The sequence below is a fragment of the Esox lucius genome, chromosome 1 (genome assembly GCF_011004845.1).
Source record: "Esox lucius isolate fEsoLuc1 chromosome 1, fEsoLuc1.pri, whole genome shotgun sequence".
In the NCBI taxonomy this organism is placed as follows: domain Eukaryota; kingdom Metazoa; phylum Chordata; class Actinopteri; order Esociformes; family Esocidae; genus Esox; species Esox lucius.
The window spans coordinates 36,995,785-37,056,732 of NC_047569.1; the positions used below are offsets into that span (position 1 = coordinate 36,995,785).

A 60,948-nucleotide genomic window follows, 5' to 3' on the forward strand; every position below is an offset into this window, starting at 1 on the left:
TCCCTGCTGCTGAGAAGTGTCCTCATAGCGTGATGCTCCATCCACCATGCTAATCTGTAGTGATGGTAATAACCTGGTGATGAGTGGCTTGTTTTTGCCTTATGTGGCACTCAGCTTGGCACTCAGGCTAAAGTTTGATCTTGGTCTCATCAGACCCGATAATCATTCCTCCGGTTCGCTGGGTCCTTCAGGCGGCTTTTCATGTGCCATTACTCAGGAATAGCATCTGTCTAGCTACTTTAACATGAAGGGCTGATTTGAAGGAGTGTTGCAGAGAGGATTGACTTTCTGGCAGAGAAACTTTGAGGCTCTATTGGAGTGGCCATTGGTTTCTCATCTTGTCTGGTTACTCGGTTCAGCTGGATGGCCAGCTCTTGAACGATTCTTTGTGGGTTCTTTTTTTTATAAAACTCATTCCACCATTAAAATTAATGTATCTCTTTCTATATACAATTTATTGTTTAATCATAGTAACTGACATATTATTGGATTAGCAAAATAGTTGTTCGTTGCATCCCTAACACACAGTTGGGCAAAAACAATTATCCCATAGGAGCATGGCTAAATACCTTGTAGTAGTTATTTGAAGGAACATGGCACAATTTAGGACTGCCTAGTGCAGTCTGTACCGAGAACCCAAGTGACCGACCAAGGAAGTCTGTGGTAAGGGAAGCAGCCAATGGCAACTCTGAAGGAGCTACAGAGCTCCACAACCGGGGTGGAAGAGACCGCCCATGTAGTATTTTAACGTGTTCATTGTAATTTGCGCGATTAGTCTTAAAATTCATACATTTCTGTTGTAGATGAAGATGAACGGATCGCCGCTGAAGTTAAAGAATTCCGGCACCTCCAAGAAAGGAGAGAGTGGGGCCTCTGTCCTGTCAACCCCAAAATCCGGGAAAAAACAAGGGGACAAGAAATCCGCTGATGGCAAAAAGACCCCCGGCAAGAGTGGCCAGAAGGCGTCGTCCAAAAAGGATGAAAAGGGCGGCTCCGCCAAGAAGCCCAAAATGAAGCAGATGACCTTGCTGGACTTGGCTAAGAGTCCTCCCACCAGCAGCCCCCGGAAGAGAGCCCGGAGTGCCGGCCCAGGGACCCCCAAGCTGGGGAAACCCCTCCACCCTATGGCCCTACATCTGCTGCGCTACTACAAGGAGCACAAGGGCAAGGAGGACAAGAGGAACGCCATGTCCTGCCTCATAACAAAGGCCGCCAAGGCCCTCTCCGCCGACGACCGAGGCCGGCTACCAGAGGAGCTCCGGGACCTGGTCCAGAAGCGCTGGGAGCTGCTGGAGCAGAAGAGAAAATGGGCAGCCATGAGTGAGGAGGAGAAAAAAGACGTAATGCGGAAGAAACGTGAGGAGATCAAGGAAAAGCTCCGGGAGAAAGCCAAGGAACGGCGAGAGAAGGAGATGCAGGTGCGCCGCGAACAGCAGCGGCGCTTTGAGGACCAGGAGATTGAGGGCGGCAAGGCGCTGCCGGTCTTCAAGCTGGTCGACATGCCGGAGGGCCTGCCCAATGCCCTGTTCGGTGACGTGGCGATGGTGGCGGATTTCTTAAACTGCTATGCGGGCTTACTGATGCCTGATGACCAGTATCCAGTCACAGCAGCGGCCCTGATGGAGGCTCTGGCTGGGGAGAAAGCGGGTTTCCTCTATCTCAACCGTGTGCTGGTGGTGCTTCTACAGACCCTGCTGCAGGACGAGCTGGCAGAGGGTTACAGTGAACTGGACATGCCACTGTCGGAGATCCCCCTCACCCTCCACTCCGTCTCGGAGCTGGTTCGCCTGTGCCTTCGGCCCTGTGACGCCCACGGGGAAGACTCCGGCCAGGGCTCTGGGGGTGAGGACTGGGCACTCTTCTGGGGCTTCGACCAGGTGGTGAGTAGCGAGTTCCTGGAGCAGCTGGAGACGGTGGAGGTGTTTGAGCTGACGCCGGCGGAGAAGGCCAGCCTGCTGGTGGCGCTGTGCCACCGCATCCTCATGACCTACTCTGTGGAGGATCACGTGGACGCCATGCACCAGCGCTCGGCCGAGCTGTGGAAGGAGAGGCTGGCCTCGCTCAAGGAGGTGAACGACCGCAAGCGGGCCGAGAAGCAGCGGCGCAAGGAGCAGGCTGAGGTCAAAGGTGAGGGCGTCGTTAGTGGCGACACGTCGTCGTCCGGCGCCAAGGCGGAGAAGAAGAAAGAAGGCGTTGCCAAGAAGGAGTTGAAGAAGGAGGTGAAAGCAGAGGTGGCGGACGAGGAGCAGGAAGACATGATCAGTACAGTGAAGAGCAGGAGGCTGATGTCCATCCAGGCCAAGAAGGAGAAAGAAGAGCAGGATCGGCAGAACAAGGGTAAGGACCGCTTCTGTTGGTTGTGAGATGGGGAACGCTGGTGTTTTGGGCATGGCGAATGACATGCCTGGAGTCTGTTGGGGGACTCCCTGGTTTAAACAGTGTAATCACTCCTCTCAGAGCGCATGGAGAAGGAGGCGGAGGAGGAACGAGTCCGCAAGCAGAAGGCTGCAGCGGAGAGGGCCTTCCTGGACGGCATCAACAAGGCCAAGTTGGTCCTGAGGAGGGTCCCACTGGGGACCGACCGAAACCATAGCAGGTGTGCACAGACGGTCATATAGACCTGGACAGACAGACGGACATATAGACCTGGACAGACAGACAGACAGACAGACAGACGGACATATAGACCTGGACAGACAGACGGACATATAGACCTGGACAGACAGACGGACATATAGACCTGGACAGACAGACGGTCATATAGACCTGGACAGACAGACGGTCATATATACATACACACACAGAGGTTCAGAGCATGTTGTTTTTTTGCGCACTGTTTAAATTGTGTGTGGGTGTCTTAGGTACTGGCTATTCTCCGATGTGGTGCCTGGCCTGTACATAGAGAAGGGCTGGGTGCACGAGAGCATCGACTACAACTACACTCTCCCCTCAGAGGAGGCGCCAGCAGAGCCTGACGACCAGGAGGCCTCCGAGGAGAAGGCCCATGGTAAGATTCACGCCTGGCCACTGGCCACGTCCCCCCGTGTGACGTTCAGAAGGAAATGACTGAACCTTCCCGTTTCACCACTCTCTTCTCTTCGGGTGGCTGCTGAACGCCACTCAGTCAACGTTAATTCGGTTCCTGGTCCCGCAGGTGTTGAGAAGGAGGACGATGGCAGCAGTCTAGATGGTGCTCTGGGCGATGCCGCCCACCAGGGGGCGCCAGCCAACATCTGCATAGAGACCACCACTCCTAAGCTGGGGCAGAACCTCTGGTAGGAAACTCATGGACGGCCATGCTTGGCTTCACGCATTGATTCGATTTATAGGTAACGCGACTTGTCCTTCTCGTCGCAAAGCTGAAACGGTGCTTTAACGAGCGTGTAGATCGTTACATTTCGACAGGGGCATGCCAGGTGTTTAACGCTAACCTCGTGTTTGCGCGGAAGGTTCGTGTGTGATTCCCCGCGGGACTTCGAGGACCTGGTGGAGAGTCTCCACGCGCAGGGTGTGAGAGAGAGCGAGCTGAAGACCAGGCTGCAGTGCAGGTGAGGAGACGCGAGCCTCAGCCCGTAACACACACACACACACACACACCCTTCGACAGGTTCACTGGGCTCATGCCTGCTCCCCGTCGTTTATATGGATTGCAAAATGGCTTTTCTGCTGAGACGACAGGGGCGGTTGACAAACTGCCCAGGGGGGGGAAGTGTGATTGACTGTTTGGCTGGATGTTGTTCGCGTGCAGGTACCAGGATATCCTCCATTCTATCAACTTAGCCCGCAAAGGAAGCCCGGGCCTGAGGAGCTGCGACGGTTACCAGGAGCTGCTGAAGTACCTCCGCAGTGACATCATCGAGGTGGCCTCACGGCTTCAGAAGGGCGGTCTGGGCTACATGGATGACACCATGGACGAGTTTGAGGAAAAGGTAACCGTTTGTTCATACGATCCTGTGGACATCAGGAGGTTCTAACCACTCATCCAGGACTTTTCTTTGTCAGGTCATACGAAGCAATCGTTGCATTATACTTTCTATACTTCCTCAGTTGCCCTTTCAGCTGTATTTCTTCTTTGTGCCCGGTACTTGTAGCAGAGCATGTCCTGACCCCCTGTCACTGTGCTTCCCTGTTCAGGTGCGTGGCCTGGAGAACTTGAAAGACTTTGGGGAGTGTGTCATCACCCTTCAGGCCTGTGTCATCAAGAAGTTCCTGCAAGGCTTCATGGCCCCCAAACAGAAGAAGAGGAAGAAGCAGGAAGGGGAAGAGAGCAGGAAGACCGAGGAGGTGGATGAGGAGAAGAAGTTGGCGGAGGAGGCCAGAGTGAGTGTTATCAGTTTCAGATAGACGATGGTGTATTCTACCTGGAAAAAGAACAATATGGTGTTTATAGGACCCCCAAATCTTAAAGATGGATGCTTTCATATGGGTTTAAATTCTTAAAAATTCCAGTGTGTTTTGGCTTTTCAATGATCTCAAACTATGGAAATATTAATGAAATTATATAAACACAATTATGTCCATTCTCAGAATTTTGCCCCCGTCGTGCCAATTTATGGTGACGCCATACAGTCTGTGACCAAGAAGGACCAGCGACGATAAGAACTTCTTAAAATGGCTATATCTATTTTGGTCTACTGGCACAATGACCAAAATAAATTACTGAACGCATCTGCACTTAAAATATAAAGTATTTCAAATATTGTTTTCTATAAAATATTCGGAGTGCCTTAGATAATTCCCTTTTAAACTCTCTGTCCAGTCTCTTGTAGTCTTCTCATACACACTTGAGACGATCTCAGCATTATTCCCCAACACCCTAAACCATATTATTAGTATAATATGGTATTAAGGGGGGGGATATTGCTCTACCTAAGCTGTACTTGAGCTTAAGCGGCAACGTGTATCTGTTGTAGGATCTGAAGAGTCACTGTTTTAAACTCCCTTAATAAAATGAGCAGAAATTAAAAGGCGAATGTAATTTCTCTGCCCGTGCAGGTAGCGACGGCTGTGGAGAAATGGAAGACTGCGATCTGTGAGGCCCAGACCTTCTCCCGCATGCACGTCCTCCTGGGTATGCTGGACGCCTGCATCAAGTGGGACATGTCGGCGGAAAACGCGCGCTGCAAGGTCTGCCGCAAGAAAGGTGGGTGTTCTTTGGGAGTCTGGACAATCAAGTGTGTAACGTCAGAAAGGTGGGTGGTCCTTGGGAGTCTGGACAATCAAGTGTGTAACGTCAGAAAGGTGGGTGGGCCTTGGGAGTCTGGACAATCAAGTGTGTAACGTCAGAAAGGTGGGTGGGCCTTGGGAGTCTGGACAATCAAGTGTGTAACGTCACAAAGGTGGGTGGGCCTTGGGAGTCTGGACAATCAAGTGTGTAACGTCAGAAAGGTGGGTGGGCCTTGGGAGTCTGGACAATCAAGTGTGTAACGTCAGAAAGGTGGGTGGGCCTTGGGAGTCTGGACAATCAAGTGTGTAACGTCAGAAAGGTGGGTGGGCCTTGGGAGTCTGGACAATCAAGTGTGTAATATCAGTGGAAAGGAAAGAATTGTGGATGGTATGTATTTTTATCACTGCTATAAACATTTTTATAAAAAAAAAAAAATGAAATCGTTAATCATTTTTCACTGGATATGTTCACAACTATCAGACATTTTTGGGCTGTTCAAATCAGCAAAACCTGCATATTGGATTTATCTGGATACATCTAATTAAAAAGGAAAAGCTGAAACATATTTCATTGATTTTGACAAGAGCTATATGGAATTACCTTGCAAATGATGATATACAACAGACTTGAAAATCACCATCTATATTTTGAGAATCGTCAGTATTGTTCCATTGACACGACCATGTTGTACATATAGTCACTCATATTATATTTCTACTCTAAATGTGTACATCAACTCAATCCATGTACATTATTTGTATGTCCATTGCTAATGCAAAGCTGTAGTGTTCCAATAAGACTGTTAGAAATGTAATTAAATCCAGAAATATAATTTCACTATCCACAAACATTTGTTCAGGTGTGTCAGATAAATGTTTATTATAACCTTTAAAGTTGGCTATGTTTTATCATTTGATGACTTTCCAAAGCTGCCTTTTTGTTTTGAATGTTCCAGAGCTTCAAAACAAATGTAAACTCCTATATGTACCTTCCCCAAACTCCTGGACTAAAGGGCCCGTGAAGAAAACCTTTCACTGAATTTAGTCATCTGCACTAGACGTGTTATTTTATTGTGTGCTAATGACCCTGGATGTCTCGTGACCGCTCCTTGGCCCAATCCCGTATCCTTCACCCTAACCCCTTTGTGTAGCCCTCAGTATTTTGTTACCTGTGCCTGTCAAATGGCACCTCTAACCTGTAACCTCTGACCTGTAACCTCGGGCCTGGTGTGTAGGTGTGGACATGAGAGGCTGTGTTCGTTTGCAATGTTGTTTCTCCCTGGATTGTCCTTTTTTCATACTGTCTTTCTATGACTGTTTAAACGTGGTCTCTTTCTGGAGTGGATGACTTGCTGGCCTGAAATTCTCCCTGAATCTGTCTCTGATCATCATGGCCATTTTGCCTCACGTCCTTTCTGTCAGGTGAGGATGACAAGCTCATCCTGTGCGACGAGTGCAACAAGGCCTTCCACTTGTTCTGTCTGCGCCCAGCCCTCTACCGAATCCCACAAGGGGAGTGGCTGTGTCCGGCCTGCCAGCCTGCCGTTCAGAGACGCTGCTCCCGTGGGAGGTAGGAAACGCCTGGTGACACCACACACACACAGTACACACACACACACAGTACACACACACACAGTACACACACACACACACACACACAGTACACACACACACACAGTACACACACACACAGTACACACACACACACACACACACACAGTACACACACAGTACACACACACACACAGTACACACACAGTACACACACACACAGTACACACACAGTACACACACAGTACACACACACACAGTACACACACACACACACACAGTACACACACACACACACACACACAGTACACACACACACACACACACACACACACACACACACACACACAGTACAGCCACACACACACACACACACACACACACACACAGTACAGCCACACTTCACTGGAAATTCCTCTTGAACGTCAACAAGGTAGATGTTTGGGTCTAATTAGGGCGCTGTAGAAGACCCATAGCAGGATACTCCATCACTGGATTGTTTTGACAACACTTCCTTCAGGACGTCACCCCGTTCAGTTCCTGGTAGTACATGTTCTTCTGCACTGGGTAACCCAGAAGCCTGTTTTGCTTCAATACTGCTTGCCTGGAGGGAACACTCCTTCGCGTGGAATACTTAGAGCTACTTGTTGTTCCAGAAACTACAACGAGGACACAGAGGAGGAGGAGGATTCGGAGGACGAAGATGAGTCTGAATCTGAGGACTTTGAAGATGATGATGAAGAAGATAACGATTACAAGGCTATGGGCCACAGCCGTGAGTATTTTTCACCCCAGTGTTCACCAGTACTTGGCTGTGTTCACAAGGTGTGGGAAGCTGCTAAGACCTAAACGCATTGGATTTCCCTGTCGTTCAAGTCTTAACTAGGAGCTTCCATCACCTGGTGAACACAGCCATGTACTTTCTTGGTACTTTTGCACCTCTGGGAGGCCCCCATAATCACCCACTGAAACAGTACTGACGAGAGCAGCGTTGGTGAACTGAACATCTGCAGGCTGTGTTTATTGAATCAGGTGTGCTGGTAAGTTCTCTAAAGAGAAGACCAGCGGACTAGGAGTCTTAAGACTGAGTTAGGCATGTTTTGTAGCATAGCAGTTATACGTGGCTACTAGGGGCCGACAGAAAACTACACTCCACACAAAGGGCTCTTTGCCGTTTCCCGTGTGCACAGAGGTTTGGGAATGACTGGAATGCTGAGCCCATTCTCTCCCTCGTCCATTGTCTGTGTTGTTGTTCCATCAGGCCTGGGAGCCCCTTTGATCTGGTGGGCTTTTCACCCCCAGTGGGCTGAGAGTTTGTGGCAGAGTGATCCACTGTGAGTTTAGGCCTGAGTGCGAGGTAGCGACACAAGTCCACGTTTTATCATGCAAACCAAACTCACCGGGCTCTGCTTAACGATTCTCAGTGGATTTCGGCCCAGTGCATTTTAGGTCATTCAACACGGGCCGAGAGGTTGGATTTTGTTTCAGGGTGTCTGTCTGAAGACACAAAAAGTCTGGCACATTTTTAGAACTTGAGCTGTGATAAAGCTCTGTTGTAGCCGTACATGCAGTGTAACTGGGCCCTTCTGCTTCACAGTGAGACCACGGAAAAAGACCAAGCGCTCTAAAGCATCCAAGGGACCCACCAAGGGGGGCTCTAAGAAGCACTCTCCCCCGACCAAAGCCCCCAAACAGAGGGCCGCCCCCAGCAGTCCTGCCGACATTGACGAGCTGGTGAGGAAACACTCAAGCAGATCAACGCAGAAAACACGGCTCTTGGTTTAAAATATTTTGATCTGTGACTCTGATTAAGTGGTGCAAGACAGGTTCTATGCAGGAAATGTGCCCCCCCCCCTCTCTCAAAACGTGGGTGTCTCTCTGTCTGCCTGCAGGTGCGTCAGAGCTCCAAGACAGGTGTTCGTCGGCAGGCTCTGGAGCTGGAGAGGTGTGAGGAGATTCTGCAGAAACTGGTCAAGTTTCGTTACAGCTGGCCCTTCAGGTGAGACTGACGCGCTGCCCGGTCCGCTCGTCTGGCGTTTTCGCATTCTTAAAGTGGTGAAAAGCCTCTTGAACAGGTTTTAACTGGACTGATTAAACTGCTTGGGTCTGGACCTTGACAGGCTGATCCACAGTCAACTCCAGAAGTATCGGGACACTTTGTCATAATGGAGCCAAAGTTCAATTGAGCGAACTGTTAATTTCATAAAAGGGTGCCAATACTTCTTGAGTTGACTTTAAGACTGTTGACCTAACTCATAACCCCCCCCCGATCCCTCCCCAGAGAGCCGGTGTCTGTTGAGGAGGCTGAGGACTATTTTGACATCATCAGCAACCCCATGGACTTCCAGACCATGCAGGCCAAGTTCAGCGAGGGCCAGTACCGCCACGCCCAGGACTTCCTGGAGGACATCAAGCTGGTGTTCTCCAACGCCGAGGAGTACAACCAGGTGGGGAGCTCGGTGCTGTCCTGCATGGCAAAGACGGAGCTGAGCTTCACCGAGCTTCTCCACAAGCTGCTGCCCGGACTCAGCTACCTCCGGCGCCGCCAGCGGAAGAAAGTCAGTCGGACCCCACAAGTCTCGGATGATGAGGATGATGAGGAGGAGGAGGATGGGGAGGAGGAGGAGGAGGAAGAAGAAGAAGAGGAGGAGGAAACTCAGAAGGGGCAGAAGATGAATGGTAAGGTGGGTGGTCCCAGGAAAGGGTCTGCCGACCGAGGGAGGAGCGGGAGGAGAAGGGATGAGGAGAGTGAGGAGGAGGAGGAGGAGGAGGGCAGTGCACGGAGGAAGAGCAAGCGGGCCGTCGCCACGTCCAACCGGAGAGACTATCGGGAGCAGGAGAGCGACGGGGAGGAGCACGGGAACCGGAGAACTCGGAAGCGGGGGGGTCGCGGGGGAGATGGGGGGGAGAGTGATGAGGAGAACAGGGCCAGCCACCGACATTCCAAGCGGCCGAAACGCTCGTAATGAAATCCAGGGTGCTTTTTTTTTTTTTTTTTTATGATTTTCTGCTCCTGAAATGAAAACATAACCCCCCCCCCCCCCCCCATCCCAAGGAAATGGACATCAACTTCTCAGATGGAGTTTTTGGTTTTATGTTTATATTTTGGAAAAGGAAAAAACTGATTTATATTTGTAACGCAATTTAATATTTGGTGACTTTTTTTCAAACTGAGAAATTTACATTTTCAGACAGGGATTTGTCAGAGCTCTTAAGTTTCATTTGAATTCCTCCCCACCCTGTAAAACCTCACTTTCCTGTTCATCCTCCCAGGTTTAAAATAATTTGGCTTCTGTGCCGCTTGGGGCGGTGAGGGCCGAGCTGGAGACCGTTCTCCTGGAAAGAACAGCCATTGATGTAGATTTACTTTTGATGTCGTAATTCTCTTGTTTTTGCTTTTCAACGTGACAAAACACCAACCTCTGGGCAACCTGGCCATGTGAAGGCACCAGTGGCCTTGGCGTGCGCGTGTGTGTTGAGGGGGGGGGGGGGGGGTGAAAATTCCTCCTCCGGGCGTGCCTTTGAGCACGTGGGCGCGCACAACAGCCAAGCTATCACTCTGCCAAATCATTGAACCACTGAGAATACCGGTTTTGATATTGCGTTTCCAGTGTTATTTATGACGACGACCTCTGTGGAAACTGGACGTTTCTCTTTCTTTCTTTTTACCTGCTCCATCTCCACAGTGAACCCTGTTCTGCTTGTAGCAGCAGACTTTGATTTGCCCCGTCTCGTCCCCGTGTCGTCCACCTGTTCACCCTTACTTCCTCAGGTTGATTAGACAATGGCCTCTTTACTTAGCCTTGTAGGACTCCGGTGTTTTTCCCACAGGCCTCGTGTGTGATATGGCTGTCCTGTCTATGTTGACATCCTTTTTTATTTTTTTTTTAAACTAGCGTTTAAACCACAAAGACACGCGCATCGCCGACTGCATGGACATTTGCTGATTGGAAAATTGGCATTTTGAGGTTTAGTGATTGTTTTGTTGCACTTTTAGCCGAATCTTTTTCTACGGCAGTGTGTTGAAAACCGGCAAGCTATAACCCCCTTCCTCTCTAAGATTTGTCTGCAGTCATCTTTCCGCCATCGTGTCATCCATGTGAGCTCTGGTTCGTTTCAAGTCGGCGATAGGTGATCCCTGTTTGGAGGAGGGTTTGTGGACCATGCGATGGGTGGTTGTGTTCCAAGTCCTGCAGTGGCTGTTGTGGTGGCTTCGATGTGTCTAGTGTTTCTGTTGATTAGCACCAGATGGCGCTGTACTCCTGAGAACCTCCCGTGTGTGTGAGTGTGTGACTGTGTGTGAGTGTGTGCCTGTGTGTGTGTGTGTGTGTGTGTGTGACTATGACTATAATCACACTGTGGACAGAGAGGGTCTTCTCAGATGGTGTGGGGCTAGCAATGTACAAACCGCAGGTTAGGTGAAGCTATACAGAACAGATGTCTTGATTGAATGCAGTTCTGTGCTGTCTGTTGCAGTACGTGTGAGCTATATTTCACTTCTGTTATTAAAACATCAATCCAGTCTGATTTTATTTGATTCTTATGATTTGGGCAGTTTTTTAAAAAGTGCTTTGAGTTGTATTTCTTTTCTCTGGAGGAACTAAAATATTTTACACTTTTTATATTTATAGTCTCAACTGGGTTTGGGATTGGACAGGTTTGGGGCTCACATGAAAAATTCTTATTATGACATGGGTTCAAAGTTTAGATCTCCCAGGGTTTTTTTTGTTTTTGAGAACTAGTATTCCCCAGTCGTCACTGCCAATAGTATACCTTCTGATCGATAATTGACAGTGGGGAAGAAGTTAGCCAGCAGGCTGTGTTTTCTTTTACTTTTTAATAAAACATCATACAATGGTATTTATTTCTGGTGTCTTGTTTGTTTTTGTCATTGTACTTTGTTTTACCTTTTTTTGTAGTCTGCCAATTGACTAAAATGTAATGTTAATATTTCTTAAACGTTATGACCTGGGAAATGTCATGCTTTGTGGATACTCTTTGTAGCATGAAGAAATGATAGAGTGCATCACTGTGTGATTCCCATTGTGGCATCTGAGTGAATGGCCTGTAATGTAGAAATCTCTATTGTGAAACAAAGCACTTTATTCTTCACTATTGGTGGATCTGATGAGGTAGTTGGACGTGGTTTCAACCGGGTCCTCACTAGGATTCTGCCAAGGATGTTGGCAGATTCCTAATGTGCTCAACTACCCACCCAGTTGACTACATTAAAATGTTCGATTCCCCCTATGGCTCTGCCCATGGTAAAATGTGATGTATGCCACTAGAGTACTCTATTATTCTCTATGGTGTGGACATTTTTGCAGAATAGAAATAGAACAGAATAGTTTCCAGTCTTTCCATGAAAGACAGTCCCGTAAAAGTAGCTTTTGTGCAGTTTTGTGAAACTGTGTCTCGGGGGTCTGGATGGTTTCGTTGCCTCATCGGGACAACTGGGACACACGTGGGTCTGACTGCTGGCTGTCAGGCCTCTGTTCTGGTCTCTGCTGGGTCCTCACTCTCAACCAGAGAAGCATGCCATTCTTTTAATTATTGACACTCGTGTTGTTCTTGGACATCTCAGGTGGCACCAGGTAATTATCCCCAGTCACTTGTGAGGCACACAGGCTCCAGACTTTCCACTGCCCCAGGGAGGGGGAAGGGCGGGCCTGGGGGAGAGAAGAGGGGTGATGGGGGGAGTGGCTTATGGACGGATCACGTGGTTATGGAGGTGACTGCTCCCCAGTTTCCAGTTGGAGGCTTGGTCAACCACACAGGGTATTGTCCGGACATAATTTGTTATTGTGTTTTGGTCTCGATCATAATTAAGCCAGGATTTTTTTTTTTTAAGTCTTGTGCCAGGACACATTTTATCTCATAGACCCAATGCTTATGAAGGCCACTGTCCAAATACTTACAGTGCGTTGTGTCTGGTATGCATCTCCATGGTTCCTGTGTATTCAGGAGTAATTGTCCAACCTCAAAACCGTTTGGTTGTGTCAGAGGACTTGGCGTTCCCCCCTGTATGAAGGTGAGGATTTATATGCCTGGTTCCGACAGAATAGTTTCAGGCATACTCTGCCTGGTCAGGCCAGTACAATCTGTATACACTCAGGTCTGCACAGTGTTGTGTCAATGTAAAACATTTTAATTATATATATTTTGCCCAGTGAGGCTTGATTCAAACCCATGCTGGCAGCGCTACACTGTACTTGTCTTGTAGATTGGGCAAGAGTTTAAGACCGATGCGATGAAAGAGACCATACAAAACTCCGAAATCAGGGTACTGTACGTGAATATGCAGGTATATTTTAGACAATTTGATGAAACTTGGTAGTGTATGCTTATTTCTTACTCAGTGTCTTCTACTGACAGCTTTTATTAATGAGAGAATAGAGCAAGCTACCAACATGCAGCCTACACAGCCTCTGGTTGACCTTGATGTGACCAGGAAAAACATTGGGTTCCGATATTATCGGCTGTATGACCAGAGGAGATCCCAGAATACTTCGGCAAACGTTTCCGTGGCCCGAAAATGCATAATATTCTAACAAGCAGCTGTTTGGCCTGTAGGGATGTTCTAAAGGTTGGGTGGCCGCTCTCAACAAGCTGTTATTCAACAGGTAATGGATGTGAATGTTATCTTCGCTACATCAATGTGACCCTCTTGTAACACACTAAGAAGAACATTCATCTGAAAGTATGATTACACTACTGTTAGGTCACTGGGGCAAAAGCTAAAGCAAACAGTACCTCTGAAGTATGCAAACACTGTAGCAGGGCTTCAAGCTGCAGACATAAATGTTTTAAACAGCAGGGTCGTGTTCATTAGGGCATGCGTTTGGAATGGTTTAAAAGAGGTTGCATGGGCCACCAGAAATGTTTTTTTGGTAAAAACCAAAGTACTCCCTGTTACTGTCCGTGTTCTTCTGTTTGGAGCCTTGTGAACAATAACAAACAGTCGGCAGACATCAACATCCTGCAAGCAAACACATACACCGAGTCACCTTTGACCCTCCATGCTTAGTGCAAACTGCATTTTGGGAGCAAGTGAAGCTGTGTTTTTAGGGGTGAGCAATGTGGCGGTCAGCAAATATTGACCCAAAACCTGTGTCCAAGGCCATGCTCAGTGCAGAGGGCATTTAGCAGCCACAAATAAAACGTGCTACAGAGGAATTCACAGGGGATTGTGTGGATATACAGTGAGGTGGAAAAAAGTATTTGATCCCCTGCTGACTTTGTACGTTTGCCCACTGGCAAAGAAATGATCACTCTATAATTTCTGTGGTAGGTTTATTTGATCAGTGAGTGACAGGATAACAACAAAGAAATCCAGATGTCAAATATTATAAATAGATTTGCATTTTAATGAGTGAAATAAGTATTCAACCCCTCAGCAAAACATGACTTAGTGTTTGGTGGCAAAACCCTTGGCAATCACAGAGGTTAGACGTTTCTTGTAGTTGGCCACCAGGTCTGCACACATCTCAGGAGGGATTTTGTCCCACTCCTCTTTGCAGATCTTCTCCAAGTCATTAAGGTTTCAAGGCTGACGTTTGGCAACTCGAACCTTCAGCTCCCTCCACAGATTTTCTATGGGATTAAGGTCTGGAGACTGGCTAGGCCACTCTAGGACCTTAATGTGCTTCTTCTTGAACAACTGCTTTGTTGCCTTGTGTTTTGGGTCATTGTCATGCTGGAATACCCATCCACGACCCATTTTCAATGCCCTGGCTGAGGGAAGGAAGTTCTCACCCAAGATTTGACGGTACATGGCCCCGTCCATCGTCCCTTTGATGTGAAGTTGTCCTGTTCCCTAAGCTGAAAAACACCCCCAAAGCATAATGTTTCCACATCCATGTTTGACGGAGGGGATGGTGTTCTTGGGGTCATAGGCAGCATTCCTCCTCCAAACATGGTGAGTTGAGTTGATGCCAAATAGCTCGATTTTGGTCTCATCTGACCACAACACTCACCCAGTTCTCTGAATCATTCAGATGTTCATTGGCAAACTTCAGACGGCCTGTACTTGTGCTTTCTTGAGCAGGGGGACCTTGCGGGCACTGCAGGATATCAGTCCTTCACGGCGTAGTGTGTTACAAATTGTTTTCTTGGTGACTAGGGTCCCAGCTGCCTTGATCATTGACAAGATCCTCTCGTGTAGTTCTGGGCTGATTCCTCACCGTTCTCATGATCATTGTAACGCCACAAGGTGAGATCTTGCATGGAGCCCCAGACCAAGGGAGATCGACAGTTCTTTTGTGTTTCTTCCGTTTGCGAATAATCGCAAGCTAATTGGCGATGGTCTTGTAACCCATTTCAGCCTTGTGTCGATCTACAATCTTGTCCCTGACCTCCTTGGACAGCTCATTGGTCTTGGCCATGGTGGAGAGTTTGGAATTTGATTGCTTCTGTGGACAGGTGTCTTTTATAATGGTAGCAAACTGAGATGTGCTCCTAATCTCAGCTCGTTACCAATATAAAAGACGCCTGCGAGCCAGAAATCTTTCTGACTGAGATGGGATCAAATACTTATTTCACTCATTAAAATGCAAATCAATTTAAGGTTTTTGACACGTTTTCCGGATTTTTTTGTTATTCTGTTTCACTGTTCCAATAAACCTACCATTAAAATTATAGACTGACCATTTCTTTGTCAAACGTGCTAAATGAGCAGAGGTTCAAATACTTTTTTCCCCTCACTGTATGTGTTGATAAATGGGGTGGATTGAATGCTGATTGGCTGATAGCCATGGTATATGTAAGCAATAAGGCATGAGGGGGTGTGGTATATGGCCAACATACCACGGCCATGAGCTGTTCTTAGGCACAACACATCGCAGATTATAGTATATAGGCATTTATCACAAACACTGAGATGTGTTATTGTGCTTCTAAACCGGTTACCAACGCAAGCTTTGTCGTACTAGTGGTGTTCAGTCTGATATACCACCACTAACAGCCAATCAGCATTCAGGATTCAAACCGCCTGGTTTATAAGCGACTACACCACGGGTATGACATCACTTTTTACTGCTCTTATTGATTGTATTGGGTGTCATCAAACATTCCCTGTGTAGCTGTGTAATACTCATCAGGAGAGAAAGGAAGGCTACGTTAGGGAGTGGGTACAGAATGGAGGTGGGTTTTACATTTTGCGTCACAGGAAAGTGATTTAATCACCTCCATCACTATTATAGCTAATGGGAACTTTTATAGAGACTGATGTGTTCATAGGGAAACCAGGCAGAATAAGGAAAATAAAATGCAACCTAAAAAGAACGCCCAATGGGCTGACTGTGCACACATAAGGCAGGCTGTGCCACAGAATGACAACAATTTCCTGAAAATTAGACATAACGGACTCTATCAGAAACAACAACTCACCCTATTAAATCCCCATGTTCCCTTCCTCGGCCAGCCCTGCATCATTTATAAAATAGCTCCATAGTTCTCTACCCCGTTTTCTGAACAGAGGTTCATCCTAATCTGCTTTTAGTTCAAGTTCATTTATTTATATAGCACATTTAAACAGCCGCGAGACAGACCAAAGTGCTTTACAGAACAAGCATATAAAAAATAAAAGCAGCAAAACAACTCATAAACATATAGAGAACATCTAGACTAAGATTACCTTTGAAACAAAGACACAAATGTAAAATAGTAAAAACAGCCCAAGAAAAATAATCAATATGGTAAAGAGAACAGGTATGTTTTAACCAAAACTTAAAAGCAGAGAGCTTTAAATGATATACAGTATGTGCTGCCAGCATTGCTGCCGAGGTTGAAGAGGTGGGGGATCAGACTGTCAGTGCTCAGACCATACGCCGCACACTGCATCAAATTGGTCTGCCGTCCCAGAAGGAAGCCTCTTCTAAAGATGATGCACAAGAAGGCCAGCAAACAGTTTGCTGAAGACAAGCAGACTAAGGACATGGATTACTGGAAACATGTCCTGTGGTCTGATGAAACCAAGATACATTTACTTGGTTCAGATGTGGTCAAGCTTGTGTGGTGCCAACCAGGTGAGGAGTACAAAGACAAGTGTCTTGCCTACAGTCAAGCATGGTGGTGGGTGTGTCATAGTCTAGGACTGCTGGGGAGCTACAGTTCATTGAGGGAACCATGAATGCCAACATGTACTGTGACATACTGAAGCAGAGCATGATCCCCTCCCTTCGGAGACTGGGCCGCAGGGCAGTATTCCAACATGATAACGACCCCAAACACACCTCCAAGATGACCACTGCCTTGCTAAAGAAGCAGAGGGTAAAGGTGATGGACTGGCCAAGCATGTCTCCAGACCTAAACCCCATTGAGCATCTGTGGGGCATCCTCAAAGCGCAAGGTCTCTAACATCCACCAGCTCTGTGATGTCGTCATGGAGGAGTGGAAGAGGACTCCAGTGGCAACCGGTGAAGCTCTGGTGAACTCCATGCCCAAGAGGGTTAAGGCAGTGCTGAAAAATGACGGTGGCCACACAAAATATTGACACTTTGGGCCCAATTTGGGCATTTTCACGTAGGTGTGTACTCACTTTTGTTGCCAGCGGTTTAGACATTAATGGCTGTGTGTTGTGTTATTTTGAGGGGACAGCAAATTTACACTTACTTAAGCCGTATACTAACTACTTTACATTGTAGCCAAGTGTCATTTCTTCAGTGTTGTCACATGAAAAGATATTTTCAAATATTTACAAAACTCTGAGGGGTGTACTCACTTTTGTGAGATACTGTATATATACAGGTGCTGGTCATATAATTAGAATATTATCAAAAAGTTGATTTATTTCAGTAATTCCATTCAAAAAGTGAAACTTGTATAATGTATACATTCATTGCACACAGACTGATATATTTAAAATGTTTATTTATTTTAATTGTGATGATTATAACTGACAACTAATGAAAATCCCAAATTCAGTATCTCCGAAAATTTGAATTACTGAAATAAATCTACTTTTTGATGATATTCTAATTATATGACCCGCACCTGTATATATTTCTTACAAATCAATGAAATAAAGATGCAGAATGCCGAAATAGAGACGTTCTGAGCTTGAGTCTCCCCCTGAGAAAAGGCAGGGAATGAATCTAAGTGAGACTTGCTCCTCCTTTCTTCCTCATTCCAGACTGGCATAAAATGATCCAGCTTTTGGTACATATCACACTATAAAAACCCCCATCAAATCAGACTGAGCTGGCCTGCTTCCTGGCTGAATTCGTTTGACCTCTGAGAGGTTGAATGGAGAAGTGCTCCCCTCCTGTCTTGGTGCTTTGGCATTTATTGGTTACGTTCTAAGTACCACTAAGTCCTGAGTTAAGCTACTTCTAAATGTGCACTTGTCACATAGAGGACTTCAATAAGAAAGCAACCATTAAAGTGTGTACCAGTCTAATAACCACCCCAGGATTCACCTCCTACACAGCAGAACTAAACACTGGCGGTTTATTGAAAAAAAATAGAACAGTCTGCAGCTGTTCAGTCTTACAGGAGGTCAGATTCCTGTAAAAGAAAACGGAAGGCTTTTTCAGAGGTGTGAGCATGTGCAAGAGAGACCTATTCGGGCGTGCGTGCGTGTGCGCGTGCATGTGCACGTGTGTGTGTTTTAATGGGAAGCAGTCACAGGGTCCTCCATAAAGGACTCTTTGAATGGCAAGGCGCTGGCTAATGCACAGCAGATGTGGCGGAAAGAATATCCACACAGGTTGAGTGGACCACAGCAGCCAGGCGACAGGAGCCCTGTCCAGGGGAGGCAGCCAGGCGGCGGGGCAGACACTTTGGTTCCCTGGACCCACTGAGTCTGGAGGTCCTTTATACAGGCTTTATGCCACGTCTCTTGGCTCCGACGTCAGTTGGGGGCCAGGATGGCGCCTCTTGGCCAATTAACATCCTCTCACACCGTTAGCACAGCCAGGTAACACACGATATGCTCACCGTCTGAGCCGAGCAGCCGACAAAAAAGCGTCATGACCAGCTAACATAATCTTGTCAGGCCATTCACTGAGCCAGGTAACACATAGGGCCTATTCACTCTCACACACTTTTCATCTGTCAATATGGCCACTTTGGCCAGGTGATCACAAGGAGAAACAGGTCATTAGTTGTACCATGAGTACAAAAAACCTGTCTGGTTTAGTGGAATTCAAACTCCAAACGAACTTCTGTGATGGTTTTCAACAAATCCCCAAAACTCAACTCCATTTACAACGGCTGTAATTATTATACTTTTCACTACAAAAATTGTTTTTATAAATTAAATGCCGAAAGGTAGGTTTTTGTTTAAATAGACACGTGAATTGTAGTATTTTTCATGAGATGGCCTTTAACAATAACTTATTAATAATGATGCATTGTCCTACAAAGGCTCGACCTCACCTTTATGTTAATAGTAAATATACATTTTTGTTTCTAGAATTTATTTAACCTTTTTATACAAGAAACATTGCATGTCAGAGCTAAACCCATGCCATGGAACCAAGTCAAAGGAACTCTCCATAGAACTCCGAGATAGATTTGTGCTGTGGCATAGAAAGTTAAAACAAAATAAAAAAGGAAACAAGGTACTGCTCATCACCTGGCAAATACAATGCTAAGGGGAAGTATAGTGATGGGAGCATCATCATGCTATGGGGATGCTTCTCAGCATCAAGGACTCTCAGCATCAGTGATTGGTCAGGACTCAGGAAGAGATGAACGGTGCAAAATACAGAGAGATCCTTGAAGCATACCTGATCCTGAACACATAGGACCTCAGACTCGGGAAAAGATTGATCTTTCAGTGTGACAATGACCTGCGGCACATAGCCAAGAAAATGCTGGGATGGCTTTGGACCAAGTCTATGAATGTCCTTGAGTGGCCTATCCAAAGCATGGACTTGAACCCCATTGATTATCTGTGGGGAGATCTGAAGATCACATTTCAATGACGCTCCCTGTCCAAACTGACAGAGCATGATAGGATCAACAAGCAGGAATGTGAGAAACTGTCCAAATTCAGGTCTATAATGCTGGTTTAGACTTTCCCAAGCTGTTATAGCTGCAAAGAGGACTCCTACTAAGTACAAAATAAAGGATCTGAATACTAATTTGCATTAATTATTTATGTTTTTCATATTCAATAAAAAATATACATTTTGTTTAATGAGGTATTGAGTGTAGGACATTATAGACTTAAAAGGATAGTTTGTCCAAAATTCATATTTTTCAGAATTTTCACTTACCAAGAAATGTTCCAGAAGGCCCGTAGATGTCGTGTGCAGTGTCACAAGAATTTCGACGTGCAGGATGACGCTGTGTTATTAAGGTGCGTTTGATAAATACTCTTTGAACTTTTGGATTTCCTTTGTATCGATTTCAACTTCTGCTGGCTCGTATGGCTGCTCGTGGATCTGGAGTTAATTCAATTCTACCCGCTTGGTACAACACCTCGGCCTCTCTTGAGTCGTATTGTGGGAGAATGAATGGAGCAACTTCGCCACACAGTTTTGCGAGGAACATTTTAACACAGAGGATCGTGACCAACATTCACTTAGAAGAGGACTAAAGGCGAATGCAATTCCATCAAGTTACCAAGTTCAATCCATGGAGACCAGACAGATTGTAACATTGATTGCTGATTCTGATTGCGATGTTATAATACACAAAGTTATATTATTGCCTCCAGATATCCTGGGCAAGGGCTGGGGATTAACGTGTTCACCATCGCTGAGGTGAGTGTCCGAGGTTAATATCAAAGACGAAATAGGTAACTTGCTTTCAGCTAACTTTTTTTTACTGTGTATACACGTACTCTTTCCGAACGAATGCGTGAATTGATACAAAACTGCCCGGTAAACACAGGAAATACCTGTTTATTTGAAATGAGAATGATTTTAATGAAAATGTTCAGGGATACAACATTGTCATGTTCTATGAGGTAAACAACACCACTTGTCTTAGTTTGGAGTGTTTTAGAGTGGTTTTCCGCTTGCAACACAGGTTTGAAATAGGGGTATGTACGGTTTCCATTCATTAATTTGTACAATGCTAATAATGCTAATTACTGACTGAGACACAGCTGAATAATGGATTGTTTTAAAAAATTACTCCAAACTTATGTGCCTGAAGGACTAACTGGAAGTAAGAGGGCTGTCACCGAAATATGATTTTTGCACAAACTATCCCTTTAATTATAAATTAATGTGGAGAAAAAGAGTGGCTTTGAAAACTTTTTAAAGGCACTACATTTATACAACCAATATCAAAAGAAAACAATTCAACATCACTCTTACACAATTAACTGTAATATGCAGTAGAAGTGAATTAAATGCACATATCTTCAGCTTGGATAACCTTAAGCAAAGTGTTGATTCCTTTGATCAGGAAAAGCAGTGAAACGGTGGATCTTAGCAGTGATACCACCAAGCACACTCTTGTGAAGACATCTTTGTTTCTTCATAAAATCTACAATGGGTAGGGGGAGAGTGAGAGAGCTATCACTCCTATTATTCCAATTTAACACCACAGTAAGAGCTGGTACTCCCAGAGAGGAGGTATGGTGACCTAAGGTGTTCCGCTTCATCTGACCGATAATGAAAACAAACAACCCAGGGAGAAGTTTCACACCATCAGCACCGTGGGTGTGGACATACTGTATCGCACCCCCCCCCCGACTTCCTCGCTGCCCCCCTTTCCACACACACACACACACACACACGTGTGCACACTAACCCATACAAACATGGCCTCATGACCTTTTGTCCCACCACACAGATGGGGCCCGGGGGGGGGGGGGGAGACTAAGTCCCAGGGTGCACCTCACCTCACAGCGGGGGCATCACTTTCACTTTTAATTAAAACGTAACACGTAGTCGGGAGGATCGCCGCCCTTCCACCGCTCGTTCCTGCCTCTCGGAGAAAGTAGACCTGGCAGGCCAGATGTTTGCACAAGCACGGATAAATATCCAAGTGGCAGCTTTCTCTGTAAGACAATCTGCTCACTGTGTCGTTTGTCGGATTAGCGGGGGGGGTAAGGCAAACACGGGGATTGTGTTCCTGTTGCGTTTCCCGCTCTCTTTCACCGCTCTGTGTAAACACCTCAGGCCTGGACTTCCACTCCCATGTACCCCCGTCGCAGCTTTCTGAGGCTGTCGAGTTCCCAGCTCCCCCACGGCAGTTTGTTTTAGTAGCAGAGCCCCTAGAGTAGTGCTTGGTTATGTTGCGTGTCACACACTACCTGTGTCAGTGTAAGATACACTCTGTGCACGTGCATGACCAGGGCCAGAGCTTGTGAGAGGGCAAGTGGTACTGGTGACCCCGCTTTAACTTCTGTCCTCCCCCGTCCCCCCCTCCAAGTAACAATTCAGTCTGACGAATCTTGTGTAATTCTTCACACAGGCTTCACTCAGGGCTTTGTCTGAGAGTGGCCCTCACTCTCGTTCTTAGAAGACCACACTGAGCTCTCACACACACACACACACACACACACGTGGTCACACAAGCCCGCATGCCCCCACATACACCCATAAATTCAAACAGTCACACACACACACACACACACACTTAACCCGATCCCTGACACCTTCACAGCGTCCCTGCAGCTGGACAACAGTCCCGGCCCGGTTCCCTGTTACAGCCAAAGGGGCCTGTTGTGGTGGTGTAGAACCAGAGGCCAATTAGTGTTGATGAGCACCTGGTCCAGTGTGACTGTGGCTTGCAGTCTGGAGCCACTAATAGGTACTAGGACATATCTGCCCAGCGGTGTATGGACCTTAACAAGGCCTTTCTTTGGCCTGTAAACAAGGCCAGATGCAGGGCAGACCAACCACGCAGGAAATGTCTTATTGCCAGAACAAGGCAGGATGAACTGAAGCCAGAGAAAACTTCAAGACTGAGATATTGAACAGCAGCTAGCCCTGAAAGATCGCCCCAACCATCAACGGTGTCAAAATCTTCGCACGGCAACCATCCCAGTGTCTCCAAAACCGTTATTGGCTGGCGGTTGATTCTGTTGTACATGGAGCTGGTATGTAATGTTCACGACCCCACAATGTAGAACCGTGTTCCTTGTAACATACAAAAATTTCTCTCTCGCGAAGAACGTTTCTGTGGGTTTGTGGTGGTTTGCAGTGGAGCCGGCTCCATCTGTGGTACACAAAAGGCCCAGTGTGTATGAAAGACTGAGGCGCATAGGCAACCAGCTGTTTCCCTTTAGTCTTGAGTGGTCTAATGTACAGTGACCAGCCTAAGTCAACACCCCTGGATAGAAAAATGGTTTAATTGATGATGGAAAAATGGAGCCAATATGTTTGCACTGCCTGAGGATCTGTCTCCCTGATTCCCTTACCAATGAGATACAAGGTTAATAAGGCAAGGGTAAGACAGAGTGTTGGACTAAAGCAATGTTTCCAAAACTTCACCTCGAGTACCTTGAACCTGTTCAACTAATCACCTGGTGCTTGATTGATCTAAGGTGACCTAATCTCTTGTGGACAGACTACATAAACATAATTGGCACTGTAGTTGGAAGCATTAGTTCCAGTGCCTCGGACAAATCCTGAATTTGCAGGTGTTAGCATCTATCGAATTGCAGTAGGGAAGTCGATTTGGCCCATAAATGTACTGGTAGAGAGAGGCTGGAGCTTTGATACAATCTCATATCATACTGAAACTGCTACTTCAATAATTAAGCGCTTTATTCTAATGAGATTTGCACTTACAAATAATTACCAATGCATAAACAACTATGGCCACAGATAGAAAGTGTTGCATATACTGCCTACGCCCTGAAAAAATATACATTTTAAATGTATAGGGGAAATTGCCAGTTGAATATACTGTAGATATATTTTTTTATCGCAGGGTTTTGTTTTTAACTATTATATGTATTTTTTAATCTGTTATTGATACACCCTATCAACAATGGATTAAAAAGCACATATAGTCCAGGGATCTTGGCAGCCGCCTGTGGTTTAATTTACGTATACGCAAAATAAATTTATTTAAAATATATTGTTGAATACATTTTGAAAATATATTTCCGAACACATTTGGAAAATATATTCCTGAACACATTTGGTAAATATATGTCAAAATGATTGAAATTGGCCACTTAAATACATTTATAAAAAAATCTATTTAATGCATGTCTGAATATAATGCAGCAACAGGTGTTTCAAACCTGCAACCTTATGTTCCACAGTCAAGCGCACTAACCACTACTCCAGATAGGATTATATCATTATATCAAAATGCAAGTAGTGGTCTTACCAAGTTTGCCTTAGTACGTTAGACTACATTTGTGACTTTAAGATTAAATGTATTTTGGTAATGTATATCTATAAAATGTGTTTCACCTAAATGTGATATAATCAATACGTCGGTAATTACATTTAATCCTTATACTTTCACAGGATCTGAAAAAAGCATTTTAATATGGGCTTCGAAATACATTTTAATACATTACAATTGTAATGAGAGCATTGTTGCCGGTTAAATACATTTGGACAAAACTGAAATGTATTTATACATTTTCAAATACATTTTGGAATAAAAGCTGAAATATATTTTGATAGCTGAAATGTATTTTGAATAAAGTAACATTTATTTATACATTTTTAAATACATTTCAGCGTAAAAGGTGAAATACATTTTGACACCTGAAATTTTGAATAAAGATAAATGTATTCGACATATTCATCATATATTCTACATACATTTTGCATTGCAAAAATATATTTATTTTCCATATGGGATGGGTTTGAATCTGGTCCACTGCTTATTTAGGAACAAATCTCTCTTCCATCTTTCACCTTTCTTGTACAATAAAGTTTATAATGCCTGCAAAATATATTTTTAACTGGTTAGTGGTTCCTTCCTTCTGACCTAAAACGGCCTTGTCCCTTTAACAACAGTATTTTTGTAAATATCACAAAATGTGTTTGCTGTTGCTGTATTTACAGTACATGTACATCATCCTTAACAATAAACAATAAACAGGGTTTATGCTGTCATTCTCTTTAAAGTTTTACTAAATTCATTACTCAGGATCAGGGACGAAAGAAGTCAGAATTAAATGTATAAATATAGAATTAATTAAATATATTTTTAAAGCGTCACATTATTATGAAATACAGTGGAGAGAACAAGTATTTGATACACTGCCGATTTTGCAGGTTTTTCCACTTATAAAGCATTTAGAAGTCTGTAATGTTTATCATAGGTACTTTTCAACTGTGAGTGACAGAATCTAAAACAAAAATCCAGAAAATCACATTGTATGATTTTTAAGTAATAAATTTGATACATCAGAAAAACAGAACTTAATATTTGGTACAGAAACCTTTGTTTGCAATTACAGAGATCATATGTTTCCTGTAGTTCTTGACCAGGTTTGCACACACTGCAGCAGGGATTGTCCCGCTCCTCCATACAGACCTTCTCCAGATCCTTCAGGTTTCAGGGCTGTCGCTGGGCAATACAGACTTTCACCTCTCTCCAAAGATTTTCTATTGGGTTCAGGTCTGGAGACTGGCTAGGCCACTCCAGGACCTTGAGATGCTTCTCACAGAGCTTGCGTGATCTGCAGGATTTTTTAATCCATGATGGCGTAATGTGTTACTAATAGTTTTCTTTGAGACTGTGGTCCCAGCTCTCTTCAGGTCATTGACCAGGTCCTGCCGTGTAGTTCTGGGCTGATCCCTCACCTTCCTCATGATCATTGATTGGAGCCCCAGACCGAGGGAGGTTGACCGTCATCTTGAACTTCTTCCATTTTCTAATAATTGCCCCAACAGTTGTTGCCTTCTCACCAAGCTGCTTGCCTATTGTCCTGTAGCCCATCCCAGCCTTGTGCAGGTCTACAATTTTATTCCTGATGTCCTTACACAGCTCTCTGGTCTTGGGCATTGTGGAGAGGTTGGAGTCTGTTTGATTGAGTGTGTGGACAGGTGTCTTTTATACAGGTAACAAGTTCAAACAGGTGCAGTTAATACAGGTAATGAGTGGAGAACAGGAGGGCTTCTTAAAGAAAAACTAACAGGTCTGTGAGAGCCGGAATTCTTACTGGTTGGTAGGTGATCAAATACTTAAGTCATGCAATAAAATGCAATTTTATTATTTTAAAATCATACAATGTGATTTTCTGGATTTTTGTTTTAGATTCTGTCTCTCACAGTTGAAGTGTACCTATGATAAAAATGACAGACCTCTACATGCTTTGTAAGTAAGAAAACCTGCAAAATCAGCAGTGTATCAAATATTTGTTCTCCCCACAGTATTTCCCAATGGCTTTTTTTTCATCACAAGATGTATTTCAAAATATCATGGCCTTTATCACAATTCAATCTCCTTTTCACAATATTGTGGCCTATCTCATGATTTCATGGCTTGTTTCATACAATTGAATTTTTCTAATCTTCATGGGCTATTTCATAATATAATGTTTTTTTTTCCCATAGTCACAAAGGACATGTCAATTAGTGCCAGTGGGGGGTGTTTTGCCACCGATTGGCCAATCCTCAGCATTGCAACAAGGGATACAGCATCATTGGATCCAAACTGTACATCCAAGACGAACAGTACACCTGTAAAAGTCCTTCCAAAACACCCACGAGATGCCTTGGTTTCTGTAAAATGACTACCAGATCGGGGTAGGACTGGCCCTTTCCAATCCAGAAAATACGGTCAATCAGATCTAAATTGTTTCAGACCGAATCTGGCGGCCGGTACCCACACAGGCCCACCAGATTATTTTAACTAGACTGGCAGTGAACGTTAAAGGGACTGCGTAGAATACTGCTTCTAACATATAATTACCCTTGAACTTAAACAACAACAAGCCTTGTCTCGGCCTCCTCTTCCCTCATCGAATGAGACCGGAACGGTATTCGCTAGTCCATGGTGGTTTATGGTGAAGGCGGTGGTATTTTGTCTATAGTGAGTAAAGGAGACTACACATCAATGCAAACTGATTTATAACACCAGTTCGAAATATAACTGGATTTCAGATATATCAGCAAAGACCTCTAACTCACAACTCCCTCGTCTTTCTACCTAGGGGTGTGCTTATGCCTCCCACACCACAATGGCACCAACTGCCTAATCACTCCAAACACCACCCACAAACACTGAGACTGCCGTCCCTCAAAGGTTTGGAGGTTGGATTGATTGTGGCGAGGCGTGGGGATGGTCCTCATTAGAGCCCCTCTTTAAAGCTACCATCTCTCTAACAATGGGCCAGAAATCACAACAGGTCTATTGGCCTCCAGTTCTATTGGCAAACTGTGTGTATATTTGATCCAGATGTTCCTTAAAAGATACTGGGGGTGGACAATGAGGTAATATCAAGGACCTACAAAGAACTAGGACCAGCCTTCGTCTTCTGAACAGCTCATTAACAGATTCACAAGGTTAAGGTTAGAGTAACTGTTAGGTTCAAGTCAGAGTTAGGATTGGGGTTGGTTTTTGGGTTAGGTAGGAAACATGGATTTCTGGTTTTCCACTTCCCTCTAGGAGTGCACCCCATTGGACATCCCAATCAACAAACCCACTTAAGCAATGCTGGACCTCACAACAACACTGAAATTTGTGGAATTTTCCTTATTCTTCTCAATCACTGCATCGTAACGCGTGCATCTTCTTGGTTTGGTAACGATATTGCTGTGTACCAGGGTCTCCCTGCAAAACATGATATGTAGGCCTGAGTTCTCCAGTGGTTTTCCAGATGGCATCTAAAATGCGCTGACTGAAATGTGACTTTCCCTGGTGTATACAGTACATGAAACAGCACGCAGGGATGAAAATGTTTTGTTATATATATTTCAAGAAATGGAAACTTGGAAGATCTGTAAATCTGTAGTCTGGCCTGGGGTACAGAGGAAGGATGTGTTGGGCTGGGTTTCTGAGAGGAACACAGACCCTTGGGGACAGCCTTTGATGGCTAATGCTACATCTATACTAGTGCTTTACCTCGACACCAGTGTGGGACCAGTGTTTGGTGCTAATGTTGGCGGCAGGTTTTTGCTTTTCAGTTAGAAGTTAGACACTAAGGACTTAGGTTGGCAAAAAGGTTGAGACTGAGGTTCTTAATTTTAGATCACTATAGGTAGAAAGTTCTGTGCATTCTATTCAAACAGTTTGTGTTTTAAGCTGACTGGCTATTTTTGAGAAGAGCCACTTAATGAAAGAGTATCATGTTCCTTGTAACAGCCAGCCAAGCATTAGAAACAAACATGTATCTCAAGTTAAATTTGTCCTTTCAAGCATTAGGTGCTGTAGTACAATTAGCCCTGAATTAGCCAAACAGAAATGACTTGTGTTTTGCATTTAGATTGAAAGTTTAGTTAATGAATGATTAGTTAAGCAATGGTATGTTCTTACCACGAGGCAAAAGACGATCACATTATTACTGTCCCCAACTCAGCAATTTTAAATATGCCCAAAAGAAGCCAATTAAAGAGAGCAAGCTACCTATACCTAATTTAGCTTGCTAACGTTACATAGTTACTGTAAAGTAGTTAATTAGTTATTAAACAGCACACAGCACAGCATATAAAAAATAATAATAGTAACTATCTGATGTAACGACTAAACATAATCAACCAGAAACCCTTATGAGTTCATCTGGCTGTGCAGTCCAACATTGTTTCCCTGTGTCCATGTAATACTTTATAGTATAATGTGTGTATCTGTAGCAGCTATTACCTGTTTTAAAGGGGCACTGTACTAACAATTACAGGACTGAATGACTAGACTGAATGTTAGACACTGACTCCTGACTCTTCCCCTTTCCTTACTGAGTGAGACAGAAATCGTAGAGGCTAGTCCACATGGAAAATGAGTTCAGGTGTGGTCAACAGAGAGTGACTGGAAGACATGTAATGTTAATCTTTTCAAATATTTACTCAAAAATTTTGGCCTCCTTATACTCGCTTTAGATACTCGCAGTACTATCCCCCCACCCCAAACTACCCTGGACTAGTTAATACTATACTGATCTTGTTCAGTAAGGGAAGTTGTGTCATCGCTTAAAAGTCTTGTAAATGTTAGAGGCACCTCTACACAGTGTGCCATAAGCATGTAGTATGACTATTCAGAAATGCTCAGTGGGTCAGTGTTCCTTTTTATTGATTCCCCAGCATTTTGTCCACATGTACCCAAAAAAAAGAATCAATATCAATTGGAGGCAGAACTTTCCTGAAATCATCTCAAGGTTATTTACTGAAACAAATTAGCAGTGTAGCAAGGTTTAATGTGAAAGTGGGTATACTTGTGACTCGTTGGGTTGGGTTGCGGGTGTTTAGGAAGTCATTAGGAAGGCAGGTGGCCAAGCAGTTAAAGTAACTGACCGGTAACCAAAAGGTTGCTCTATCAAATCCCTGAGCATGAAAAACATCTGTCCTTCTGTCCCTAAGAGGAATTTAAATGAAATCACTCTTCGGCTGCTCATTGTAGCAGCTCCCAGCACCTTTCCAATTTGGAGGGGTTGGTTAAATGTGGACATTTCCTTTTGCCCTCATGTGCAATGGACAAATATCTCCTTTCTCTTTCCCTAGGGACTGAGAGGGATGTAAAGTGCAGGCTCACAGTGCATAGAGGCCAGGTCTGAGCTGAGATTCGGACTCTTGTATCCTGTCCTTTACAATTCCCTTCTCTTTTTGAGTGTGTCTACAAAGCAGGGAAAATGCAGCATGGTTTCGTGTTCTTTGTTGTTTTAGTTTTTATTGTCTTTTGTAGCTCCTGCTCTCTTTCTCTCCTCTCAAGGGAGACTACTGGAGATTAGAGAGGAGTGCTGCCTAGCAACCATTTCAAAATGGCATCTACAAAAGGGGTGATCTCTCCCTCAAATGCCTGACCTACATAATCCCAAGCCTCTGATCTATGGGGCAACAAAACAACACAATGAAAGGGGGCGACATGATTTTTGGACCCTCAAAGAAATGCTTGTCATTGCTAGCATCGACCAAATCTAAAAAGAGGATGAATATATTCAACACTGAAATTAAATAAACATGCATAAAATGAATGCATCTGAGAAAAAGGCAAAGGCAATTAGGCATGATCACAGTGATGCTATTGGTTTGCTAGCATCTTAACTACGAGAGAAGCGGAATCTCCCTCTCTTCTCTGACTCATCCAGCAGTCCAGAGGCAGGAGGAAAAGGGATGAGACGCTTTCAGACTTCTGTCTCTGAGTTACTGATCAAAGAGAAAAATGGATTCAGAACACAGATAGATGAAATACTGGAAAATTCTAACTGCTTTGAACTTAATACACAGGAGTTGTCTGTACCAAATCCAACTAAAGAGCGATCTGTGGTTTATTTTCCTGTAAGCCCCGGTCTATGGACCTACACCAGCTGTAGTGTATCATCATATATTAAACGCTATTTTTAAAAGTAAAACACAAGCGGGTCAAGCTGGTAAATGCCAGTGAATGTGTTTTTGCCATTGTTGGGTTTATGCTCGTAACTGATAACCATATCATGGTTCTAATAGAAGGGAGAGGGTCTTCTTTGAAGCCTTTCTAATGCTAATCCGGCTAAGTGTTGAGTACTGCAGCACAGCCACGTTAGACATTTACTGATGACCTTCCACTAACCTTTAATAGGTTAGAATAGATTTCCTAAACAGTGTGTGTGTGTGTGTGTGTGTGTGTGTGTGTGAGTGTGTCTATATGCTGATGACTGAACAAGTCCGCTAAGATGGAAAAAGACATAACTGAAACTCTTAACAAGATACAATCAGTTTTAAAATGAGTAATAAGCTATAAGCTTGTCTTCCCCACATCTAAAAGCATTGTATTTGAGACAAATCACTCACTCAACACTAATCTTGCTGTTGAATAATGTAGTGATTGAGCAGGTGGAGGAAAGTCAACTGCTCAGTATATGCTAGCGGGTAGCGGGTATTGGGTAGCAGGTAGCCTGGCGACTGGTAAGAGCGTAATGCCAATAATGTAATCGAGCTGGATCGAATCCCCAATCAGAGGTATTCAGGATGTATTATTGTACTGCGTATATAATTACAGGGTTTATGTCAGCAGAAACCCCATTGAATTACATGTTGTGTTATTATAAATATTGTGCTGTATTTTGATTTCTGTTCGGAACTCAGTAGCTGTTGCCCAATCAAGGGCTAACTAGGATACTACTGAAGCACTAAATAAAACCAGCAAACCAGCATTAGCTGAACACCTGCATACCATGCTTTGGCGGGTTCATCGGTGGAACTACAGAGTTATATTATATATATATACACAGTATCTCACAAAAGTGAGTACACCCCTCACATTACTGCAATTATTTACTATTATTGTGGCTGGAAATGTCTTAATTTATTCAACAGATATTTAGTGGAAAAATATTAAGGCAATGCCCTGAGAGCAACATATCTCCAGTCTATGGGTTAAGCCCCAAATGAATAAATTGAACCTCAGCAACGTTTGATTGTAGGCTGACTGCTTGATGCATTGATCCTTCTTTGTTATTTGTACCAAACAACGCTGCGCTGAGTCAATATTGTACTGCACTTCCAATTGAGACAGGCAGCCATCAGACTTGAATACTGTAAGAGACAACCTTCTTACCACCACATGTTTATAACGGCATTACGAACAAGACATTGGGTGGAGTCAAATGATGATACTATGGGTTTGTTTTCAGTTTTACTGAATTGTTGATGTAGCGTCCCTGTCAAATCACAGAAGAAACAATGTAATAATAACAAAAGCATAATAATAATAAATAAATGCAAGCTGTTTACATGAAGTATTCATTATTACGTACATTACATCCGTTACATTACAGTGGATACAATCCAATAACACTTTGCATTAATATAAGTCATTTATAAGGTTTCAATTAAATGTATGCGATGCCTGTGGTTTAAGTTATACTTTGGCATGGCACTGAGAAAACCCCCAGATTGTACAGGCAGTCCATAGTGGTTACACAGATGAGCCAAAACGTTACAACCGCTCACAGGTGAAATAAATAACGTTGATCATCTCCCAACAAGGGCGCATGTCAAGGTCTGGGTGGATTAGATGGAAAGCCAACAATCAGTTCTCGTAATCGACCTGTTGGATGCAGGAGAAATGGGCAGGAGTAAAGACCTGAGTGGTTTTGACCTGAGGCATTCATGTGGACGTCAGTTTGACACGTGCCACCTACATAAACAGGGCTGCAGAAGAGGTGCTGTCCACCCCTTCATGAGAACGATATTCTGGGTTGGCTGTGGCCTCTTTCAGTAGGATCATGTGCCCTTCCACACTACAATAAAACAGGATCATGTCCCAAAATAATTCAAAATTCAAACTAAAACTACAATGAAACCCAAAAATAAAATGAATCACAATTTTCAAGTGGCCTTGATGCTAAATTAAAAAATGTCAAAGTACTGTTTTCACTCTAGTTTCTTGGTCTGGACTTTAGGTTACAATGTAGTTTAAATGTAGCCTACTTCGTTTAAATTGTTATGTTGTTGTGTGTGTATTAAATTGTTGTAAACGTGCGTTTGTGTAAGTGTGAGTGCTTGTGTTCTGGTATAAGAAAAAGACAGACGGAGTCGAACTGGCAGACTAAGAGCCCAGTGGGAGGCCAGCAGTGAATTGCCCGAGCTGTGTGAACTCTGCTGCTACTCTCAGACTGGGGCATTTTCATGGAAAGCATCTCTTTGGGGCCTGCAGGTTTTCAATGAGCTCATTTACACATCAAAACGGCCCAGGAAAGGGATAGTGCTTAAGGGGGAGTGGGGGAGTGAAAGGAGTGCACAGTAATGAAGGATTCTTTTCTCCCCCTCCCCATGTAGGGCCTGGAGGGAGGGGCCTTGGTGCCATAACGATCAACGCTCTAATCAGAGGCATTACCAGACGTTCACACTGAGCGCTCAGACAATTAAATAGACACTGTCCTCTTATTATGTCCACCGTTTATCCAAGATAAATCTTATCCCCTATGCTTTTTATTCCAGCAGTATAGGTGTCCACACCCTGCTAGGTTCCAGGGAGAGTAGATTGAGTCCTAGGTGGATATTTTAAAGTCCCTTAATCTTAAACTTTTTTTGACTTTGCCATTTCCTGAGAGGCGCAGTGACCGTGAGTCTGAGTCTGTGAATCTAAGTCTGTGTGTCTGTGAGTCTGTGAATCTGTTTTGTCTCACAGAAAAGACAGTAACTCAGATTAACCCCCTGACACTAGCTGTTAAAAAAAGGCCCTGGCCAAGCAAAATCTTTCAACCAAGGCAAAGCCTAGTCACTCTTGAAATTGGGCTTTTTGTAAAAGCAAATTGTGTGTGTTACGAGAGATGTGTGTCTCTGTATCTGTTTAGGTCATTTATAGTTTAATGATATGTTAAGATGAACTAAATGTAAACCATATTTTGGCTCAGTTTGGCAGCATGACAGATGCCTATTTAACCAATTCTCCTGAATAATATGGGATTTCTCATTAGCTTGCTGTCACCTGACTGTTCTGGCTCATTTGTATTTAAATTCAGCTTGACACTGTTGACCACAGGTAGGATGCTAAACGACATGCAGCTCAAGCAAACTCAGTTTTACCCTTGGGTCAATCCCTACGCCATTTCCCCAGACATTCATCTACATAGAAGTTCAGAGTTTTTCCTCAGAAGAACATAATATATCTTGACAAGTGGCACTAAAATATTTCAACACCAGTCAATCACAGAACAAGGTTTATAAACAGGAAACATATATGAATGCACCCACTATCTGACAGAATTAAATTGTAGCCAGACACCTCAAACAAATAAATAAAGTAGAGATACTTCCATACATACTTCTATACTCAGCCTTTGTCATCAACATGTTGTAGTTTAATCTCTAATCAGAGAAAACACAGGTGGTACTGGCTAAATCTGCAGTTTTCTTTTTGGAGCAAGTGTTTCAACTGAGCACGTCAAGTCACAGAGGTATGATCCAGAGGGGCCGGCAGTTTGTTCAACCGTACATTAATTTGTCGATGTGGCTTTAAGTCAAATGACTGTGTCCAAGTTGCATGCTCCAAAGAAAACACCCGCTCACTTTTAATATTTATGTGGTAGCTCTCTTTGCCAAGCAATGGACAGTGTCTACTCTGGCCACGCAAGGAAAGAACACAGGCTCCATCTACCTTTCCTTACCTAGTAAATCCCTTTTTGTTTTGACGTGTCACACTGTCCTGCATTTGATGGCAGTTGTTTAGTTCACTGAGTCTAACAGACAAAGATTGAAAAACCCCACAAAGGTTGAAGTGCAGTGCGTCATTGTGAGATCAGGGTTTGAATCCTGCTCGTGTATTAGCCCAGGGGTCCCCAGAGAGTGGTGTTGTTGGTCAAAACTGTCTGCGTTTCAAGGGTTAGTAATTGAGTATGGCTGACTTGCCATGTTTTGCGCTTAAGCAACTTATTGTGGCAGCTTGTTCGTCTGTGAGGCTCAATCAAGTAGGTCAGAGAGCGTGTTTCTTCAGGCACGTAAGCATTCAAGTAGGACTTTCTCGTTGAGCAAGCAGCACGATAGGAGCCAGAACAGCATCAGATGTGCTTGGAAATGCACGTCTCGACATCAACTGTCCCGAGTCTGTTGGCAGTTTCTGCAATGAAGCAGGACCTTAACGACAAATTGGATATCACAAAACTAGGGAGAAAAACAGTGTTATCACGCAACATGTGAAAATGTACTCCTGGTCCTCACATCTTTCCATGCGCTCACCCTGTTGCCTGACACGAAACTAAATTACATGATTACATCTATACTGTCAAACACTATACATCCCGACAAGCCTGCTGTGTAACAAATTCGTATATTCATGTGTGCTCATAATTCAGATCGACAATTTAAGTGTATGTGTGTAGTCTATAGGCCTACAGAGAACAGTTGCTGCCAACATAAGGAAACAACAGAGACAAAACCATGCAATAACTGAAATCTAGGCTTCTGTATGAAATTTGTGAAACTTTTTGGTGAAAAAAATAAATAAATATCTTAAATTAGTTTCCTTGCAAATTAGATGTTAACTGTTGGACTAGTGCTGAGATCTGGCCTACTTCAAATTCGTCCTCCTTGATCAAAGTACTGTGTATTTGCATGGGGATCAAACAGAATGGAGGAAAGAGAGAGGCCACAAAGGCTAGTGGTTCAGGGAAAGGATTAGCACAACCATGAATTAAATATATTTCTCTGTGAACTGCTCGCTAATTTTAAAGAGGGTGACACGAACATTGATACTTGCCACAGATTGTCACTCTATTCATCAGAAATTCTCTTTGAGGATTAGCGGGTCCCGGCCGCCAGCGGAATCTAGCTCATATGCAGCACATCAAGTTGAACATTTGGCACACAATTCCCACTAAAGGGAAAACTGAGCCAAAGCAAGCAAAGCACCAAATGGACAGGAAAATAAAAACTTAAAAATGGTGGCCAATAATGTCCTGCGACCAGTGTAAGCTATGAAATAGGCTACAGCATTGGATGAGACATTTGGCAATCAAAAGTTAACCGCCGTAGATTGTTGTTGCATTTGTCCATATTGTACAGTGCAGTGCAAGTGATTTTCGCATGTTGGCATTGGGATTCGGACCCCTTGCAAAAAAGAATGAGCCTAAGATCTGCTTCACCCAATTGCTATAATCAAGCACATTTAACGCTGGTTTTCCTGGGATAATGAAGTGCATGAATAATGAGTATAAATATATTAAAAATGTATCAACATTCTCATTCCGTGAGAAATTTTACATTTTATTATTAAGGTAAATTATTAACCACTATTTATGCAATTTTTTGCAATGCATTCTCCTTTGAAGTTCATTATTTTCTCTATTTTGTTAAGCCTAATTTATGAAAAATGTACACGATTAACATTCAACTGAATAATAGCTTATGTACCATGACCAATAACAAATGATTAAAAAGCTAAGTTTCACTTTCCAGCAGGACAACAACCATAAACACACAGGTTTTTACTGGACTTGTGTGTGGATTCATGAGGATTTATTTTTATTCATTTTAGAATATGACTAATGTAAAACAAAATGTAGAAAAAGTGAAGAGGCCTGAATACTTTCAGAATGCACTGTTAATATGCACTGATATGAAAACATTTGACAAATGACATATTATGTATACAGTTTAAGACCTGTGTTTGATTCGTCTATGCCTTATTGGTTTGTAACATTACAAAATAACATGCTTTCATTAAAGTGTTAATTTTAACAAGTGCATACAATTTAACGATTCCACCGATAAGCTTATGGAGTCTAAGCAAAGGTTAAAAACAAAGAAAGCCTATTAGAAGTTTTTGTCATGTTGCAACAAACACTCATGCCGCTGAGGTGTGCTGTTATTCCCTGGCAACGCAGTCTGATGGATGGGAATGCTTACATAATTGATATGTAAAAAGACTGGTTGTCCATTCTGTTAATTGTCATGCAGGCTGGCTAACGCTGTTGTCACTTGCCAGCTAGCAAACTTCTGCTAACTCAGTCACGTCAAAACAAGCAACTGAAATTCAATATTAGACAATATTCAGAGGTCAGACAGTTACACAGTCTTAAATTAACTCCAGCAGTAGTGCTAGCCTAGAAATATTACGGTTTTGTAAAGTGGATAACATTTTAAGGTGGCGCAGCAAACATTTACTGATGGAACTGTAGCAGGCACCATTGGTGTGACATCGAAAATTAAATGGCTTGGGACGCAGCACATTCAATCAGCATCCAGGATAGAAACTACAATTTTTCATACATTTCCTTATTCTTAAGAACTTCATATGAGGCACTTTATTTTCCTTGACTCCCAAAGAGTTTACACTTCAGCCTAATGGATGCAAATTCACGGCATTCAAACTTGTGTGAAACTAAAATACACTTAAATATATATACAATAAATAGATTATTTAACATTTAAACATATTTATAAAGTTATTTATACCCAGTTCCGAGGAGAATAATGTCTCTCAATTAAAATGTCCAAGCCATTTTCAGCACTGCAGTTTAGCATGTCATAGTGATACAGTCCACACATGTTGTGCGTCTGTGGCAAACAATACTGAATATTTCCCATAATGCACCAGTAATGAAATAGGTAGGCCGTTCCTGTACATTCTGCAGCCTGTGCTTCCTCCCTTATTAACACAAAAAGCAGCAATTGAAAGTTCAATTATAACTTCCCTCCTTCCTCTCAATCAGATTCAATATTTTCGATTCTACGACCCCCACCACCCCACCCCACCCCGCCCCGCCCCGCCCCGCCAGCTCCGTCACGCGTTCGGCCAGATCACTGCATGAGATGCGTGTGTGAGTGACGCGCTGTCTGTGTGTCAGACGTGAGTGGGACTGTCTGAGTAGTGGTCTGTCTTGGCCATACGGAGAACCACGACGGGGGCTTTGTAGTGACAGTGTGTGCTGCCACAGCTCACGCCTCCACAGGGCTTCCTGCTAGTCCTGTCCGACGCAAGCTTCTGGCTGCACAGGCCCTGCCAGGTCTGCAGCGTCTTGGAGCTCCACATCCACACGCCGCTGGTGATGCCCACCACCAGGGACATGAAGATCTTCAGCATGAACACGGCCACGTTGGGCACCGACTCCCCCAGGGAGCAGTCCTCGTTCCGGCGCCCGGGCAACGACGCGCACTTGCCCTCCAGCCCCCTGAACTTCCAGTAGTCCATGTTGAGCCTCTCGTAGAAGTAGCAGATGATGACGCATGTGGCGGGCACCGTGTACAGGATGGAGTAGACGCCGATCTTCACCATGAGCTTCTCCAGCTTCTCCGTGTTGGTGCCCTCTGTCTTCATCACCTTGCGGATGTGGAAGAGCGCCACGAAGCCCGTGAGGATGAAGGAGGTGCCGATGACCAGGTAGCAGGAGAGAGGGATGAGAACGAAGCCCGTGAGCGCCCCCGAGTCCATGCTGCCCACGTGGCACAGACCCGTCAACTCGTCCCCCGCCACCTTCCTCATGGTGAGGATGACGATGGTCTTCAGAGCCGGGATGCCCCAGGCGGCCATGTGGAAGTAGTTGCTGTGGGCCTCGATGGCCTCGTGGCCCCACTTCTTACCAGCTGCCAGGAACCAGGTGAGGGTGAGGATGACCCACCAGATGGACGAGGCCATGCCGAAGTAGTACAGGATGAGGAAGACAATCGTGCAGCCCGTGGACTCCAGCCCCTCTTGGATGATGTAGAGCTCACCATTCTCGCGGTCGCAGGCAATGTTCTCGGCCCCAGCCACCGAGCGGATGATGAAGGCCACAGAGTAGACATTGTAACACATGGAGAGGAAGATGATTGGCCGCTCAGGGTACTGGAAGCGGTGAGGGTCGAGGAGGAAGGTGAGGACGGTGAAGGCTGTGGAGATGAAACACAGCGTCGACCACACCGTCATCCAGATGAACGCAAAGTCCTTGTCCCGCCTGGACCAGAACACGTCCACCGCCGACGAGCAGCGGGGCGCGCACGACTGGCTCTTCTCGACGTACTGGAACTTCTCCGAGTTCTCGCAGGAACCCAAACCGCCAGCGGAGCGCCCATTACTGTTGCCAGGTTGCCTGGGACGGGGGGGAACGGGAAGCATGCCCTCCCCCTTCTTCACCTCGGCCTTGGTGTCGTTCTCCGGAGCCTCCATGCACAGGGCATTGGGGTCGTTCCTGGTCGGGAGCTTGGAGCAGTCCAGGGAGTCAGGCCACACGTAGTTGAACTTCTCCATTATGGGGGAGCACTTCTGCCTGGCCTGCTCACACATGGGCCTGCAGGCCGGGATGGAGGTGGACACTTTATCGGTGCACATGGGGGCGTACAGGGAGCAGAGGAAGAAACGTAGGTGCACATCGCAGCCGTACTCCACCAGAGGGGCGAATTCATTCAGCTTGATGGCAGCCTCCTTTTGATTGTCGTGGTCCATAAAATTCGGCATTCTGGTCATGTTGTAGCCAATGCCCTGGCACATGGGGATTACTATGGGTTCACATTTGGCTGGTCTGCCTCTTTCCAGGTCGTAGGCTCCTATCTCCAAGCTGTAGGCTGCAACCACCAGCTGACACCAGAGAGAAATCAGTATCTTCAAAGGAGACCCCTCCATGCTTTTTTTTCATTCATATGTTTAGTGCAGGAACAAGTTGAATTAGTTCAGAGCAAAAAATTTAAATTCGAGAAGGTAGGCTATTTCCATATTATTTTACCGCAGTTCCAGAATGTGCGTTACAAATCCGATATTTCAAAAGCATTTCTTGTTGCTACAGAACGCATTCACAGGTGAAATATAAAAACGTATTTCCATAGGTCAACCTAAACATTAAGTGATAGGTCTTTAAAATAAACTTTCTCCGGAATTAGATATTTACAATGAAAGACGCCTCCGAATCCAATGAAGCACAGCACAGTTAAATATATAAACCGAAGTTAACAAAGAACGTAATTTGCGACCGTGTTGATTATCCTTGACTTCTTAGGTTTGAATAAAAAAATGTTTTTAGCAGAATCCGTACAGCTGTTTGGATCAGTCGATATATTTCACTCTACCTCGGATAACAGATCTCCATTCATCGCTTGAGAACACTGAACTTTCTCTTCTCATATCCGCGGCTCTTAACCAATGCGAGGGGGGGCTCTTCCATGACGCGAACGATTCCATCTCGCACCGCCCAGCACTGATCGGCCCAAGAAGCGTCTTCATTCCCCCATTTACACACTCCGCGCAATTCGGATCGTTATTTTACTAATTGGTCTTTTTAACATTTAGATCAACTCTGCAAAGGATCTCATGTGAAACGTTGTGAAGTGATTTTTTTAAATACAAAAAAAAAATCTGAATTAGATTTTTTTTTCAAGATGTTGTTGACAATGATATATATATATATGTATATATATATATATATCTTTTTTTTTTTTTTTTTACCGGAGTTGACAATAAAAATAAATATTGTGATTCTGGTTGTAATCTTATTGCAAAAACACTCGTTCGCAGATATATATTTGAGGCACTTATAAACGGGACTATAAGAACATGTAAACCTATGATCAACAGTAAATTGATTCAACCTTGCTATATTTGGGAACTAGTGAGTGAGGTTTGGATGATCTTACAGTAAAACCAAGTAATCATGATCCTTAGGCTACTGTTTTCATATTGTTTTTTTTTATAACAGGCGATGGCCCACCCACACTTCCAGTCCACGCTGCTATATCACATTTACATAAATCTTATTTTATTCTGTAATCTTTCATTGAATTTGCAAATGGGTAATTGTACTTGTGTGGATTTTCTCGTTGCCATTCGATATTAGAGTAACTTCATTTAATTTGCTGCACCCGTGACAACATGCTATAATTAGATTTCTCAACTTAAAACGTGTATGGCGTGTGTTAACTAACGCTTATTGTCTGAAATATGATTTTAGCGATTTTAGGAAATTATCAGTATGATACATATCATGCTTTTCATTTCCCCCGGAATCATTAGACATGGCACACATTCCCTGGGACAAAGGCAATTGTTACCATCTAGTGGCTGAATAGCAGGCTACAAGTACCCCCTTTATGGCCCAAAGAAGTTTGATCTTTTCGTTGAATATGATATAGCTGACTACTCACGCACCATTGAAATCCCATTAAGAGGGATATCTTGAAAAAGAAAGGCCAGAAAAGACTCCAGTCAGTATGATCCAACAGTTTGTACTGTATCATACAGCCTCATAAATCATAATATTGGTTATTAAAAATCTAGGATTTTGGGGCTTTCCAGGCTAAATTAATTATATGAATAAATGCATTAAACATTTAAAGTGGCAGCTTTAATATCACTTGAGAATAAAAACCGAAAATCTACAATTTAATTATGAAATTATTATATAATATTATTTCAGATGTGAATGAATGAGAGAGACAAGATGATGGTTCATGATGGTAGGTAGTCAATAAAACCACTTAATGTGCTGTTATAACATGGTGCTTTGTCAGATGTGGCAGTTGGTTAAAATATGCCGTCACCTTGCCTTCAAGTTCAAATAGAGGCTTGATATTCATCTAGCCAGTGAGGAAGTGCATTCCAGAAACGAGATGTTATCTTGTTCCACATCTGCATGTTGCTTTTTGTAAATCTAGTGTGACGTGAAAGAACTCCATTCACGTCACTCTGTAGCTTATACATTCAGACGCGTTAGCTCTTCTAAAAGGACCAGGTTTTATACCCGTGGGGCAAAAGTCAGAGAACCATTCACTGCTTGACTTGTGCTGTCAGACCTCTTTTATTTAAAGATATATCAACGATACTAATCTCAATAGAAAGTATGCAAAGCCTCTCGAGGTATAAAACATATTCAGTTTATTTCAGTTTGAAATACCAGGTCCAAGGGACCCATCAGGAAGGCACAGTAATGAGGGTGACCTGTCAGGCATGGACACAAGACAGAAGGGACCGAAATGGCCTTCACCTACACCTAGAATTAACTTCCCACTAGTTCATTGTAATCCCATATCTGCACTGGCACACACACAAACACATGTACACACACACACACACACACACACACACACTTCCCCCACCCCCCCATGCACACTCCCCCTATCCCACTAGGGTGCTGTTGCCAGGGCTTTGTATGTCTTTGTAATAACTAGCCTTCAAACAAACCGGTCGTCTTGAGTTACGCACGGCGATCAGATGATACCTCGCGTGGGACCTGTAATTATTACCCCTCGTACTTATTGGTTATCATATATCAGACACCAAACCATAAACAAACTGTGCAGAACAATAGGGGAGCTTGCCACAGATTGGCCTGACATTACTCTCCCCGAGACGCTGGCTGTCTGAGGTTGTTATGGGTGTAATAAGAGAAACCTCTCACTTAAAGCATTACATCTGGACCTCCATACTGCGTTTGACGGTCGAGCACAATGGCATATTGTTCGAAGTTGGATCATACAATTAACTCTTTTGTTCATACAGTCCAATTTTCTCTGCTACCCCGACACCCTGACATTAGTCTCACCTTCAGTCTTCGTAGCTTTGAATGAGATGGAGCTCTCAGGTCAGAGCCATATTTTGCATGGCAAGAAATATGTTGCCTATGGGCGAGGGCAGAAGTGACAAACCGATGGTTATACTCTGCTGTACCATTGATACTCAGAATTCTTGCGAACCACAGTATCTAATTATGTTGGTAATGTTTTTCTGTATCTGGTTAAATGAATTGAAAGGAACAAATTCTTTCATCATCACAACCCAGCTGTGTTGTCCATCTGTCAGTGATGTGGAAAGATAATGTTTTTTACAGCACTGGCTGTGGCAGGTAGACAAAATGAGCTAACGGCTGCCTATTCCTTGTCCTTTCCTGCCCGTCCATTGGAGGGGAGGGAATGCGGGCACTTAACGAGGTGCGCAAAACCCAGCATATTTACAAATCAAGGGACCCAGGCAGCACAGACAGACAACTCAGGAGAATGCACTGTGTCAAGAAATGTGTGCTATCTGACTGGAATTACACAGATTTCATATAATATGACAGAGTGTTTGTCGCTGAGTTATGCAATACCTCTCCATGCATTCAAGGAGTTGTGTGTGTTTGAGTGTGTGTGTGTGTGCTATGTGTGTGCATGTGTGCACGTGTTTGTGATTGCCTGTATGTGTGTGTGTGTGTGTATGCTATGCGTGTGGCCTGTGACAGATATAACAGAGGTAGGAAAGGAAAGCCTGATGCTGAATAACTCTACTTGCAAGAGCTAACCATCTCCTTTTGTTTTTGAAAGCTGAACTTTCTGGGCATACACACGTCTCCTTTCACTGGTCCTGGGGGAGAAATGCAATGGAAAGAAATCCTTCTCTGTGATCACACGATCCTTCTCTGTGATCACACTATCCTTCTCTGTGATCACACAATCCTTCTGTGTGATCACACTATCCTTCTCTGTGATCACACGATCCTTCTCTGTGATCACACAATCCTTCTGTGTGATCACACTATCCTTCTCTGTGATCACACGATCCTTCTCTGTGATCACACGATCCTTCTGTGTGATCACACAATCCTTCTCTGTGATCACACGATCCTTCTGTGTGATCACACGATCCTTCTGTGTGATCACACGATCCTTCTCTGTGATCACACGATCCTTCTGTGTGATCACAGGCTTTGAGGGTATTTTGAATGGTCGGACAGTTGCAGAGAGGAAAAGCAGGGTCAGAGAGGCTTTGTAAGGGTTTGAAGATAACTCTCCGATGGGGGCATAGAAAGTATATCGGGTCATTTTTTTTTAGCAACTTCCAATCTTGGATTGTTCACATTTCTGAGGACGGAAAGAAAGGCCTGTTGGCCAAGGTTGTATAACTGGAGACTGTGTTTTATTCTTCCTTCTGCATCCTCTGTTATAGTGAACACTTGGTTTGGTTAGATTTTTTTATAGTTTGGAGTGCAGGCCTCAACTACTCAAGTGTTAAGCCTCAGATAGTGGTAAAACTGGACTGGAAGAGAACGTAGCCATTAAAGTCAGGGACAGCAATTACAGTATTAAACAATGCAGGAAAATACATTTTAAACTAACATATTCCATCTATCCTCACATGACCTGTCACTCACTGCTTGAAAATCTCCAGGCATAGTAAAAACCATTCAGCATGAATGAACACCCCGAAATGAACTCCCCGTGAAACCCATGTAATAACACACCTCTTTCCTCGTTTTGTTTTACAGTAAACCTGAGTGCAATAGGAGTAAATCACACAGAATGGCACAGAGCAGAGAACAAGTCATGTCCATATCTGCCTGCTGCCTGGACAGAGGCTGTGCTTCCTTCCGGGCCTCGCTGTGCTCCAGTCTCTTCTGGGACCAGGAGTCCTCAGAGGGAACCTCTTCCATCCCACTTCTCGTCACATTTAGTCTCTTAAATTACTGCCACATCAAGGTTGTGAATAGCTGACCAATAAGCTCAATTAACACCTAAATACCCAGAATCCGTGCCCTTCTGACCACCCGTCGCCACCTTCCCGGGACGGCTTCTCGGGTCTCAGCGCGTGAGAGAGCACCCCCCCCCCCCCCCAGCATGTCAGCCACATCCACCAAGCACACACATGATCATCGCCCCCCCCTGAAGGCCCCCACGGTCACACAAACAGTCCACCTATTTATACCTCCCAACCTGGCAACGCATGTGTGAAAACGAGGCCATTCTGCTGTTTGAGTGTGCACAGTCCAAGTTCTACTTTTTCTGGCTGGGGAATGAATAAGGACGCCATCTGAAAATATCTAATAATTCTTCTTCAGAGCGAACGGTTGACAGACAAGCCAGCTAGCCGCTCACGTGACAGTCGAAAGGCACATCCTCTCTCTCAGGAGAACTTGGCGTTGGCAATTAAATCAATCAATTAAATCATTCAATGTTCTTGTGTGTTTTTATAAATCCGGTGAAAATACTGTTTGGCTCAGTCGGGTCAATCTTGGTTCCAGCACCCACAGAAACACATTGTAGTGATTCAAATTCTAATTAGCAGACAGATGTTTATGAAGGGGGTTTTACAGTTGCATTGAATTGCTGAAAAGGCTGTTATTGAGGTAACTTCCTTATTAAATGATGTCACAGGGCACTATGTGTGAGATATCAAAGATTAGGGATCATTTCCCAGTAGTGTTTGTCTACTTAAAGGCTGTTCGACTGGATTATCTTCAGTTGTATGTCATAAATCCCTACTTCTTTCTTGGTCATGAACACACCATAACGCTTGAATACACATATTCACAGGAATGGATTAAAAGGACAAAATGATTGTTGCAGTTTGCTTACAGAGTACACTGTATGTAAATATTTGAAACACAGACATTTTACTTGTCTTGCTTTAAATTAATCTTGCCAAAATCTAACCACAGAAAACATTTTGTAAGCGCTTTGTCACATACCATTCAAATAAACATTTCCCTTCTCATTGTTTTTACATCCACTTTGACTCAGCAGCCTAAAGCATAATCCCTCTAATTTTAGCAACTCATGCAGATCTCTGTCATATGAAATCACTGGCATTTGTGGTGGCCATTTGAACAGTCTTTCTCCACTATCTGCACTTTGGAACATTCATGCTTATTGCCATGTTTACATTGCTGTGCTTATAATATGAATAAATAACATTCCATCATTTCAAGCAAAATGTTCCAATCTGTTCCATTAGACTACTGACCAAAAATGTATTTGGCAACATCCCCACGGTCTATGGTGACTCGCTCAAGATTTGCTAGTGAGTGTCAGAGGAGATTGAACCACCACGACCAAACAAGGTATTCTCCATTCCCCCAAAGATTTCCCACGAAGTGGCCTCCATGCGCACTGTGACATACCTCCGTATTGCTTCACATTTAAACAAAAGGTACTTAACTGCTCCAACTCAGCCAGGTATAAACGGACCTTTACAGATGAGGTACGACAGCACAGAGATGGATACGGTATTGGTGTTACGAACGGTGGGAACTCTGTGGTGGTCACCTGTGGCCCGAGCACCTTGTAAAGCCAGAGGCATGGCGCTGCAGTGAGGCTAGGGGGGTAGAGGGGTAGAGGCCACAAGGACTGGCGGGACAGCATCTATCTTTGAACCACCTCCTCAGACCTCCCCTTTCCCCTCACCCCCCTCACCCCTGCCCCCTCAGAATCTCCAGCCAAACAAGTCCTATTAATAAACTGTGGAAAGATGAGGGAATCAGGTGGACTCTCCTCTGGCATCCTTGTAAGGGTGTGGGTGTGTGTGTGTGTGTGTGGGTGGATGGGTGTGTGTGTGTGATCTAGGGCATTTTGTACATGTGTGTGGACCCAAAGGTCTGCATGTACACTACCGTTCAAAAGTTTGGGCACACTTAGAAATGTCCTTGTTTTTGAAGGACAAACACATTTTTTGTCCATTAAAATAATATCTAATTGGTCGTAAATACAGTGTAGACATTTTTATTGTTGTAAATTACTATTGTAGTTGAACATTTTCAATGGAATATCTACATAGACATACAGAGGCCCATTATCAGCAACCATCAGTCCTGCGTTCCAATGTCCCGTTGTGTTTGCTTATCCAGGTTTATCATTTTAAAAGGCGATGTGATCATTAGAAATCCCTTTTTGATTATGTTAGCACCGTTGACAACTCTTGTGCTGATTAAAGTGGGTTCAATGACAGGTACAAAATGACCGGAAACAAAGAACATTCTTCTGAAACTTGTCAGCTTGTTCTGAGAAATGAGGGCTAAACCATTTGAGAAATTGCCAAGAAACTGAAGATCTTGTTCAACGATGTGTACTACTCCCTTCACAGAACAGCACAAACTGTCTCTAACCAGAACAGAAAGAGGAGTGGGAGGCCCCGGTGCACAACTGAGTAAGAGGACAAATACATTAGAGTGTCTAGTTGGAGAAACAGACGCCTCACAGGTCCTCAACTGGCAGCTTCATTAAATGGTACCCCACAAAACACCAGTCTCAACATCAACAGTGAAGACGCGACTCCACTATGCTGGCCTTCTTGGCAGAGTTGCAAAGAAAAAGACATATCTCAGACTGGCCAATAAAAAGAAAAGATTAAAATGGGCAAAAGAACACAGACACTGGACAGAGGAAGAAGAATAAACAGAGGTTATAATGTCTTCTTTACAGAGGATAGAAAACAACAGAAACATTCAAAAACCACCGAAGGAACACATTATAGTGCCATGGAAAAGTATCTGCCCTATTTCAGATTTGACTCCAATTTTCTTGCTTATTTTGACTGTGAAATATGATTATGCCTCATACAGCTGCCATGACTGCAACCAAACCATAACTTGAGTTGGTGATCAATATCTCACTTTGCGGGGGAATTTTGGCCCACTCTGTGCAGAGCTGCATGTAACATTTGTGGGTAATTGAGAATGAGCTGCTCTTTATAGGTCCTGCCACAATATCTAAATCGGGTTTAGGCCTTTCTAAAATGTTAACTTCTTTGCTTTTCAACCATTCTGGTTTAGATGGCTTGTATGTTTTGGATCATTGTCTTGGTCCATGACTCAGGTACACTTTAACTTAATCTTACCCACGTTGCCATAGCATTTTCTTTTTGAATTCTCTGAAACAGAGCAGAATTCATGATTCCATTAATGATCGCACTTTCTATATGTCCTGGGGCAGCAAAGTATCCTCAAAACATCACACTACCTCCACCAGGCCTGATCGAATATATGGGGTAAATAACATGGAATGCAGTGTTTGGTTCAAAAAGTCAACTTAAGTTTGTAAATGCACCTGGAACTGGAAGCACCTGTCAAGACTTTATGCATCAACCCGGTTGTTTCTTGCTCTTTGGGGTTTCAGGCTGGGTGTTTTGTAAAAGCACATTGTGACAAGTGCTGATGTAAAAAAGGGTTCTTGGATACATTTTGGATACATTTTCTATGGATAGATGTGTCAATAAGGGAACTTTTTGAATGATGTTATGTGTTACACTGAATTCCACAGTATTGACCCAATATAAACATGATGCATTTGTAGTGTTATGTTTTGAGGATGCTTTGTTTTCTCAGAGCCTGGACAACTTGCCATCATTTAAGGAGCTGTAAATTCTGCTCTTTGACAAAATTCTTATCAGAAAGCCTTGATCTTTATGTATTAACTATAATATATACATGATTGAATGACATTCTTAAAATATATGGACATAATTTTAGCAGAACCTCTAATCCACAGTATCATACAGTATTGTAATATAATGTAGGCTCTTTTTAGTTGGGTCTGTTTGTCTTATGTCACACTAGGATTGAAAGGCTCTACCAATGTTAGTGCTAAAGCAAACCCTTTAGCAATGTCCAAACCTGCAGAACCACTGCATTTATCCTCCATTAATTTCCCCTGCCATAATCAACAGATGTCTGCCACGAGACGCTGGTTGTGAAATGTAAGGCTAAACCTGGGCTAACTCCGGATAGCTAATAGGCCCATCCATCACTGAGAAATGAGACAGACTCCCCCTCACTCCTCCCTACCACTAGCTCTCATATCTGCCAGCTTCTAGTCCTAGTGCAGCCAACCAGTGAGCCCAAACGTACATGCTTCAGGGGAATTTATGTAGAAGTTCTGAAGTTCTGTTACCAGACCAGGGTTAACTTCTTTATTATTCTGATGGAACAAGGGGGCCTTCATACTAAGCGTAATTTATCCAGTGTCTCGTTTCGGGGGGGGGGGGGGGGGGAGTCCAGAAAATAGGTGCAGGGAGAAAAAAGGTCACTGTGGTTTTGAAGCTTCCAAAACCTCAAGCCTCCCTGAGTGCTGTATGCACGAGGCTGAGGCAGGCTGAGGCGAGAGGGTCATGAGGGGTCCTACTCATTTCTTGCGCTGCATTGACGCAGATGAAAACATAAATCAATCAGTAGAGCAGTGAAGGAAACATCTTGTTCTTACACGTTACCCAGTGTGATAATTTGCTGGCAGTGGTATGGGAAAATTGTATTTGCATCGTTTGAGGTAGTGATAGTTTGCTGTAGGATTAGACGGGGCTTTTGTAATGTAAATCATATTTAATCTATCAGCAGGCATGAATGTGCTTGTCCTTAAAATATATCACTTATCCTAGATGTCAGGCTGTAAGCAAAAGATTAAGTTGCAAGTGAAAGATGTTTTCTGCAAGAAGTTATAATTAACTATTCTTCCTCAGTTAAATTGAGGCTATATAATTAACTATTCTTCCTCAGTTAAATTGAGGCTATGTGAGGCATGAAAGCTGTTCACTTGTGAAATGACACAATGGTATGACCAAAACACTCATAAATGTAATTTTACAAACAGTTCGTATGAACCTCTCCTAACACAAAGAACTGTAGCACATGCTTACATTTGGATGCATCCAGAGAAAAGGACCTACATTAATATGATAATGCAGGAATGCTTTATACCTCCGCTAGTTTCTTTGACAAAGTCTTTGAATATGCACAACATCACACACCTCAGCGACTTTGTCAAACAAACACTCAGGAAGTGGCATTCATGTGCGTGCACACACGCGCAGAGTCACGTGCACAAACGTAGACAGGCTATGTATAACCCCTGCACACAAAATCTTACTAGGAAAAATACGCTTTGATTTGGGACCCAAGCGCTATACCCAGAACTCAGTATGTTTTCCTTAAAGCAGGAAAATCATAAAAAGCCCAGGTTCCTAAATTACTGTCACTCAAAGGGCTCCTTTCTCTGTCTCCCTCCTCCAGCTCTGCTCCCAAGCTTCCACTCCAAGACTTTCCCCCTTTCACCGACGGCAATGGGGGCTTTCTCTTGTTTCTGGTGCTGGCGCTGTTGTATAAACACACAGCCTCCCTCGTATAAAGGCCCAATTCTTCTCCATCATGTTTAAAAATGGACACAAAGAGACTTTGTGAAACTTTGTGAAGTCAGACAGTGTTATGCCTTGTTCTAAAAAAGTGTCAGAAAAATTTAGAAGCAGAAAAAGGTTTGTTTTAGTCAAGACCAGGCCTGTGCCATCTGAATCTGAGCAGCAGTTTGTGTGCCTCTGCTGATGTGGGAACATGCCTTGGAATTTCAATCACGCTGTAATCTTGAAAGTTTGTCGATACAGATTGAGCAGAGACCCTAGTTTGGGTGACACAGGGGGAGAAAAAACATATTAAACAGTTGCTATTCACAGACAGTGAGCTATTGGAGAGTCTGTGTGAGTGAGCAGTCAGAACGTCAGTAATAATGTCTTCATCATTGAATCTATGACTTTTAGAATGGCCCGATTGGGATTCACAGTATTGCAACGTTACCCAAAATATCGTTTAGTATAAAGGACAGTATGCAGCCCAGCCCAGGAGTTGGAACATGCCTGAGATGGCACTGATATCCCTCTTGCTATTCGATCGCCTGCTGATAGCTTGTGTATCACTTTACTGTTCCTACGCCTGCCAACAGAACGACAGAGCAAACACAGAAAGAACCTCCTCAGAAAGAACTTAGAAAGAACTCAAAATCAGAGAGCTTGCATCACAGAAATAACTATCACACAGCTCGCATCACAGAAATAACTATCACACAGCTCGCATCACAGAAATAACTATCACACAGCTCGCATCACAGAAATAACTATTACAGAGCTCGTATCACAGTAAGAACTATCACAGAGCTCGCATCAGGAAAGAACTATCACAGAGCTTGTATCACAGTAAGAACTATCCCAGAGCTCGCATCACAGAAAGAACTATAAAAGAGCTAGCATCAAAGAATTAGCTAATAGAGAGCTAGCAACCCTAAAACAACTATCAGCGAGCTAGCGTTAACCATGGCTGCATATGTTAAGCGTATGACCAAGAGTTTTTCCAGATTACCAGACCAGAAGAAGAAAGAAAGAAGAAATTGTTTGATTCCCCTTAAAAACTCTGTAAAACAGTAGTGAGTGACTACTGAGGTTGATCATAATAAACTGTTGTTGAAAACAAAGATGGATAAAAGTAAACTGACAGACACAGGAGATGGACGATGAACAAAATCTAGGTTTTTTGTGAGCCTCAGTCTGTTCACTAGTTGAAGAGGAGAAGTCAGTTATTGACACCACAATGTTTAGCTCTATTATTGCCAAGATCCCAAATTAATCTTTATTTTCTGAAGAATAATACTCACCATTAACTGGGATTTGTGTGTTCATTTCAAAGTAAGGACACCTACAATTGGCAGCGCACCCCACCTTTAATAAGTGGTTCATTATTTTAGGTTAAAAAAAAGTATAAAGCACATATTCAGTGGCAGCCAATGGACACAAGATATTCTGGTTGCATGATGACATATAACATTAGCTTTCTGTTACTTTTGTCCCAAAGCCTGCTGGATGTTTTCATCCAGTTGCACCTCATCTCTGTCCTTTAACATGCTCCTGGACCATTCACCACCAGTCTAATATTGGTGTATGGATGTCTTTAACTAGTAGATCTAGTAGTTGTATGATTGATTACTGAAACCTCAAAATCCGACCTGGCTGAAAATACCCCAGTTCCAAAGGGAACTATTTACCATCAGAGTTACAGCCACCATAATGCCTATGGTAGTGTCACACAGGCGTTCATGTACAGAGAGCCTTTATTTAAGAATAGGTGTTAACCTAGTTGAGTTGTAGTCCACTAATCTGCAGGAAACCTTATTCATCCATCGCTCATGCTTGTAGAACATACAGGACTTGGGTCTGTCCCCCTCCAGCCCTCTATATATACACACACTTACTTTTATCAAAGGAAAGGAAACTGCTTGAGAGTCAACACAGTACCCACATTATGGCTATGCCTATTCCCAAAACATATCCATCATCAGGAATGCTAATTCAGAGATTAGCTTATTTGGAAAGATCCTTGAACAGTGACCCCTCACATAGAATGTGTTGAGGTGTTCAATCTGTTAGTAATTATGGAACAAACTGCAAGCAGAACAGAACTAGGCCATTGAGGTATTGTGTGCACCCATGGAGCTTGAGAGTGAAGCATGTTGGAGATTCCGTCAAACCCTCATCCCCTCCTTCCATACACACCTTCATGCAGGCTGGGGCACCCCATAACATACTGTACAACACAAGAAGCAGATATCAGCCCAGGCACCCACATTAGGGCCGAGATATCGATCCTGTTATGCATTGCTAATCAAGTCGATTATAATGGCCATGCACCTACACAATTGGAACTCACAGTTAACACTACAAATGAAGGCTCTCTGGAAATTTGACAGTTTTAAGTATGTGATTTTCTGACTCCTAAATGTAACGTCTGCTCCGCGTGGCGCAGCGGCTCCCCTTCCTCTCCAGCGCTCCACCTCGCTGGTGTACTAACCACTTCCGCCTCGCCGGTGTACTAACCACTTCTGCCTCGCCGGTTTACTAACTACTTCCGCCGCGCCGGTGTACTAACCACTTCCACCTTACTGGTGTACTAACCACCAGCAGGAGAGTGATGGCAGTAGCGGGTCCCGACGACGCACCTGTTTCCAATCACTGTTTATGTTTATATTCTGTGGTTCACTCGCCGCCCCTCATGGATTATTTTTTGTCTGTTAGTGACCGTGCTGGTGCACTGGTCAAAACTTATCTAATGAAAAGAACATATTAAGAAAACGTTTGAACCATTCATTTTGTTTCCTTTTTGCCTCTCTTTTATGCACTCGTTATACTCGCACCATAATAATAATAATAATAACTTTTACCTATATAGCGCCTTTCATAATACCCAAGGTCACTTAACAAATGAGGGGGGAGAGGGGATTTGGGGGTTAGGGATCAAAGGACTTATTAAAAAGGAAGGTTTTAAGGTGCTTTTTGAATATGGGCAAGGATAGGGCAGAGCGGATGTGGAGTGGTAGACTGTTCCACAGTTTTGGAGCATTGGCAGAGAAAGACCTGTCTCCAAAAGTCTGCAACCTGGTACGGGGGGGGTGTCCAGTAGGTCTTTGTCAGAGGATCGCAAGGAGCGTGACTGTGTGTAGGGGTGGAGAAAGTTCTGTAAGGTATTTTGGTGAGAGTCCATGGAGAGATTTGTAGGTGAGCAGGAGGATCTTATAGGTGATGTGAGACTTGACTGGCAGCCAGTGGAGCTTTTTGAAAAGGGGAGTAATATACCATCACATTAAAAGTGTAGCTTTACCAGAAACTACACTCTCCAAGATCTCCCTTTGTCAGTGCAACTTAACAAAAGGCCTAAAGCAGTTTGGTAGTTTATCCGACACTGGGTCAAAGACACAACAAGATCCTCCTCACTCTGATTGGTTATCAAGTGGTCAAATTGCCAAAAACATTAAATTAAATTAAAATGACCAACTTCATTCATTAATTGGCTCACCTTCTCTAACAGCTAAAATAATCATTGTCTCCCAGTGGTTCCTCCAGTAAGATATACTAATTTCCAGGAGTTAAATCGCTCAAATACTAGTCTGGCATGCCTGTACTGTAAGTGTTACATTATATTTTTGGATTTTTATGAATACTTCATCTGTTTCCTTGGGTGTTTTGTCCTCACTGGAGGTATGCCCGGATCCGTCTGATTTACTGGATGTTAACTACTTGTTTGTTCTGCTGCTGGTTTGGCTTCGACCCATGTTTAGGTTAGCCCCTGACCAATCATAGGCATTTGTGAGAGAACACCCGGAGACGTCAACCAATCAGGAGCCAAGAGCGAAGCAGGTAATGCTGGGAAACACGGTTCTTCTGAATGAGACTGGAGTTCTAATAAATCTCCAGTGTGTCTGAGAGCAGGGAGGCTGAGCTCCAGAGGGGGACTCAATCTGTCAGGGCCTATCAGCCACACCCTAAAGCACGGTGCTGGCTGTATTCCTATTGGCCCACAGGGGCAATGTTTGTAACACATCTGGGCTGGAAGGAAATTTGCTTCTGTGTCTCCTGGGTAACTCTCCTTCACACAGAGGAAGGCCTCAAGACCATTCCACAACACCATGGAAATGTATTAATAGACACTGGCGTATTTAGTCCTATTTTTCAGAAAGGCTGGATGAACGGGCCAATCAGTTCGGTTCTACAGACGGTTCTACAGACGGTTCTACAGTACAATTCTCAGCCCACTGGACTAATCCCTTTTAACACAAATGCTGATATGCATTTTAATATAGGTAACAAAGTAATTGCCATCAATTTGCCTCCACAAGAAGAAGCTTTGTGCTAATGTGATAGAGCCATTAAGAAGAACATTAAGAAGGCTTATGTATAGTATCTGTGTAAAACATAAAGAAACATGAATGAAATGCAATATTATTTAAGATTTTCCAGAGTACAATAGGATGAGAATTCACTTGGTATTGAAAAAATTGAAAAAAAATTGCTGCGGATGTTAGCAAACAACAATGCTGATCATTTTTGCCACTAATCTAAAACTATACAAGTTTTTGTCCCCAAACATGAATGGAAGCAAAGGTCATTCCTCTGCCTAAGAATGGGAATGCAGCCTTCACTGGCTCAAACAACTTTCTTCTGGCAGCATTTGGCAAACAGTTTCGATAGTGTCTGTGTGAAATGGCTAGTCAGTTAATGGTCGTCTTGATAGCATTTCAGTGGATTACATAATTTCTTCATCAGTTTTGAGACCTTGAAGTTGTTCTATAAGAACTGCTTCTTCTGTGGGTCAATGGTAATGATCCTTGTGGCAGTATCACTGGTTCGAAGCCCAAAGCGGACGGTTGGACGGCAGAGGTATATAGATGTTTTGTGGTCTTTCATAGCACCAAGTTGTCCATCACACTCTAGGTTTGAGGTTTGACTGTACCGCTAGATCACAAGTGGCTTGGAAGGCACATTAGGATTACAAATTGGCCAGCATCAGCAGGGATTTCTTGGTGTTGTGAGTCACTCAAGTTCACACATTATCAGGTGTTGTCACAAAGTGCCTTCAAATTTGGGATGCATGCCCAAACAAGAGTTGAACCGTGTGGCTTCCTGGTTGGATGAACATTACTTGAAAGAATACAGAATGTCTTGGCTCAGATGCTTACAGGGATGAGACATGGTCATAGATAAAAGTCATGACAAAATTGGGGATGGTAGACAAAGGACACCTCACCTCTGACATGTAAACCAAGTACAAATATGAAATATACAGATCTAATTTGAACCGAGCACCAGAACCCGGTTTAACTCAGTCTACGGATAGTAAGTGGAATATGGTGAACATGGAAAGGGTGGTTATAGTCCGCTGATGACATGAGTATGTTTACAGACTGAACAATTTATGATTTAAGGACCCAATACGGACACAGCCTTTAATAAATCATCCCAGAGATTCTTTAGGGTGATATCATCCACTGGTTGTGGCATTCCTCAGCAGACCCTGAAAGGTACTAGAATAACATTTTTGTTTTTGGAATATATCCCAGGAGACCTTTAACCTGTCAAAATAATTTGGCACCCTGTGCATCACCTGAATATCCCTGTTCTTACCCCATTCATTTGGTGAAAAGCTGTGCTAAAGTTGAGAGTGAAACCACTGTTACAATAAAGCAAGCGTATTAAATATATGTAAATGTAAGCTGCCTTCATAGTACAGTGGGGAGAACATGTATTTGATACACTGCCGATTTTGTAGGTTTTCCCACTTACAAAGCATGTAGAAAATCCAGAAAATCACATTGTATGATTTTTAAGTAATTAATTAGCATTTTGTTGCATGACATAAGTATTTGATACATCAGAAAAGCAGAACTTAACATTTGGTACAGAAACCTTTGTTTGCAATTACAGAGATCATACGTTTCCTGTAGTTCCTGACCAGGTTTGCACACACTGCAGCAGGAATTTTGGCCCACTCCTCCATACAGACCTTCTCCAGATCCTTCAGGTTTCTGGGCTGTTGCTGGGCAATACGGACTTTCAGCTCCCTCCAAAGATTTTCTATTGGGTTCAGGTCTTGAGACTGGCTAGGCCACTCCAGGACCTTGAGATGCTTCTTATGGAGCCACTACTTAGTTGCCCTGGCTGTGTGTTTCTGGTCGTTGTCATGCTGGAAGACCCAGCCACGACCCATCTTCAATGCTCTTACTGAGGGAAGGAGGTTGTTGGCCAAGATCTCGCGATAAATGGCCCCATCCTTCCTCCCCTCAATACGGTGTAGTCATCCTGTCCCCTTTGCAGAAAAGCATCCCCAAAGAATGATGTTTCCACCTCCATGCTTCACGGTTGGGATGGTGTTCTTGGGGTTGTGCTCATCCTCCTTCCTCCAAACACGGTGAGTGGAGTTTAGACCAAAAAGCTCTATTTTTGTCTCATCAAACCACATGACCTTCTCCCATTCCTCCTCTGATGGTCATTGGCAAACTTCAGACGGGCCTGGACATGCGCTGGCTTGAGCAGGGGGACCTTGCGTGCGCTGCAGTATTTTAATCCATGACGGCGTAGTGTGTTACTAATGGTTTTCTTTGAGACTGTGGTCCCAGCTCTCTTCAGGTCATTGACCAGGTCCTGCCGTGTAGTTCTGGGCTGATCCCTCACCTTTTTGTTTTAGATTCCTGTCTCTCACAGTAGAAGAGTACCTATGATAAAAATGACAGACCTCCCCACGCTTTGTAAGTAGGAAAACCTACAAAATCGGCAGTGTATCAAATGTACAGTGTACCCCACTATACATTTCTGTATATGTTCTTCATTATGTTGTGTGAACGTTCTTAGTTTTCTTCCTCTATTAAACACATACGGGTTCCCCAGTGCTCAAACGTGTACATGTAACGAGGAGCCTATCACTTCACAGATCTTACCGAGCTCTTCCTCTGGCCTAGAAAAGTAACTTTATTTAGCTATAAGACCATTGAACCCCTTGCAGTGGAAATGTCACACACCGCCTGCTCTCAGCACAGCAAACGCCCATGCTCTGTCTGACCAATGTGTACGAGTGTGTGTGCTATCATGCCCTCCCTGACCATCGGGACACGGGCCATCGGACACAGTCCCTCACCGCACGGTGGGCCGGGAGGCACCGCTTAGGGACGCCGATGCTAACACATACAAATTGGAACATGGCTTCAGACCACAGATTCTTCTGGAATGTTGGATTTGATCTGTGGTTTGTCGGGTCCCAGTGTTTAAACTCGGCATTCAACCTCTATGTAAATCTTGAGATAATTGCACTGAGATGAGTTAAAGCCAGACTTCACTGAAAATATGTGGCCCTGTCACTCAATCTGTTTGTACAGGATTAGGTGATGATCTCTGATAAAATGCTCAACTGTTTTCCACACACTGCACATACTCCATGAAGGGCATTAGGAAAGAACAGAGTGTGAATAAGAGTGACAGATATTTATGCGCGTTTTGACACTACAATGGCTTCATTTTAGATGGACAAGAATTTGATTTGCATCAGAGATACATTTGTTTTTTTGCAGTAAATGGATGAAAATGTACATTTTACAATGTAGCATGGTTACTGAGGTCTAAAGACGATGTCTTGGTCAATGAGTATTGGAGTCGAAAGTGGTGAAACAGATAAAAAGAAACGTCTGTTTTCGGGAAGCAACTTAAAACGTGTCAGACTAGCACCTTAATAATTATCCTACAACAGGCACTTGTTCGATAGGGAGCACCATGTTAGTTTCCAGGTAAACAACATTGTCAGTGAGTTTATTTGCCTTTAAGGTCAGGGGTCAGGCGCTGCACACGCAGGTTTTGCGCCCTCCGGTGCTGTGAGAGGCTCCCTGTTGTTACTGTGATTTGTTGTTGTCTAAGTAGGCTCTGAGAGATAGATAGTGATACTCTGTGAAAGAGAGGCAGACACACTGAGCGCAAAAAGCAATCACAATGTCAGAGAAAAGTGGACGAGAGAAAGAAGGCAAACAAAGAGCATATTGTCAGCGAGGTGTGCTAATCTTCTCCTCTCCTGCTGCCAGAGACAACAGGTGAGAGCAGCTTGACTCCCTGCAAGCTCCATGAATCTTCCAGAGACGGAGAGACGGAAAGGTCTGGAGCCCACATGAAACGGGATGCCAATACAAACGGCAAATGAGAAGCTGCCCCATGAAAGGACTGCCACTGCATGAGTGTGTATGTGTTTGTGCTGGTTGGACGGGAAAGGTTGTATACGTGTGTTCGTATGTGTGACAGAGAGACCATGTCGAAGGGCTATATCCAGACCAATACATCTTTTACTCAACTCTTCTCAGCTAAGCAACCAGTTAAAATGTCCTTTACGCCATAATCCCTGGAATCCCACCTGGAATCGAAAAAGTTAGACTGTCAAAATATGTACACGTCCAGTAAGGTTCTAAACCGCGCATGCAGGTATATAAACAAGAGTGAGGACGACATCGTATTTGTGTTTGTGTAAAGGTGTACACGTTGTTCATTACCATAATCTATATCCTCATTACAGAGGGCTGCCCGATTGATCGAATTATGATGACATTTTGATATTGACATGTGCAATGTCCAAATCGCAGATCGTCGTCTGTCCCTCTGATTTTCTGGAAGGTGGTCCATTAAAACTGCGTTTCACCAGTGACTGTCACACTAACACGGGGGCTTGTTGTTATTTGTAGAAAACAAAAGGTCTGTCTTGACTAATGACAACTGGCCAAATGTGGCAAAAATGTGGCCATTGCATTAAATGGGCATACATGACCACAATGTTTTAGATACGGACTGTAGGCCTGCCTTGAAATTGGCACTAAGTGTTACATGTTTCAAAAGCAGTTTCAACCTTAACTTGTATTTTTTTATTTGTTAGTACATGCAGTCTATGATATCTACAATCTATTTATAGAAGTGAGGTAATCCACACTGTTTATACCGAAGTGTTTGAAAACATCAATTTTTAATTTTTATTGCAATATTTGAATCGCAATTCAATATATCATCCCTATTTTTAAGTGTTTTATAAAATGGTCTAATATCAAAAATATTAATCTGTATCACCTGTCATAATTTGCTTGCCTTTGTATGTAATGTCACCCAACAGAACTATAAATAAGACAGATTGAGTTACAGACAGTTTTTAATATGTGGTATTGGTATGCTAGCAGTGAAAGTATTTACAACAGGCATTCGGCCACAGTGATTGAAAAGGCAACTTGAGCTCAGCTGGGCTTGGAACATAAATACCAGCTGTACCAGACGTGTGTGTCCACATTTGGATTCAGTGTGAGGTTCCAAGAGGTCTTGAACAAAAATGTCCCGAACAGAGCAATTCTTACTTTTGTAGTTGTTTACCAGTCTGCCCCGCTTCTAGCAAAATGGGGCAAATACTGGGTGCCCTGTTGTCTGAGATGGCGTGCATTTAGGAGTACATTGTTTGATGTGGCTTTGGCCAGTGTAGCCAGAAAAGTGTGTGTTTGTAAACCTCTGCTCCTGGGCATCCAAAATGTATGACCTTTTTGGTAACACTTTATTTGAAGGGGTGTGCATAAGTGTGACATGACATTGTCATGGTACTGTCATAGCCATGACATGACATATGTAAGAATCGTTATGAATGTTTATGAATGTTGTCATTAGGTGTCATTCGGTTGATTATGTCATTTTTTTATGCAAGACTGACATTGTTTGGGATGTCTTTGTTATGACAACTTGACATTAACTGAGTCAACACAACCTGTCAATGTCTTGTGTTATGACAACTTGACATTAACTTAGACAAAATATCCTGTCAATGACTTTGTTATGACAACTTGACATCAACCACGACAACATTAGATTAGATTCCACTTCATTGTAATTGAACAAGTACAGTACAATGAAACTGAAGGAGTAAGGTAGCATGTGCAACAGAAATGCAGGGATAGCAGCAATGAGGTTCCCGAGGTAGACATGTACCTTCAGACTTTGCCAGCCAAAAGTCTGCACACCCCTTCAAATAAAGTGCTACCACCTTTTTTAAGTCTTTGAACATTTGTACAAAATTCAGCTTACAGTAAAGAAGACATAAAAATGCAACAATATTCAAAATGAAAGGAAACTCCACTTTAGTCCAAAAGTCAATAAACTGCATATTAAAAAGGTAGAGGAGACATTTAATGTATCCATTCTTGTCTTTGTAAGAAACACAAAATGTGTTTGACATTCCAAATGGCCCAATCAACTAACATTCAGCTGACAGCTTATCTCAGGGATCTGTGGTGGAATGGAAGAGAGGCTGTCATTACTGTGACTTCGAAGAGGCAGTGACTGAAATTCACTTTATCCCAGAAATGCTGTTTTCCCTCAATACATGCTAGTCTCTTGCAGAAAGACCACCAGGTAAGTCCTGGCATCATGTGCCAGGCAACAGAAACACTGCAAAGTGGCTGTTTATCAGAATATATTTCAGCACATTAAATGTGCTATTTAGACTGAGACATAACATCCCAATAGACGGCATATTTACTAGACGGATTGTCTAGCAAGACGGGCCGTAGAGATTAAGATAGTGAGCCTTTTGTGTGTCAAAACACAAGAGTACACCTGCCAGCTGTACTGCACCTGAATCTTCAACTGTAAACTCCTAACAGAGAGCTAACAATTAGATCCGGTTTCAAATTACACTTTAAATCCTTTCAAATCGTTTATCTGAGCTTCACTGAGCATGCCTGGCTTAATAGACAAAGGGATGATTCCCAGCACATGATAGCCTTGGATCCAGACCAGAGCGCTTGTGTGAACCCTGTTGTCAGAATGACACGAAACACTGCAGAATGCAAACACAACTGGAATACTGGATACACATCTTAGAGACTCCAGCACCTGACAACTATGACTGTGTCGTTAGAAAACAGGATACAGACTCGACTGGGTAGAGTTTTACCTGCCCCTGAGCCACTCTACCTATACACACACACACACACACACAGCCAAAGAATCCTGTGCTAGTAACCCCAGAGGCAGCAGGCTGACTTTTAAGTACATTAACACATGCACCAGAATTTCTCAGCGCTCAGGAAAATAAGTACTCTCTTGTCGTAAAATGCTTCCTGAATACTGTATCATAATACTATATATCCCCTAATCTTTGGACGCATTGTTCCTCGTCCACCCTACAGTCCTACATACCTGCTTTACTACAGTTGCATTGGGCATTGTTGTAAAACCATTCCGCATGTCATTGAAATGACAGACGCTTTTATCCAAAGTGACAGCAGTTTTAATTTGTGACCCTAGTGGGACTCAACGCAGCACCTCAGGGTTGCTGGTGTCGTGCTCTTACCAGCTTAGCTTTATAAGACGGTCACGACTCCGTCCGAACACGCCTCCTCCCCCCCTTGCTCGGACGGGCTTCGGCGTTAGTCGTCAGCGGCCTTCTAGCTGCTGCCGTCTCTCCAATCATCAATCCCATTTGTCTTGTCTTGTTTACACACACACACCTGGTTCACACCTGGTTCATATCCCCTCATTAGCCTTGTCTTGTTATCACACACACCTGGTTCATATCCCCTCATTAGTCTCTGTGTGTATACTTCCTCTGCTCCCCCATGTCTTTGTGTGTTCTTTTTATTTGTGGAGGTGTTGCTGGCTATCTATGAGTCCTTCTGGACTGATAGTCTCCAGGGATATTTCCCTTGTGTGTTTTTGGTTAGCTATAGTCTCTTTTGAGAACTCTGTTATGCTTTGCTGTTTTCAGCAGAATAAACCATTTGCTTTGCTAGCTACCGTCCTGCGCCTGGCTTCATCCTCAACACACACCACAAATACAGTATGACTATTACACATGATGAAGCATGATACAGTACTGTCAAATGCAGTATGACTACTACACATGATGAAGCATGATACAATACTGTAAAATACAGTATGACTACCACACATGATGAAGCATGATACTGTAAAAGACAGTATGACTACTACACA

At 43.6% G+C, this 60,948-nt stretch overlaps 2 protein-coding genes across 2 annotated transcripts in view; one reads left to right on the plus strand and one right to left on the minus strand.

The window, feature by feature from the left end:
* Positions 1–9,757, plus strand: part of baz1b (bromodomain adjacent to zinc finger domain, 1B) — a 16,547-nt gene extending 6,790 nt beyond the window's left edge. Inside the window, exons 8-20 of the mRNA XM_010873595.4 lie at positions 804–2,337; positions 2,458–2,596; positions 2,862–3,007; positions 3,155–3,275; positions 3,450–3,548; positions 3,749–3,929; positions 4,135–4,320; positions 4,996–5,143; positions 6,589–6,736; positions 7,374–7,492; positions 8,315–8,451; positions 8,610–8,716; positions 8,999–9,757. Coding sequence (XP_010871897.2) covers positions 804–2,337; positions 2,458–2,596; positions 2,862–3,007; positions 3,155–3,275; positions 3,450–3,548; positions 3,749–3,929; positions 4,135–4,320; positions 4,996–5,143; positions 6,589–6,736; positions 7,374–7,492; positions 8,315–8,451; positions 8,610–8,716; positions 8,999–9,683 — 3,750 coding nt within the window. The 3' untranslated portion in view covers positions 9,684–9,757. The remainder of the gene's footprint in view (positions 1–803; positions 2,338–2,457; positions 2,597–2,861; positions 3,008–3,154; positions 3,276–3,449; positions 3,549–3,748; positions 3,930–4,134; positions 4,321–4,995; positions 5,144–6,588; positions 6,737–7,373; positions 7,493–8,314; positions 8,452–8,609; positions 8,717–8,998) is intronic.
* Positions 9,758–36,943: 27,186 nt separating this feature from the next.
* Positions 36,944–39,225, minus strand: fzd9b (frizzled class receptor 9b). The gene has a single exon (XM_010873583.5). It carries the CDS (start codon positions 38,764–38,766, stop codon positions 37,012–37,014), a length of 1,755 nt encoding a protein of 584 aa, XP_010871885.2. The 5' UTR covers positions 38,767–39,225; the 3' UTR covers positions 36,944–37,011.
* Between the last annotated feature and the right edge of the window lie 21,723 nt (positions 39,226–60,948).

Coding starts and splice junctions, on each gene's coding strand:
- fzd9b (XM_010873583.5), bottom strand. CDS start 38,766: ATGGAGGGGTCTCCTTTGAAGATACTGATTTCTCTCTGGTGTCAGCTG.